General features: G+C 46.3%; 1 protein-coding gene and 1 pseudogene across 1 annotated transcript; one reads left to right on the plus strand and one right to left on the minus strand.

Annotated features, from left to right (window-relative positions):
- The first annotated feature begins 28,013 nt into the window (after positions 1-28,013).
- Positions 28,014-31,851, plus strand: LOC123111738 (cysteine desulfurase, mitochondrial). The gene is made up of 2 exons (XM_044532590.1): positions 28,014-29,607; positions 31,498-31,851. The coding sequence occupies exon 1, from the start codon at positions 28,159-28,161 to the stop codon at positions 29,542-29,544; it is 1,386 nt and encodes a 461-aa protein (XP_044388525.1). The 5' UTR covers positions 28,014-28,158; the 3' UTR covers positions 29,545-29,607; positions 31,498-31,851.
- Positions 31,852-33,249: 1,398 nt separating this feature from the next.
- Positions 33,250-34,821, minus strand: LOC123111739 (BTB/POZ and MATH domain-containing protein 1-like; annotated as a pseudogene).
- Positions 34,822-72,089: the final 37,268 nt, after the last annotated feature.

Raw genomic sequence — 72,089 nt, forward strand, 5'->3', positions numbered from 1 at the left:
GGTGCGTGGGACTTTTGAGGAGCCTCCTACTGGATTGATACCTTGGTTATCAAAACTAAGGGAAATACTTACGCTAAAATTTGCTGCATCACCCTCTCCTCTTCGGGGAAAACCAACGCTAGCTCAAGACGTAGCAAGAAGGATTTCTGGCGTCGTTGCCGGGGAGGTCTTCGCTCAAGTCAAGACATACCAAGTACCCATCACAAACCCATCTCCCTCGCATTACATTATTTGCCTCTCGTTTTCCTCTCCCCCCACTTCACCCTTGACATTTTATTCGCCTTCTCCTTCCCAATCTCCTCCTCCCTTTTCGCTTGCCGTTTTTCTGTTTGCTTGTGTTTTGGATTACTTGTTGCCATGGCACAAGATAATACCAAGTTGTGTGACTTCTCGAATACCAATAATAATGATTTCCTTAGTACTCCGATTGCTCCTCTTAATGATGTTGAGCCTTGTGAAATCAATGCTGCTTTGCTGAATCTTGTTATGAAAGATCAATTCGCCGGCCTTCCTAGTGAAGATGACGCTACTCATCTAAACAATTTTGTTGATTTGTGTGATATGCAAAAGAAGAAAGATACGGATAACAATATTGTCAAATTGAAGTTATTTCCGTTTTCACTTAGAGATCGTGCTAAAATTTGGTTTTCGTCTTTGCCCAAAAATAGTATTGATTCTTGGAACAAGTGCAAAGATGCTTTTATCTCTAAGTATTTTCCTCCCGCTAAGATCATCACTCTTAGGAACGATATTATGAATTTTAAACAACTTGATCATGAGCATGTTGCCCAATCTTGGGAAAGAATGAAATTGATGCTTCGCAATTGCCCTACTCATGGTTTGAATTTATGGATGATCATACAAAAATTTTATGCCGGTTTGAACTTTGCTTCTAGAAATCTCTTAGATTCGGCCGCGGGAGGCACGTTTATGGAAATTACGTTAGGAGATGCTACAAAATTGCTTGATAATATTATGGCTAATTATTCTCAATGGCACACCGAAAGATCTTCTAGTAAAAAAGTGCATGCTATAGAAGAAATCAATGTTTTGAGTGGAAAGATGGATGAACTTATGAAGATGTTTGCTACTAAAAATACTCCTCTTGATCCAAATGATATGCCTTTGTCTTCCTTGATTGAGAATAATAATGAATCTATGGATGTGAATTTTGTTGGTAGGAATAATTTTGGAAACAATGCTTATAGAGGAAATTTTAATACTAGACCGTTCCCTAGTAATCCCTCTAATAATTATGGAAATTCCTACAATAATTCTTATGGTAATTTTAATAAGATGCCCTCTGATTTTGAGAATAGTGTGAAAGAATTTATGATTTCTCAAAAGAATTTTAATGCCTTGCTTGAAGAAAAATTGCTCAAAGTTGATGATTTGGCTAGGAACGTTGATAGACTTTCGCTTGATGTTAATTCTCTTAAACTTGGATCTTCTTCTCCTAAGCATGATATCAATGAGTCTCTCAAAGTAATGAGAATCTCCATTGACGAGTGCAAGGAAAGAACCGCTAGATTGCGTGCTAAAAAAGAAAGCTTCATAAAAGCGTGTTCTTCTAGTCTACATGAAAATAATGATGAGGATCTTAAAGTTATTGATGCGTCTCCGATTAGATCTATGTTTTGCAAGATGAATTTTGATGATTATGGGAGTGATGATGAATCAACTTTGCCTAGAAGGCGTCCCAAAAATTCGGAATCTTTAGATCGTGATGTTAAATTTGGTAAAAGAGAGATTGGAGAATCTTCAACTTCTAATATTGAACCTACTATCTCGGATTTCAAGGAATTTGATTATGATAATTGCTCTTTAAAAGGTTGTATTTCCTTGTTGCAATCCGTTGTTAATTCTCCTCATGCTTATAGTCAAAATAAAGCTTTTACCAAACATATCGTTGATGCCTTGTTGCAATCTTATGATGAAAAACTGAATTTGGAAGTTTCTATACCTAGAAAACTTAATGATGAGTGGGAACCTACTATAAAGATTAGAATTAAAGATTATGAGTGTTTTGCTTTGTGTGATTTGGGTGCTAGTGTTTCCACGATTCCAAAAACTTTATGTGATATTCTAGGTTTCCATGATCTTGATGATTGCTCTTTAAATTTGCACCTTGCAGATTCCACCATTAAAAAGCCTATGGGAAGGATCAATGATGTTCTTATTGTTGCTAATAGAAATTTGGTGCCCGTAGATTTTATCGTTCTTGATATAGATTGCAATCTTTCTTGCCCTATTATTCTTGGTAGACCTTTCCTTAGAACGATTGGTGCGATTATTGATATGAAGGAAGGGAACATTAGATTCCAATTTCCTTTAAAGAAAGGCATGGAGCACTTTCCAAGAAAGAAAGTCAAATTACCTTATGAATCTATCATGCGTGCTACTTATGAATCAAGTGCCAAAGATGGCACTAGTTAAATCTATCCTTGCTTTTATGCCTAGCTAGGGGCGTTAAACGATAGCGCTAGTTGGGAGGCAACCCAATTTTTCTTTATGTTTTTTGTTTTTGCTCCTGTTTAGGAATAAATCTTGCATCTACTTTCTGTTTAGATGTGTTTTTATCTTTTAATTAGTGTTTGTGCCAAGTAGAACCTATAGGATAAACTATGATGATAGTTGATTTGATTCTGCTGAAAAACAGAAACTTTGCGCTCACGAGAAAAATTCAATAAATCACAGAAACGTGCTTTTGCATTGATTCTTTTTGCTGCTGATCAATAGACAAATTTTCCAGTACGTCCTATTTTGGTAGGATTTTTAGAGTTCCAGAAGTTTGCGTTAGTTACAGATTGCTACAGACTGTTCTGTTTTTGACAGATTCTGTTTTTCGTGTGTTGTTTGCTTATTTCAATGCATCTATGGCTAGTAAAATAGTTTATGAACCATAAGGAAGTTCGAATACAGTAGGTTTAACACCAAAATAAATAAAGAATGATTTCATTGCAGTACCTTATGTGGTGGTTTTGTTTTCTTTCACTAACGGAGCTTATAAGATTACCTGTTGAGTTTTGTGTTGTGAAGTTTTCAAGTTTTGGGTAAAGCCTTTTTGGACTATGGAATAAAAGGTGGCAAGAGCCTAAGCTTGGGGATGCCCATGGCACCCCAAGATATTCAAGAGTAGCCAAAAGCCTAAGCTTGGGGATGCCCCAGGAAGGCATCCCCTCTTTCGTCTTCGTTCATTGGTAACTTTACTTGGAGCTATATTTTTATTCGTCACATGATATGTGTTTTGCTTGGAGCATCGTGTATTATATTAGTCTTTGCTTGTTAGTTTACCACAATCATCCTTGCTGTAACACACCTTTTGGGAGAAGCCTATTTGATTAGAATTTGCTAGAATACTCTATGTGCTTCACTTATATCTTTTGAGCTTGATAGTTTTTGCTCTAGTGCTTCACTTATATCTTTTAGAGCACGACGGTGGTGTCTTAATTTTGAAGAAATTGCTAGTCTCTCATGCTTCACTTATATCATTTTGAGAGTCTTTTAGAACAGCATGGTATTTGCTTTTGTTACAAAGTTGGTCCTAGAATGATGAGCATCCAAGTTGGGTATAATAAAAACTATCATAGGAAGTGAATTGGATGCTATGATCAACTTGATACTTGATAATTGTTTTGAGATATGGAGGTAGTAATATTAAAGTCATGCTAGTTGGGTGATTATGAATTTAAGAATGCTTGTGTTGAAGTTTGTGATTCCCGTAGCATGCACGTATGGTGAACCGCTTTGTGATGAAGTTGGAGCACAATTTTATTTATTGATTGTCTTCCTTATGAGTGGCAGTCGGGGACGAGCGATGGTCTTTTCCTACCAATCTATCCCCCTAGGAGCATGCGCGTAGTGCTTTGATTTTTGATGACTTCTAAATTTTTGCAACAAGTATATGAGTTCTTTTGATTAATGTTGAGTCCATGGATTATACGCACCCTTTCACCCTTCCACCATTGCTAGCCTCTCTTGTGCCGCGCAATTTTTCGCCGGTACCATATACCCACCATACTCCTTCCTCAAAACAGCCACCATACCTACCTATTATGGCATTTCCATAGCCATTCCGAGATATATTGCCATGCAACTTTCCACCGTTCCGTTCATATGACACACATTACTTTTGTCATATTGCTCTTTGCATGATCATGTAGTTGACATCGTATTTGTGGCAAGGCCACCTTCATAATTTTCATACATGTCGCTCTTGAGTCATTGCATATCCCGGTACACCGCCGGAGGCATTCATATAGAGTCATATTTTGTTCTAGCTTTGAGTTGTAAATCCATAAAAGTGTGATGATCTTCATTATTAGAGCATTGTCCTCGTGAGGAAAGGATGATGAAGGCTATGATTCCCCCACAAGTCGGGATGAGACTTCGGACTTTACAAAAAGAAAAAAAAGAAAAAGAAAAAAAGAGAAAGGACAAAAAAAAGAAGAGGCCAAAGAAAAAAAAGGAAAAAAAAAAAAGAAAAAAATAAAATGAGAGAAAAAGAGAGAAGGGACAATGCTACTATCTCTTTTTCCACACTTGTGCTTCAAAATAGCACCATGATCTTCATGATAGAGAGTCTCATATGTTGTCACTTTCATATACTAGTGGGAATTTTTCATTATAGAACTTGGCTTGTATATTCCAATGATGGGCTTCCTCAAAAGTGCCCTAGGTCTTCATGAGCAAGCGAGTTGGATGCACACCCACTTAGTTTCTTTTGTTGAGCTTTCATATATTTATAGCTCTAGTGCATCTGTTGCATGGCAATCCCTACTCACTCACATTGATATATATTAATGGGCATCTCCATAGTCCGTTGATACGCCTAGTTGATGTGAGACTATCTTCTCCTTTTTGTCTTCTCCACAACCACCATTCTATTCCACATATAGTGCTATGTCCATGGCTCACGCTCATGTATTGCGTGAAAGTTGAAAGAGTTTGAGATTATTATAGTATGAAACAATTGCTTGGCTCGTCATCGGGGTTGTGCATGATTAAATACTTTGTGTGATGAAGATAGAGCATAGCTAGACTATATGATTTTGTAGGGATAACTTTCTTTAGCCATGTTATTTTGAGAAGACATGATTACCTTGATTAGTATGCTTGAAGTACTACTATTTCTTATGTCTTTATGAACTTTTATTTTGTAATATTTGGATCTGAACATTCATGCCACAATGAAAGAAAATTACATTATGAATTATGCTAGGTAGCATTCCACATCAAAAAATCTCTTTTTATCATTTACCTACTCGAGGACGAGCAGGAATTAAGCTTGGGGATGCTTGATACGTCTCCAACGTATCTATAATTTTTTATTGTTCCATGCTATTATATTACCCCTTTTGCATGTTTATGGGCTTTATTCTACACATTTATATCATTTTTTGGGACTAACCTACTAACCGGAGGCCCAGCCCATATTGCGATTTTTTTTGCCTATTTCAGTATTTCGAAGAAAAGGAATATCAAACGGAGTCCAAACGGAATGAAACCTTCGGGAGTGTTATTTTTGGAACAAATCTGATCCGGAGAGCCTAGAGTGCAAGTCAAGAAATCTCCAAGGGCCCCACGAGATAGGACGGCGCCCCCCTTAGGGGCGCGCCCCCTGTCTCGTGGGCCCCTCGGGCGTCCACCGACGTACTTCTTTCTCCTATATATATATCCACGAACCCCGAAAACAACCAGGAGCACCACGAAACACAATTTCCACCGCCGTAACCTTCTGTATCCACGAGATCCCATCTTGGATTCTTCGCTGGCACTCTGCCGGAGGGGGAATCGATCACGGAGGGCTTCTACATCAACACCATAGCCTCTCCGATGAGTTGTGAGTAGTTTACCATAGACCTACGGGTCCATAGTTATTAGCTAGATGGCTTCTTCTCTCTTTTTGGATCTCAATACAATGTTCTCCCCCTCTCTTGTGGAGATCTATTCGATGTAATCTCTTTTTGCGGTGTGTTTGTCGAGATCCGATGAATTGTGGGTTTATGATCAAGTTTATCTATGAACAATATTGGAATCTTCTCTGAATTCTTTTATGTATGATTGACTTATCTTTACAAGTCTCTTCAAATTATCAGTTTGGTTTGGCCTACTAGATTGATCTTTCTTGCCATGGGAGAAGTGTTTAGCTTTGGGTTCAATCTTGCGGTGATCTTACCCAGTGACAGAAAGGGTTGCAAGACACGTATTGTATTGTTGCCATCGAGGATAACAAGATGGGGTTTATATCATATTGCATGAGTTTATCCCTCTACATCATGTCATCTTGCTTAATGCGTTGCTCTGTTCTTATGAACTTAATACTCTAGATGCATGCTGGATAGCGGTCGATGTGTGGAGTAATAGTAGTAGATGCAGGCAGGAGTCGGTCTACTTGTTATGGACGTGATGCCTATATACATGATCATGCCTAGATAACATCATAATTATTCGCTTTTCTATCAATTGCTCGACAGTAATTTGTTCACCCACCGTAATACTTATGCTATCTCGAGAGAAGCCTCTAGTGAAACCTATGGCCCCCAGGTCTATCTCTTATCATATTTGCTTTCAATCTACTTTTATTTGCATCTTTATTTTCTGCATCTATATTATAAAATACCAAAAATATATTTATCTTATCATACTTCCTCTATCAGATCTCACTTTTGTAAGTGACCGTGAAGGGATTGACAACCCCTTTATCGCGTTGGTTGCGAGTTCTCAGTTTGTTTGTGTAGGTGCGTGGGACTTTTGAGGAGCCTCCTACTGGATTGATACCTTGGTTCTCAAAACTGAGGGAAATACTTACGCTACACTTTGCTGCATCACCCTCTCCTCTTCGGTGAAAACCAACGCTAGCTCAAGACGTAGCAGGTATCCGGCCTTGGCCAAGTTCATGGCGGTGACCCACCACAGCTACAATGTTCTCAAGATGCTAGGAAGCGGCGGGGTCATCACAGTCCCCTGTGAAGAGAAGGACGTGGTGTGCTTGCTCGAGCGCGCCTTTCAAGCTGCATCAATTGAAGACCCAGACTGCAAGAGCGAGAACCCTCCTGAGGTAGCTCCCAAGAAGAAGAAAACATCGCCCGGCTCAAGGCCTCTGGAGGTCAGCATCTCTAGAGGTGTCGCGCCCAGATCTGCGCCCATGCAAGGGGCGCCTCCCTCCGTCGCATAGGAAGGCGCGCCCGACGCCCTCCTCGGGCAGGGCTCGGTGGCTCTCTTCTGGAGGGCCTCAGACTTTGCCAAGATCATGAGGGAGGTGCTCGGGCACCACTTGGAGGCGTGCTTTGCAACATGTTTCCGCCAAGAAGGCATGAGGCAAGGAGACCCAACCCTCAGAAGTTCATCACCAAAACCACTCAGGAGCTTCAGGAATCAAGAGTCATGCGCGACGATCGTCGCCTGCCTAGCGTAGCTCCCCATCCAGGCGAGGATGGCGGGCTGCGTGTCTGCATCGACCTACCAGGGCTCAATCAAGCCATGTCTAAGGAGCGCCTCTAGCCTTCGCACGTGGGACGTTGTGAGGGTCTGCCGCACAGCTACGTTCGCATGCCTTTCGGCCTGCCGAACGCGGTTGCTTGTCACCAACGCCATGTGCGGAGCATTCTGGCGGCTCAGGAGGCCAGGCATCAGGAGGTTCTGGCGAAGATGGAGATGGTCCTCAGGCAACCGCCTGGGTCCCTAGAGCCTCCCGAGGCTCAAGGCTTCGGTGGCTCATGAGGGCCGGGCTCTTCACTGCCCGTCTTCAGCTACTCAAACACCCCTCCATCCGCAATGGAATCAGGTGACATCTTCCAAGTTCATTTCAGCTGGGAGCACCCCCAGGGCTGCATCATTCCCAGGTCGCGTGGGTCTGTCCCTGCGGCATGTATCCCTTTTTGCTTATGTCTTAGGCTTACCTTGCTAGGGGGTGCCCCTCGGGCTGCATCATCCCCTACGCCGCTTGGGCCTAACCCAGTGGCATGTACCCTCTCCTGCATTATCTAAGCTGATTTGCCTTTCATGCTTAATCTGCCTATGATTATCAGTTGCCGCCTACTACGGGCTTTCTCTCTCCCATGCAAATCGCTTGCGCATTAAAAGGGGGCTCCTGAGCATCGCGACTTTGGAGCTCTTACTAACTCTCCAGCCCTCACCCCCTGGCCTTGACCACGGCATCGTGACCTGGCATACCAGCGACGGGTGAGCTTGCTCGAGGGACGGGACCTGAGGACGTAGAGAGTTTTGTATCTAACCATCTCGCGGGAACATACAGCCACCCAAGGCTCAAGATCAGGTGCAACCCGCCTTGAGGTAGGGCCTCATGAGTCCCACACTGGCTCACGAGTGCCTAGATACACCTCGTCCAGCCCTACCGTGCCAGCAACATGTCAGGGCGGGGCTGTACATGCCCCGAGGGCTCCTCCCGGAGGGGAGCCTCCTCCCACGTACCAGTGGAAGCACCATGCTCTGTGCTGGCTGACGACACTGCCGAGGAGCGGCTATGCCCATACACATACGGAAGCGCTATGCTCCACGCTGGTGATAAACAACTGAGGGCGGCCCACGGTCGTATTAACCTCAGGGAGCCTAGAGTTCAGTGTCCGGCCTCATCGCAACACCTCCCCTCGGGAGCATCACGCGAGGGGGCTGGGCACGGGGGCTGCACCCGGGCCACGCCCGAGCGCACGCCACCCCGCCAGGTCCCTCGGACCTGGTCATCACGAGCCCTCCCCGAGTGGATCCAAGGTATGAAGGTCGTTTGAGTGTCAAGGGGGACTCCTGAGCATCGCGACTCAGGAGCCTAACTGGTCACGTAGCCCCTCACTCCTTAGTTCCGTCCTGGTTTCTGGTCGGGGCTAACGGCGGTTGAGGTATGCGCGGGGCCGGGCCCTGCCGGCGTAGAACACTAGACCTACCCCTATTTTCCTCCCCTATTTGTTGTTTGCAAGTCAAGGGGGACTCCTGAGCATCGCGACTCAGGAGCCTAACTTGTCACGTAGCCCCTCACTCCTTGGTCCCGTCCTGGTTTCCGGTCGGGGCTAACGGTGGCTGAGGTATGCGCGGGCCGGGCTCTGCCGACGTAGAACACAAAGCAAATAGAAAGGAAATCATAAAATCCAGAAGCAAATATTACAAACCATAATCGTCTTCACGACGCCAAACGCAAGTTTAAACACCTCCACGAGGCACAGTGCATATTGCAGGGATTAAAATAGGGAGGAATCCGCGAGAAGATCACCCTGGGCAACGCCGTTGTTCGCCAGGAGCCCTGCCTTCGTGGTGGTGTCACCCCCATCAGCTCCACCTCCCGAAGCCACGGAGTCAGCAACACCTGCCCTGGGCGTGGTGGCAAAGGCGCGGAACTTCTCCAGCAGGGCTTCCGCTCGGCCCTTCACGGCCTCAGCAGCAGCGGCCGCGCGCTCGCCGTCCATAGGCTCCAGCAGCCCGTCGAGGCTAGCGCTAGGATCGCGAAGGTAAATGTGGATGAGAACACGCGTCAGTGTTGCAGAAGAAAGGACGCGAGCTTCAGCCTTGGACATGGGGCCGATGCCATTCACAACATCCTCAAGCGCTTGAACCAAGAAGGGAAGCAGCTCAGCGGGGCCGTCCTCGGCGCCAGCCAGCGGCTTCTCCAAGCCGCCCTCATAGAGCGTTTTCAGTGCCTTGTGAGACCTCTCCTCCAGATTCGTGAAGGCCACACGGTCCTCAGCCAGGACCTTTGCCTTGGCGTCTAGCTTGGCCCTCTCCGCCCCCAGCTTCTGCTCCAGCGTCTTCAGTCGGCCGCATTCGGCGGTCAGCTCGGCGTCGCGTTCCCTGATGGCGTCCTCCCTGATCCTTCATCTCTTCCTCCCTCACCTGGCGGTCGTGGGCCTCCTTGGCGAGCTCATCGCGCAAACCCTGCAGTTCGGCCTCCAGCGCCTTGTAGCAGTCCTGGGCGACTGTGGCATCCTTTAGCGCCGCATCACGAGCAGTTGCGGCCTGGGTGTCGGCGAGCTTCTTCTCCTCAGAAGCCGTTGCAGCCCGGTTCAATGCCGCTCGGACGGAGGCATCAGAATGAACCTAGCCAGAGATCAGCTCCAAGCGCCCAGCCGTCAGGCGGGGGTTGGCGCCTTGGAGGTCTTCTCGCAGCTGGCCCAACTCAATAAAGGCGTGGTCCAAGATGGCAGAGGAGGCGGAGGAGTCCGGAACCAATGGAGCAGTAGGAGGAGGAGGCAGCGTGATCATGGCTTGGGAGACCGGAGGCTCCTGAGCCCGGTCAGCCTCAGTGATAGCATCAGGCGCCGGCACCTCCAGAGGCAGCGGGGCCATGGGGGCTGGCACGACGCCAGAGCCCCCCACCAGGCCTCACGAGGACGACCGAGCAGGGGAGGTGTAAGATCCACTGCCTCCCCTTCCCACCGACGGAGGCATGGTTGTGGTAGATGAGCCTGCCTCGGTCGGAGCTACCGTGTCCCCCTTCTTCTTCTTTGCTACAAGCGGCGGCCTAACCCAACGATGGAGAACATCAAGCTTCAGCAGCAAAAACAAGAACAAGACGGGGCGCGAGCACTTACTGATCAGCCGCCGTGAGATCCGCCAGTCTCTTGCCAAGCTTAAAGCCCGTGAGCCTCCTGGACCCGGGGGCGGCCTCGGGAGGTCCAGAGGCGGGAGAAGGCACACCAAAAGGGCTGGAGCCAGCCCTGAGTGGCGCCAGAACTGGAGTAGCCCCCTTAGGGATCAGTGCAGACTTGCCTCTCTTCGGGATCACAGGCAGGTCCTCCTCCCGTGTGGCATCAGCCTCGTCGTCGTCCAGCATGGTGCGGAGGATGCTGGCCATGCGCCGGGGGGAGGTCTCCCCCGTCCCCTCAGCGGTCTCCTCCGAGTCGGGCTCCTCTTCTTCTTCGTCCTCCTCCCCTCCCTTGCGGGACCCAACGGAGGACACCTCCACCGGCACCGTCGCCCCCTGACCCTCAAAAGGCACCGCCGGCACCAGGCCGCGGCTGTCAAAGGTAGGAATGGCCTTCACCACCAGCGCCCGGTCCTCCCAAAGGAACAATGGAGTAGGGACACCATCCATGTCCCCCTGGTCTTCTCCGACCAAGAGGCGGAGAGCGGAGGCCAGGTCATCGTCCTCCAAGGCGACCGGGTTCAGATGGAGCCTGTCGTCGGCACCCCCGAGCATCCACAACGGGCACGAGTGCGCCTGAAGGGGAGCCACCCGCTGCGTCAGGAACTCCCTCAGGAGTGTGGCCCCAGTCAGCTTCGCCGCTTTCACGTTGTCGGGCTTCAAGTTGGCGTTCATCTTCTCCAGCACTGGTTTCGCCCGGTTGTCATCAAGCTTCGCGCGGGACCACCCCTCGTCAGGATGGGGCATCCTCGTGGGTAGCATAAGCCGGGAGTGGATGCACCTAGCGTCCACCATGACCCACTTGCTCCGGAAGTTCTCAGCCCTCTTCCTGGTCTTCAAGATCGCGCTGGTCTTGCCATACGCGACGAAGTTGACACACGTAGAGGTGTGCTCACCATTGATTCAGAGGGAGAAGAAGTGGCGCAATAGAGCCACAGACGGCATCACCCCAACGTGCGCCTCGCAATAGTAGGCGAAAATCGACAGAAGGAGAACGGAATTAGGATGGAGGTGAAGGGCCTGCAACCTGTAATGGCGGAGGACGACATAGAAGAACTTGGAGAAGGGAGGCACCAGGCCAGCGACAATGGCGTTCATGAAGAGGGGGTAGAAGGTGCTCCCCTTGGCCTCCGGCTCGGCGGAGCCAGCCCAAAGCTCCATCGCCCCCATCTTGCTGCCCTCCACCGCTGTCATCATGCGTACGGCAGCAAGATTCTTCTCCGACACATTGGGGCGTCCAGGGCCGGCGAGTACCAAGTCGGAGGCGCGTCGGGCTTGGTCTTGCGGGGTGCCATCGCTTGCTTACGAGAAGGAATGGAGCAGATCTGGAGATTTGGAAGCGAGGAAGGGGATTTGAAGCAAGGCGAAAGAGGGCAATGAAGGTAAGCCTTACCCAAGCCTGCCTTTTGTCAGTCAGGTTGTTGCCGAGGCAGCGTGGGGAATCGGAGACGCCCACGTCCAATCAAGTCGCCACGCGTCGCCCAAGGCCTCGGGATGTTGGGGCTCGCGGCGCTCCGCACTTGACCTTTGGCTTCGCCACTAAGCCAAGTCCGAGCGCGCCTTGGGCCCGGGGGCTACTGTCGATGTCCTGGATATGGGGGTATCCAGACTTGCCTGCCTGCGGCCTGCGGCGTGGCTCATCAGTGGCCCAGTTCGGCCCGTTTTCATCAACCCAAGTTCAAGACCCTCGCGAGGAGCCAAGCCTCGCGGGGCGGACGATGCAAGGCCTCCTCAGGGGCGGCCTCACCAGGCAGGCTCGCGAGGAGGCGGAGAGATCAAGGCAAGGAGTACCTCGCAAGGTGCACATGACTCAAGCCATGACGATCGAGACCAGGCGGGCGCCGGCCAGCGCAGTGTCCTTGTTTCCTCTTTGGTGCAAAGGGGGCAAGCGCAGGCGCGGAGTACTGAGGCATCAGGCAAAGGTTTCTATATCGGTGCAACAAGACCAAGACCAGGAGGACGGCAAGATGGAGGTCATCATGGAGCCCAAGACAGCGTCATCACCAGTGCCTTTGGCAGTCGAAGACCACCTTTAGTCATGATAGCTTGTACTGGTTGTCCCCTTTCAAATACCGCCATTGTGGAATCCCTTCCCGCTCAATATTTGGGAAGAGGACCAAGGCCTCTATAAATAGGGCTAGCCACCACCGTAGCGAGGAGAGATCCATTCGGACCAGAGATCCATTCGGACCAAAACCACCCACACCAGCACAAGAACACCTCCCCTCGCGAGGCTCTTCTTCCCCTTGTACTGTTCCTCATCAGCCCGAGAGGCAATCCACACACCACACACTGGAGTAGGGTATTACACCACAATGGTGGCCTAAACCAGTATAAATCTCGTGTCCCATGTGTTGTTCATGTTGTTAGCTTAGAACCGCGGTGAGGTGAGGGAGCGGATCGGTAGGGAGAAGATCTTCGCGCGCACCCCCAGAGTTTGAACCGTAAGGGTTTTGCCGGAACCCGAAATCCGACAATCAAGGGATATTTCAATCAAATCAACGGAATTATTATCTATAGATTCATGCATATCATTATTTTCTTCCAAAGCAACATTCATTCTCTCAATAAATTCTTTTACATAGACATTATGAGCATAGTTTTCATAGCAATATTTAAGTATGTCAAATTTTTCAGATTCATAGAGAGTAATATCGTACTTTTCAATCAAAGAAGCAACTTCATAAGCACCCTTAAAAGCAACAAATTCCTCAATTTGTTCGATATCATGGTAACTATAAACACCCTTTGCATAAGAAGATAATATTTGATTTTCATTAAACTCACATAGGTAGGGAAGGTGTTTTTTAGGGTTCTTAGAGCAACAAGTAAAATCACAAATTTCACAGAGATTCCAAGCATAACACATCAATCTGTTTATTTGATCCCATAAGAATCTTCCTTTTTCAAACAAAAGGTGATGCACAAAATGAGCATGCTCATCTAAAGATTTCCCATTAACTAGGCTAGTTGGGGTTTCAGCACGAGCACATAAGGATCGAAGATGATCCAAGTAGAACACTTTAAGTGGATCCATATTAATATATTTTTAGCAAGCAAAGATGCAAGCACATAGAAGGCACATGGAGACACAAGCAAACATAAAATCGAACGAAAGAGGGGTGAATAAAACGGCAAGGGTGAAGTGGGGGAGAGGAAAACGAGAGGCAAATGGCAAATAATGTAATGCGAGGAAGATGAGTTTGTGATGGGTACTTGGTATGTCTTGACTTGAGCGAAGACCTCCCCGGCAACGGTGCCAGAAATCCTTCTTGCTACCTCTTGAGCATGCGTTGATTTTTCCCTTGAAGAGGATAGGATGATGCAGCAAAGTAGCGGTAAGTATTTCCCTTAGTTTTGAGAACCAAGGTATCAATCCAGTAGGAGGCTCCTCACAAGTTGCACGCGCCTACACAAACAAACAAGAACCTCGCAACCAACGCGATAAAAGGGGTTGTCAATCCCTTCACGGAAACTTGCAAAAGTGATATCTGATAGAGATAATATGATAAGATAAATATTTTTGGTATTTTTATGATATAGATTGGCAAATAAAATATGCAAATAAAAGTAGATGGAAAACTTATATGATAAAAGATAGACCCGGGGGACATAGGTTTCACTAGTGGCTTCTCTCAAGATAGCATAATCATTATGGTGGGTGAACAAATTACTGTCAAGAAATTTATAGAAAAGTGCATAGTTATGAGAATATCTAGGCATGATCATGTATATAGGCATCACGTCCGCAACAAGTAGACCTAAACGATTCTGCATCTACTACTATTACTCCACACATCGACTGACTCCTGCCTGCATCTACAGTATTAAGTTCATAAGAACAGAGTAACACATTAAGCAAGATGACATGATGTAGAGGGATAAACTCATGCAATATGATATAAACCCCATCTTTTTATCCTCAATGGCAACAATACGATACATGCCTTGCTGCCCCTGCTGTCATCGGGAAAGGACACCGCAAGATTGAACCCAAAGCCAAGCACTTCTCCCATTGCAAGAAAAATCAATCTGGTAGGCCAAACCAAACTGATAATTCGAAGAGACTTGCAAAGATAACCAATCATACATAAAAGAATTCAGAGGAGATTCAAATATTTCTCATAGATAAACTTGATCATAAAAACACAATTAATCGGATCTCGGTGAACACACCGCAAAAAGAGTTACATCGAATAGATCTCCAAGTAGAGGAAGGAGAACTTTGTATTGAGAATCAAAGAGAGAGAATAAGCCATCTAGCTAATAACTATGGACCCAAAGGTTTGTGGTAAACTACTCACCACTCATCGGAGAGGCCTTGGTGGTGATGTAGAGGCCCTCCATGGTCGATCCCCCCTCCGGTGGAGCACCGACGAAGGCTCCAAGATGGTATCTCGCGGATACAAAAGGTTGCGGCGGTGGAATTAGGTTTTCGTGGTGCTCCTGGATGGTTTCGGGGTACGTAGATATATATAGGAGGAAGAAGTAGGTCGGTGGACGCTCGAGGGGCCCACGAAGGTAGGGGCGCACCCACCATTACAGGGCGTGTCGGGCACCCTCGTGACCGCCTCGCTCGTTGCTTGACGTCCACTCCAAGTCTCATGGTTTGCATTTATTCCAAAAAGATCGCTCCCGAAGGTTTCGTCCCGTTTGGACTCCGTTTGATATTCCTTTTCTTCGAAACACCGAAATAGGCAAAAAAACAACAATTCGGGTTGGGCCTCCGGTTAATAGGTTAGTCCCAAAAATGATATAAAAGTGTAAAGTAAAGCCCATAAACATCCAAAACAGGTAATATAATAGCATGGAACAATCAAAAATTATAAATACGTTGGAGACGTATCAGCGGATGGGATGGGAGGGGGAACCATGGCTTAGGGACGCGCTTGTCCGAAATGTGGGGTAAGTTACAAAAGTACCCCCACCGATTTGAGCTAGGCGGTTCTTTTGGTTCAGGGGTATCACGGGCATTTCGCGTGTCGGGATTTCGCAGGAGGTGGGAGTTTTCGCGCGCGTTGTAATTTTGGGATAGCAAGGCGCGGCTTGAGATGGAAGGAGTTTTCGGAGCACAACGGGACAAAGATATATCTTAAATATTTCGGGATAATAAGGCACGGGTTTAAGAGGCGGGAGTTTTGTAGCATGATAGACAGAGATGCTAGCTTGAAATTTGGACATAACAAGGCGCCGCTTGAAATTTTGAGAGAACAAGCTTAACGTGTACAAAAATTGTAGGATTGTGTACAACTTATGTTTCCCTTCTAACTATATTATATTTATTTATATTATTTTATATGTTATTATATATTATTGTTATTGTTATCATATATTTAACAGATACTTACATATATAAGAAAACAATATCCCATGTCATATTAACTTATAAAAATATTTTGTAATAATAAAATCCTTTATTTTTTTACATTAAGGCAATGAAAATCCGGGTGATTGTGTACAAAATCCTGGCAAGATTTAAGGACCAATGTAATAATAAAGCATTTATTATTTAAATATATTTATACCAAAATGCTCAGCCCTTGCTTATTTTTTGATAATGTTGTTGCGCCCAACCCAACATTATAATTAGAACCAGCCCAGCAAAATCGTGTATTTCGAGAAAGTGCAAATGGGCTGTAATTTTTTAGGAAAAAATTAATAAACCGCATGGACGCTACATTATGTTTTAGCCAGCCCATCAAATCCGTGTATTTAGAGAGCTGAATATGTGCTGAGGCTGAGATGTGGTTCAATAGGCCGAAGCCAATGTAACCCGTTATCAACTTAGTCAACAAATGATTCTGACATCGATAGCCATTGGATTTACATCCAACGGCCGGCATCCACCTTCAATCTCTTGTCTTCTTCCTCCGGCCACCTGCTCCTGCCTCCTACTGCTAGCAGCTCTGCTTACCACGCTTTGCTGTGACTCGCTGCCCCACCGCCGGCCAGGCCAGCCCTCCATCCTTCAACACCTCCTGTTCTTCTCCACTCTGACGCCCAGATAATTAAGCTATAGTAATTCCCTGCTAATGGTGCCATGTCATCACATTACTGTTGCTAATCCTCGCTTGATCCAAATCATAATGCAAATCATAATCCAAATTAAAATTAAAATTAAAGTCCAAAATTCAAGTTTCTCAAACATGCAAAATAAAATGTTCAAAGTGTAGCAAATATTCCATAACTAATTATGGTGGTGACCCAACACTTTTGTAAAGTGTTTAAATGCCCTTCTGTGATTATAACAGTGGCTTAAACAATCATTTAAATGCCTTTAATAATTTCTAAAATGTTAAAAAAATTTATTTGTGAGTGAAACTTTTTGTGGCAGAGGTATAAATAGTGGTACTAATTTAGAAATTGCTTTTGTATTTTTAATTAAACTAAAATATTGTGGAAATTAAATAAAACTGTAAAAAGAAAAGAAAATAAAATAAAAGAAAACCCCCTCCTCCTGGGCCAAATGGCCCAGCTGGCCTCACTCACCGAGCTGGACCGGCCCAGCTCCCCCCGCACCAGGTGCTCCCCTCCCACATTCCTTGGGCGCACCCGACCGCGCCCGCGGTCGCCGTCGCATCCTCTCATTGGCAGCACCGGGAGGGAATAAGGGCGCCACACCCCAACTCCTCGATCCCATCGCCCACTCGCTCACCACTTCCCTCGCTCTCTCCGCCTCTCCCCTCCTCCAGATCCGCCTCCATCGAGCGCCTCTTGTCGCTGCCCACCGGCGTCCACCGTGGCGACCGTCGCTCCTCCTCCCAAACGACGCGTCCCGGAGCTCCGCGGGCCTCGACTCCGTCCCCTGCATCGACCAGCTGAAGCCGGGGGCACCACCACCATCGCTCGCGTCGTCTCCTCGGCCCCGACCTCGACCACCATGACCATCGTCGTTGCTTCACCACGCCACCACATCGCGTCGACCGTCGCAAGCTCGCCATCGGCCTCCTCTCGGTGAGCAGCATTGAGCCCGCGTCTTCCTCCTTGTTTCACTCACCGCAGGTCGCCGCCCTTCCTGCCGGAGCTGCCTTCGCTGTTCTCGCTACTGGCCTCGTCCGTCTATGCATGCCGTCCCCCTCACGTGCGCTCAGGTCGCCCGCTACCGCCCTCCCACGCGCGCCACACCTCCGGCCGGCGCTCGCCCGTGACCGTCCATGACCTGCCATGCCCTGGCCACCAGTCGTCGCCCCGCTCGCCGCCTGACCATGCCGCTCGCGACCCGTGGTCGCGCCCCCGTCACCTCCTGCTGCTGGCCACTACGGTTGTTGCTTTCCTGCCCCCGCCTTGGCCTGCTACTGTGCTTGCCTCGCACGCCTGCGCTCGCGCCGTGCGGCCCGCCAACCTCCCGCAACTCCCTCGCTCACCCGCGCCCCTCCATTGGCTGCCTCGCTCCCCTGTTCCCCTTGTCGATGTGTGTTGCTGATGCTGCATTGCAGCCCGCCGCTGTGCCACCTGCGTGTGCCCCGCCGGCGACTGGCCGCACCTGCTGAGCTGTGCTACCTGTTGCGTTCCCTCGCGCCTATCGAAGGTTGTCGCAGCTCATCTCGCTGGCGGGCGTGCCCTGCCGCTCCCGTCTTCGACCGCCGTTGGCCGGCGCCCGCGCCACGCCGCGTTGCGCCCGAGTTTACCCACTCGTGCGGGCGCTCGCGCTCGCTGCCCGCTACGCCCACCGCCCGCTTAGCCTAATGGCCACTTACACATGGGGCATGCCCCCTGTTGAAAAAAAAGGTTTTAAAAAAATATTAATTAATTAGGTAATTAATTAACTAGGATTAAGTAGCCTAATCGGTAGATTAGTTGAAACTAGAACTAATTAGCTAAACCTACTTTATGACAAGGGCCCCACCCCCTGTTGACCAGTCAACATTGACTTGTCAACTGGGACCCCCTGGACCCACATGTCATCCTCTGGTACACTTCTGTGTACACAGATTTGGGTGCACTTAGTAAGTTCCTATTTATTTTTTGAATTAATAATAGTTTCATAATATTGTTAAAACTTTGAAAAAACATATAAATTACACCGTAAATTGGATGAAAATGTTTTCTACATGAAAGTTGCTCAGAACAATGAGATGAATACGAATACGTGGTCCGTTCGTCCGCCACACGTCCCTAGTGGTTCGTCTGTCCAAAAATGCCTAACCCCGGGAAAACTTTCCCGGATGTTATCCCATTTGCCGGTATCGACTCGCACTGCGATAGATCACCTCTAGCGCTGCTTATTGTCTTGTCATGCATAGTATTGCACTTGTTTGCTTCGTATTTATTGTTTCTTCCACCTCTTATCTCCGGTAGACCCCGAGACCGCTGTTGATGCCCCTGTGATCGACTACGTCACCGACGGCACTTCTTCCCTTTCATCGGAGCTTCAAGGCAAGCCCCCCCCCCCCTTGATCATCCTGATATCAGCCATTCCATTCTCTCATGCTTGCATTAGATTTGCTACTGTAATTGATTTCTCCTATTCTGATGCATAGCCTTCTTTTGTATCTGCTATTGTACCTTACCTGCTTATCCTAAACTGCTTAGTATAGGTTGGTTAGTGATCCATAAATGACACTCACCTTGTCCTTGTTGCCCCTTCTTCATCACCGATGACTCGATCAAAGTGATCAATGACCAGACCCGACACCTCACATCACATCACGCCCTTTTGTTGCTCGACTCTGCAACTCTACTATCGAGTGCCGAGGGTGATACCTCGTACCGCACTCCTGATGATGACTCTGTAGTGTAGCTATTCGGTCGTGGTCATCAAGGGTGATTCCTCCTTCACCAGTCCCAATACGACTCTGTCGTGCAACCTCTCAAGTGTGGACCTCGAGGGTGATTCCTGCCACGTTCACCTTGGTGATTACATCGAGTGGAATCCATCGAGGGTGATTCCTCGGGTTTTCCCCCTTGATGTTTTGGACACACAGTTACCCGGACTTTACATGAGACCATTATTGAAGTCGGGTCGGCCCTGAGGGGTACCCGCGAGTTCATGTGAAAGTCGGGCGGGCCCGTAGAGCACCCGGGAGTATTCTACGAGGCACGGTCGGGCATTTTGGGCCCTTGCCGTAAGTCCATGAGATGGGGCGATGAGGTCACATTATCGTGAGTCTCTGCTCGGCTCTGCGAGCCCCCAATGCACTAACAGGTTTGGGTATTTGTTCTGAGTTGGCCTCTAGCCTTTATGCACTAACTACCACGCAAGAATAGTTATGGGCCTCGACGTCGTGGTATCAGCCGAAGCTTTGTCAGACATCCAATTCAGCAGTGTGGCACGGCTGGGCCGGCACCATCCTGTAGTGGTGGAGCCTGGTTTTCCCTGCTCGCAATGACCCGGAGTGCAATGGGCGATGGGCCCAAGACCCCGGAGTGTGTAGGATGTAGACTGGCAGGGACCTCTCTGCTGATCCTAGGTAGGGCTACGACGTGTTGCTCTTCCGAGGCCGGGCATTGACTCGGAAAAGTGTGCCCGGCCAGAGTAATCAAGCGTGTTGGGTAATGTGGTGCACCCCTGCAGGGAAGTTATCTATTCGAATAGCTGTGTCCTCGGTAATGGACGTTCAGACTTGTATCCTGATCTATTACAACTAGAAATGGATACTTGAGATATGTGATGGATATGATGGCTCCGGGAATACTTCCTCGCAGGGGTCGAGGAAGAATCTCTGGGCGTTAATGTTACAACATGCTTGCTAAATGTTAAAATGCTATTCTTTACTCTTCTACATGTTGCAAGATGCTTGGAGCTACTTGAAGATGCTAGTCTTTGATAGGCTAGGCCTTCCCCTCTATTCTGGCATTTTGCAGTTCAGTCCACAGATACAACCCTTCCATTTGATACCAATGCATACTCAGTATAGATCTGATGCTTGCGAGTACTTTGGATGAGTACTCACGGTTGCTTTGCTACCCCTTTTCCCCTTCTTATTTCTTTTCGATTGATGAAACCAGATGGTGGATCCCTGGAGCCAGATGCCACCACCAACGGATACTACTACGTGGAGACCGACGACGACCAGGAGTAGTTAGGAGGTCCCAGGCAGGAGGCCTTACCTCTTCGATCGTGTTGCTTTAGTTCTAGCCTTCTTAAGGCATCCTTGTTTAACTTATGTCTAGTCTCAGATATTGTTGCTTCCGCTGACTCTTGTGTATCGAGTTTTTGTATTCGAGCCCTCGAGGCCCCTGGCTTCTAATATAAAGCTATTATTTTGATTTGTGCCTAGAGTTGTGTTCTGATATCTTCCCATGAGTCCCTGCTCTTGATCATACACATTTGCGTGTATGATTAGTGTACGGTCGAATCAAGGGTGTCACAAGTTGGTATCAGAGCTGACTACCTGTAGGAATCCCCTTTCCAACTCCTTGGCCGAAGTTGAGTCTAGCCTTTGAAAAATTGTTTTACAAACATGGTTGTGTGACTTACGGCCCAGGTCGGAAATTGGATGGTATTAGGATCTTTTATTCCTCGTCTATACTCTGAGAATCTGATCTCTCTTCTATTTGGATTAAATGATTTCTCGTCCATAGCGACGATAGCGACGATAGGTATTTTCCTCAGTGATGAGATCAAGGTTATCGAACCAGTAGGAGAACCACGCAACTCCACGTAAACATCTCCTACACACAAAGAACAAATACTTGCAACCTGACGTCAGAGAGGGGGTGTCAATCGCTCACGGGTAAAAGGATAGGTAAAATTGTAGTAGATTGGATAAATAGATCTCGCGGGAACGCGAGATAAAATAAATTACTAAAAATTGCAGCAAGGTATTTTTGTATTTTTGTATTAATATATCTGAAAATAAAAGCAAATAAAAATAGACCATGAAGGCAAATATATTAAAGAAGAGACCCGGGGGCCGTAGGTTTCACTAGTGGCTTCTCTCAAGAAAAATAGCAAATGGTGGATAAACAAATTACTGTTGGGCAATTGATAGAAATTCAAATACTCATGACGATATCCAGGCAATGATCATTATATAGGCATCATGTCCAAGATTAGTAGACCGACTCCTGCCTGCATCTACTACTATTACTCCACACATCGACCGCTATCCAGCATGCATCTAGTGTATTAAGTTCATGGAGAAACAGAGTAATGTAATAAGAATGATGACATGATGTAGACAAGATCTATTTATTTAGAAATAGACCCCATCTTGTTATCCTTAATAGCAACGATACATATGTGTCGGTTCCCCTTCTGTCACTCGGATCAAGCACCGTAGGATCGAACCCATCACAAAGCACCTCTTCCCATTGCAAGATAAATAGATCAAGTTGGCCAAACAAAACCCAAATATTGGAGAATAAATACGAGGCTATAAGCAATCATGCATATAAGAGATCAAAGAAGACTCAAATAACTTTCATGGATAAAAGCATATATTTGATCATAAACTCAAAGTTCATCAGATCCCAACAAACACACCGCAAAAAGAGTTACATCATATGGATCTCCAAGAGACCATTGTATTGAGAATCAAACGAGAGAGAGGAAGCCATCTAGCTACTAACTACGATCCTGTAGGTCTACAATGAACTACTCACGCATCATCGAAGAGGCACCAATGAGGATGATGAACCCCTCCGTGGTAGTGTTTAGATTGGATTTGGTGGTTCTAGAACTTGCGGCGGCTAGAATTGATTTTCGTCGACTTCCCTAGGGTTTCTGGAATATTGGGGTATTTATAGAGCGAAGAGGTGGTGTTGGAGGCCATCGAGGTGGGCACAACCCACCTGGGCGCGCCTGGGCCCCCAAGCGTGCCTTGGTGGGTTGTGCTCCCCTCGGAGCACCCTTCAGGTACTTCTTTGGCCCAACAGGTGTCTTCTGGTCCAGAAAAAAATCACAAAAAGTTTCGTTGTGTTTGGACTCCGTTTGGTATTGATTTCCTACGATGTAAAGAACAAGCAGAAAACAACAACTCACACTTGGCACTATGTCAATAGGTTAGTACCAAAAAATGATATAAAATGATTGTAAAACATCCAAGAATGATAATATAACATCATGGAACAATAAAAAACTATAGATACGTTGGAGACATATCAGGGAAATCAAAATGAGTAGCACATGATTCACAGAAAGAAGCTACTATCTCAGAGTCAAGTCCATATTTTGTGCTAAAATCATGAAAAGCATCGGTATCCATAAAAGTTTTAACAGAATCAAATTTAAGGTTTATACCTGACTCCTTACCTTCGTCGAGTTCCCAATCTTCAAAGTTGCGTTTAATTCTTTCCAATAATCCCATTTGAATCCAATAGTCTTCTTTGTAAAAGAAGCAGTACAAGAAGTATCGAGCATGGATCAATCGTTATGAGAAAACCGGGCATAAAATTTTTGAATAATAATTTCTCTTGAGAGCTCATGATTGGGGCATGAATACAACATTGACTTAAGCCTCCCCCAAGCTTGAGCGATACTTTCTCTTTTACGAGGTCAACAATTATATATATAATTCCGATTACGATCAACCAGATGCATAGGATAAAACTTCTAATGAAATTCCAATTTCAATCGGTTGTAGTTCTATGATCCAATATCATCACATAGCCTATACCATGTCAATGCCTTCTCCTTAAAAGATAAAGGGAAGACCTTCTTCTTGACTTCATCCTCGGGCAAACCTGCAAGCTTAAATAATCCACAAACTTCATCCACATAGATTATGTGCATATCAGGATGTAATGTTCCATCTCCTGATTAAGGATTAGCTAAAAGTTTCTCTATCATACCCGAAGGAATTTCATAATAAATATTTTCAGTAGGTGCAGTAGGTTGAGGATCAACTCTTTGCTCTTCCGGTCGAGGTGAAGATACCCCGAACAAACCCCTCAAAGGATATTTTCCATAGTAACAAGTGACAGTAAATTTCAGCACACTATATAAATGTTTCCTTACCAAAGGCGATTCACTCCCCGGCAACAGCACCAAAAAAGAGTCTTGATGACCCACAAGTGTAGGGGATCTATCGTAGTCCTTTTGATAAGTAAGAGTGTCGAACCCAACGAGGAGCAGAAGGAAATGACAAGCGGTTTTCAGCAAGGTATTCTCTGCAAGCACTGAAATTATCGGTAACAGATAGTTTTGTCATAAGATAATTCGTAATGGATAACAAGTAACAAAAGTAAACAAGGTGCAGCAAGGTGGCCCAATCCTTTTTGTAGCAAAGGACAAGCCTGGACGAACTCTTATATAAAGCAAAGCGCTCCTGAGGACACATGGGAATTACTATCAAGTTAGTTTTCACCATGCTCATATGATTCGCGTTCGTTACTTTGATAATTTGATATGTGGGTGGACCGGTGCTTGGGTGCTGCCCTTCCTTGGACAAGCCTCCCACTTATGATTAACCCATCTCGCAAGCATCCGCAACTACGAAAGAAGAATTAAGATAAATCTAACCATAGCATGAAACATATAGATCCGAATTAGCCCCTTACAAAGCAACACATAAACTAGGGTTTAAACTTCTGTCACTCTAGCAACCCATCATCTACTTATTACTTCCCAATGCCTTCCCCTAGGGCTAAACAATGGTGAAGTGTCATGTAGTCGACGTTCACATAACACCACTAGAGGAAAGACAACATACATCTCATCAAAATATCGAACAAATACCAAATTCACATGATTACTTATAACAAGACTTCTCCCATGTCCTCAGGAACAAACATAACTACTCACAAAGCATATTCATGTTCAAAATCAGAGGAGTATTAATTATCATTAAGGATTTGAACATATGATTTTCCACCGAATAAATCAAGTAGCATCAACTACAAGGAGTAATCAACACTACTAGCAACCTATAGGTACCAATCTCAGGTTTTGAGATAGAGATCAGATACAAAATATGAACTAGGGTTTGAGAGGAGATGGTGCTGGTGAAGATGTTGATGGAGATTGACCCTCTCTCGGTGAGAGGATCGTTGGTGATGACGATGGCTTCGATTCCCCCCTCCCAGAGGGATGTTTCCCCGACAGAACAGCTCCGCCGAAGCCCTAGATTGGTTCTGCCCAGGTTCCGCCTCGAGACGTCGGCGCTTCTCCCGAAAGCTTCCTTCTGATTTTTTCCAGGTAAAACCCCTTCATATAGTAAAAGATGGGCACCGGAGGCCTGCCAGGTGATAACCCGCAAGTATACGTGATAGTTGTAGCCTCTTTCAATAAGTAAGAGTGTCGAACCCAACGAGGAGCTAAAGGTAGAACAAATACTCTCTCAAGTCCTATCGGCCACAGATACGACTCTATGCACGCTTGATGTTCGTTTTACCTAGAACAAGTATGAAACTAGAAGTACTTTGTAGGTGTTGTTGGATAGGTTTGCAAGATAATAAAGAACACATAAATATAAACTAGGGGCTGTTTAGATAAAGATGCAAGAAAGTAAATAAAGCGAGTGTGAAAAAGTGGTGGTAGGAGTTATGAAAGTGTCACTAAGCAATTGACTACGTTACTAGACCGATAGCAAGTTTTATGTGGGAGAGGCATAAGCTAACATACTTTCTCTACTTGGATCATATGCACTTATGATTGGTACTCTAGCAAGTATCCACAACTACTAAAGATTCATTAAGGTAAAACCCAACCATAGCATTAAAACATCAAGTCCCCTTTCATCCCATACGCAACAATCCCCTTACTCAGGTTTGTGTTTCAGTCACTCACGCAACCCACTATAAGCGAATCATGAACGTATTGCAACACCCTACAGCGGGAATCCCTCACGCTTGTGCGACACGGAGGGCACAATAGGACAACAACATAACCATGAGCAAATTAAATCAATCATAGCAATTCATCAACCACCAATAGGACAACGAAAATCTACTCAGACATCATAGGATGGCAACACATCATTGGATAATAATATGAAGCATTGAGCACCATGTTTAAGTAGAGGGTACAACGGGATGCGAGAGAGTGGACCGCTGGATATAGATGGGGGAAGGTGATGGAGATGTTGGTGAAGATCGCGGTGATGATGATGGCCCCCGGCAGCGCTCCGGCGCCACCGGAAGCAAGGGGGAGAGAGCCTCCCTTCTTCTTCTTCTTCCTTGACATCCTCCCTAGATGGGAGAAGGGTTTACCCTCTGGTCCTTGGCTCCCATGGCTTGGGAGGGGCGAGAGCCCCTCCAAGATTGGATCTATCTCTCTGTTTATGCGTTCTCTGATTCTACCCCTTCACAATTTTCTTTATATCTGGAGATCCGTAACTCCGATTGGGGTGAATCTTTCGCCCAGATCTTTCTCATAAAATTAGCTTTCTTGCGCCAAAAGAAGAGCGTCAACCGCCTTATGGGTGGACCACGAGGGTCATGGGCGCGCCTGGAGGGGTAGGGCGCACCCCCCTACCTCGTGACCACCCCGGACACCTTTTCACGTTGATTTCACTTCCAAAAAATCATAAATATTCCAAAAAAATCTTCGTCCATTTTTATCCTGTTTGGACTCCGTTTGATATTGGATTTCTGCGAAACAAAAAACATGCAACAGACAGGAACTGGCACTGGGCACTGGATCAATATGTTAGTCCCAAAAATAATATAAAAAATTGCCAAAAGTATATGAAAGTTGTAGAATATTGGCATGGAACAATCAAAAATTATAGATACGACGGAGACGTATCACCAGGCTGGCGGCAAGGCAGGGGGCGCGCCCCCACCCTTGTGGATGGCAGGTGGCTCCCCTCTGGTGCTTTCTTCACCCAATATTTTTTATTAATTTCAAAATGACTCTCCGTGAAGTTTCAGGACTTTTAGAGTTGTGCAGAATATGCCTATAATATTTACTCCTTTTTCACCTCAGAATTCAAGCTGTTGGCATTCTCCCTTTTCATGTAAACCTTGTAAAATAAGAGAGAAAAAACATAAGTATTGTGCTATAACGTGTAATAACAGCTCATAATGCAATAAATATCAATATAAAAGCATGATGCAAATTGAGCGTATCACCGACAAAATGCCTATGTTTACCTTTTTTTAGGTTAATGCTTGTGTTCACCTAGACGTCTCTATTTCTCGCATGGTACGAGTGGAGCTTGCCCACAACACGGGACATCAACATATTCCATCCGTTCCATAATGTAAGACGTTTTTTTGATACTTGTAAGACATTTTTTGGTGTCAAAAGAAAGTCTTATATTATGGGATGGAGGTTGTAATGAACGTGACGTTTGTTGATTTTGTTGGTTTGCTTCGTTTCTTTTCTCTTTTTGTTTTTTACTTTCTTTTATTTTTTGATTGTTTTAAATATAAATATAATTCATAAATTTCTTTATTTTTTAAAAAATGTACTCCATGCACTAAAATTATTAGTAAAATGCAAAAATCGTCCGTGCAGTTTTAAAAACTTTATACCATTCAATAATATGTTCACGTCATTTAATAAATATTCATGAAATGTAAAATTTTGTTTGTGCAATTCTATTAAAATGCTCACAAGTTTATAAATATGTTTGTTGCGAGAAGTTTATAGATATGTTCATGAATTTACTGTAAAAAATTATGAAATGCAAAATTTAGTTTACTTAATTCTTAAAAAGCTTCGAAAAAGTGTTCATGACATTTATTAAATGTTTACACGTTTAAATATATGTTCGTCCTTCATGGCATCGAATGTGGCATCGGACTGGGTAGAGGATCGATCCAGGACCATTGCATAGACGTCCGCTCACCGCCGGTGCCGAATCGACGACCAACTCCACAAGATCGAGCACGCCAAGTCGAACTGCACCACATGTTCCCTCGCCGACAAGGGTAAAGGGCGGGCAATGTGGGTCGAAGTCCACGCCCGACCACTGTTGCTAGCTAGATGCAGTCGAACGTCTATAAAAGGAGAGCAGTTGCCATGCCTACGAGGTCATTATCTTCCTAACCATCAAACCACAGGCTGGATCAAGTGTTTTTTCTTGTTTGAAAGGTTTTTTTTAACACAATACACACGAAAGCGCTCATATACACGCGTATACACTCACCTCTATGAACGCATACACGCACACCCTACCCTTATGAGCACCTCCGAAAGACTGAGCCGACATATCATCTTAAAATTTATGAAGTTACCATAGACACCTCGTCGTCGAGGGTAACGCCTCCTTCCACTGAATACCCATCGCTGAAAGTCCTGAAATAAATTCACTAATAAATGCGAGCAGCCGAACACCAAGATTTAAACCCTGATGGGCTAAGGATACCACAGTCCCTTTAACCATCCAATCATATGTTGATTTGCTTGTTTGAAAGGTTGATGCATGATGTAGATGCCTGGAGTTTTTTTATTCTTGCCCGAGAACACGCCCACCGCAACGAAAACCTGGGCCGAACCGGCGCGTGGCTTCGTGACAGCTGAGGGCTCATCCGCCACCATTTATCGTCGGCTCGTTGCGTGCCCAATTTCCTTAGCCCAGTCTCCACCGCCTATCCGCCACCACGTCGACGCTGACGCTTCCCCAAGGCCGCAAACCCTCCCCGTCTCGTCTGCGCATAGCCATTCTCCCCAATTCGCCCCTCCGCAGAAACGGGAGCAGCGCGGCGGCACCCCTGAACCCTACCTCTCCCCACCCATGGCCCTGCCCCGCCGCCTCCTCCCCCTCTTCCTCCGCCGCGGCGGCCGCCTCCCCTCCTCCCCCGCCCCCGCCCCCACCCCCGTCCGCGCCCTCTCCACGGCCGCCCTGCCGGCCGACGCCCTCGCCGCGGAGGAGGAGGACGACTCCATCACCATCAAGGGCGTGCGCATCTCCGGCCGCCCGCTCTACCTGGACATGCAGGCGACCACGCCCGTGGACCCGCGGGTGCTCGACGCCATGCTCCCCTTCTACCTCTCCCGCTACGGCAACCCGCACTCCCGCACCCACCTCTACGGCTGGGAGTCGGACGCCGCCGTCGAGGAGGCCCGCGCGCGCGTCGCCAGGCTCATCGGCGCCGACCCCAGGGAGATCTTCTTCACCTCGGGCGCCACCGAGTGCAACAACATCGCCGTCAAGGGCGTCATGCACTTCTACCGCGACCGCCGCCGCCACGTCATCACCACCCAGACCGAGCACAAGTGCGTCCTCGACTCCTGCAGGTACCTCCAGCAAGAGGGGTTCGAGGTCACCTACCTCCCCGTTCGCCCCGACGGCCTCATTGACGTCGCACAGCTCGCCGATGCCATCCGCCCCGACACTGGGCTGGTCTCCGTCATGGCAGTAAACAACGAGATTGGCGTTGTCCAGCCGCTTGAGGAGATTGGCCGCATCTGCCGTGAGAAGGGCGTGCCCTTCCACACAGACGCGGCGCAGGCTCTCGGGAAGATCCCAATTGATGTCAACCAGATGGGGATTGGACTCATGTCACTGTCCGCGCACAAGATTTATGGACCCAAGGGTGTCGGTGCGCTCTACGTGCGCCGCCGCCCTCGCATTCGTGTGGAGCCACAGATGAGTGGAGGTGGCCAGGAACGGGGCATACGCAGTGGCACAGTGCCCACGCCCATTGTTGTTGGATTTGGTGCTGCCTGCGAAATTGCAGCCAAAGAGATGGACTACGATGAGAGGCGAGTTAGCGCCCTGCAGCAGCGTCTGCTTGATGGCATCCGTTCCAAGGTTGATGATGTTGTCATCAATGGTAGCATGGAGCACCGGTATGCGGGCAACCTGAACTTGTCATTTGCATATGTCGAGGGCGAGAGCTTGCTGATGGGGCTGAAGGAGGTGGCTGTGTCAAGTGGCAGTGCATGCACCAGTGCTAGTTTGGAGCCTTCCTATGTGCTCCGGGCGCTTGGTGTGGATGAGGACATGGCACACACCTCCATTCGCTTTGGCATTGGCCGCTTCACCACCGAGGAAGAGGTGGACAGAGCAACTGAGCTCACTGTCCATCAGGTGCTTAAGCTCCGTGAGATGAGTCCACTCTATGAGATGGCTAAGGCAGGCATCGACATCAAGAGCATCCAGTGGTCGCAGCACTGAGACTCTTTTCACAATGCTGTTCGTTGGACTGCTTTAGATGTGCTCGGATGGACACATACATAGGTATATGGCCTTTAGCTGTTCTTGTTATATCTTGTTTTTTTTTCATAAGGGAATATGTACTATACCTGCTAGTGGAAGTGCGTGACCTTGAGTACTCCTTAAATCTGGTAGGCCACCGCTGGCTAAGTTTTGAGAATGTTACCATGTGTGCAATGTTTTCTCAGTAATAAGCTACAATCATTTGTTTGTGGCAGTTTGCGTTCTATGTAAAATTACTGCAGATTACTTTGAGAACCTGATTAATAGAACATAATATGCAACGATGGTTAAAATGCAAGGTTAAGTGCAGCAGAACATGAAATCGTTGGTTGTGAATCCCTCATTACCATGTTATTTCTACAAGGGGATGTTGCAAATTTTGTGCTAATATAGAAATGGACAGCACAATGTCTTGCTTGAAGGATATCTTTAAATGAAAAAAGTTATCTCCAAGCTGAACATCTGAAATTACTATGTTGTTCACTTGACAATGTTCAAAAAAGCGGAAAGCGTAAGCGAAGCGGAAGGCCACAGCTTAGAGCAATGGGCGCTTTAGCGTTTTTTGAAATTGGCTAGAATTTGACAGATTTTGAATAACATGCACAGGAAAATAGGAAACATGGCACATGGGTAATTAAATAGCATCTGAAATACAGTTCACACCATAGTGAATACACACATCAGGTTCACATGGCAAGCAAAATAACAACTAAAATGCAGTTCAGTTCAAATAGTCATAACTAATAGAGACCATGTGGCCAGAATTTTGCCAGAATATGAAGGAAATAGTTCACGAACAGAGCCTAATAAGAAGATAAATGGCATATTGCCATTGTTGTGCAAACATACAAGCAAACATAGTTAAAAAACAGCCAAAATCTGGCCATTTAAAAAAACCCGCTTAATCTACCGCTTAGGGCAAAAGCGAAGCAGTTTGCCATCGCTCAGTGCTTAAGCGTCGCTTAAAAACGCTTCCTTGAACAGTCACTTGATGACTTGATGTCTTAGTTTGTTTGCTTCGCAACAGGTCATCATGAAATTCAAAGGGCATGCTTACTTCGCAGCCTGATTTTGTAGAGCACCTTACACCAAAGTGACCTGATCATATGACATTGTAATTGAATTGCATTTTGCCAATAACTCAAATGTCACATGGTTTTCTGTTTTTTATAGGTTGTCTGTTTATTTGTTCCATGCATCCTTTGTTCTGTATGTTGTTTATGATTCTATCTGATGTTTGCCTATCTATTTTAGTTCTTTGACTTCTCAACTCCTGTTTATTTTAGTTCATACTGTGTTTTAGATAGATAAGTTTATAACTATCAATCTCAGTCTTACATTCTATGTTCCTTCCAGTCTGGTGTTTCGTTTCTCACATACTTCTGTTATTTGCATCAAATAATCTAATCTTAATAATACTATAAGAGCATGGCTTCATACTAATTTACCATATGGATTCGTCTACGAAATTCTGTGTGTATATGTTGTTCTCCTGTTCCTTGGGTTGTATACTTGTGTATTGTCCAATTTTAATCATACTCTTGCTTTTGTTCTTCACCAATGTTTTGGTGCATTCAGTAACCTTATCTCTTTCTGCATCAGCGTTTCTCTACCTTTGGTACATTTTTAGTGCTGTTTTGTTGTAGAAAATAATAGGCTTAGCCAGGTACTTAATTCTCATGTTCACACACTGTAACTGTTCTTTCAATGATCTACATCAAAATGGTATGTTCAGAGTATATAATATTTTTGCTTGGCCCGTTGGTCTCATAATTGGGTCTCATTTTTCCGTAGCTATGGTTATATGGAAGGCACTATTAAAGAGAAAACTCATGCTTCAGTAATCTACAGTTGCCATATACTCTGATTCGGTACAACTGTCTAATACAGCACATGGTTGAATCATTTCAGGCACGTTTGGTAGTTGAAGATAGTGTTGGCATCCTAATCATAATGATAGATCTGCGAAGATGATCGATGAGTATTATGTAAGGAGGCATGTTTGGCAGCACTCAAACAATCTGGCGAGAGTTAGACTTGTTCTCTAGCTGGAATGTATCAAAACACGAAATAATGATACTACTTGCTGTTGTATCTTTTGAAGGACAGTTTGAACTAGTTACAGCGCTGTGTATGTATTATTGCTGCAGATATGGTTTTGGTATTCTCTCAGTTTGTTATGACAAGAGATATGTACTCTTTGTTTCTGATTTATTGTTATTCTGGTAACATCTCAATAATCTAGTGGGGGCAATATTCAACTTGTGTTGTGGGTGGCTTCGAGCTTGAGTTGCCATATCATCTGATCCGATCCATTCCATTCACTGCATCTATTGTGAATACTATTCCCTCCGTTCCTAAATACAAGTCTTTTTAGAGATTTTAATATGGACTATATATGCAGCAAAATGAATGAATCTACATTCTAAACTATGTCTATATAAATCCGTATAAGACTTATATTTAGGAACGGAGGGAGTAGAAGCCAGTAGTTTTTTTTTTATGAGAGGAAGCCGGTAGTTTTCATCTATACTACGCCCATCCAAATGAAACTATGTAGACCGAATGAAGCAGTCGTGATTTCAGTTCAGAAAAAGTAATGTACTGGTGATGCATGATGTGGTCGGTGTCTGGAGTATTTAGAGAAATTCAGAAATAGTTCAGTTGTGTGGGAATTTCAGAGTAAACCACCTACCGAGGCCACTTATAATGTTATTGCTCTGTTTTATGGTTCCTATACAGCACATAGGAATTCTGCAACATGAGTAATTTAGCAGGCACCAAGCAGGACTCTGAAGTGAGCTCTAGGGCGTGCGGATTGCATCAGCGTTCACATATTTGGTATTTCTCTCCTCTGTCTCACTGTTCATTCCGCAGCTTCTGCTACCCATAGACAACCAGGGTTCATTCCTCTCCGCCGACGAAGCTGTGCAGCAAGATTGGCAGCAAGATTGTCGCACCTTTGTCCTAACCAAGGACTGGATATGCTGGCAACTACTGTAAACGTCATTGCTCGGCTTGCTCTGTACACTGTCAAGGCAGGCCAACCAAGGCATGTGCTTTTCCTCAAAAGTATTATTGAACATTTTCATAGAGAAGCTAATACTAGTAGGGTTGCTCGTGAACTTGCAAGGATGGCCAGATGCCCTGTATTGCTTGAGGATGCAACTGTAGTTATAATCTAAAAAAGAGGTCATGATGATTTTTTTAAAAAGGCACATCTTTGAAATATCAGTCATTTCGAGCTGTAAGAGACACAAGAGAACTAGAGAAGTGAGAATATTGGAGGAAGGACACTGGTATATGAATATGTGCTGTTTCTCCCAAGCACTCAATAGCTTGCTGCCAGTTGCATCAACAGCCAAACTAACTTCTATCAAAAAACTGAAAGAAAGGATAGCCAAACTTAACCGCTGCTGACTGTATAAGTTGTCCCATGCACTGGAGTCATTGTAAACTGTTCCCACTTGTCCCCAATAACAGAGTAATGCTAGGCGCCAGGTGATTTTTTCACGGAGACACTAGTTAACCACCATGGATCAAGTTGCTACTTAAAAAATGAGACACAGGATCACAGTGAGGTTGTTACTTACAAAATGAGACACGGGATCACAGTGAGGTTGGACGTAAAAGGTCGTATCCAGAGAAATTCCGCCAATAATATGACAAATGTAGCATAAATTTTCATTTCAACTTGCCACTGTTGCTGAAACTAAAAGGCTAGATATAAACAGGCACATAAGAACAGCATACAGCTGGGATACAGTTGTTGGCATGTCTTCTCTAGAAATCGAACGGTAACCTGAAGCCATGATCGCTACGTTAGGAGTACTCTACTGCAAAATAGTACTAAGCACAAAGGATAGCCGACGAAGGGAATGCCAATATAACAGGCTTGGAATAACCAAACATTTTTGTATCACCATTCCATTATCATGCCTAATATACACTAGTTTACTCTAGCTTTCTTGTGTGAACCAGGTTCAACGATGGTCGGTTTTCCATGCGCTATCTTGAACCTATTCCGCGCTTCAACCAAGAGAGTCGGAAAGTTCTGCATCAAATGGAGGTACTCACTTGACGTCGCGACCATCTTGAAATTGTCACCATCGGTGAGGAAATCAAAGCACCTAGCTTTGAGTTTGGGGCAGACATGGGCCTCCGCAAGTTCCAACATTGAAACCACAGTGTCCGTCGTGATACCATTGCAACATAGTTTGTCCTCACAGATCTTCTTTAGCCCCTCCACCCCATACCTATCAGCGGCTACAAGCAGATGCTGGTACTGTGCCATGGGGGAAGAATATCCACCTTGCCAGCATCAGGCAGCGAACTATGATATATGTAATGGAGCATTGATCTGAAGGTTGAGGCCTCCATGTCATGGATGGTGATAGATGACATCTTGCTCTCAGCCATCACACCATAGAGCTCTGCTCTGAAGACTGGCGATCGGGTAGTGAGCACGAGACGATGTGCGCTGAAGCTCTCCCCGCCAACATGAAAGGAAACATCGGTGAGATCTTGTTTATCCCACATCATGGCAAGATCATGACCCAAACTCGGGAGCTCCTGCTTCAGCGATGAAGTTGGAGGTGTCCAGTTGATGTCCACAGAGCACAACACCACAAAGTAGTTGTCGACCACACAGTTCACCTCTACTTCATCTCTCCTTGCTATCAGAATGCAACCTCCAATTAAGCCAGGGATAGAGCTGCCTATGTTCGTCGCCGTCCCCATCCCCATGGAAGGCGCTGGTGAGCCGGTCTTGTCGAGTAAAACCATGTGTGTAGACACCTTGGGATCGCCCTCCAGATCGGGGTTACGCCGCACTGTGATGAGGACTATGATTTTGGGGCTCGACTGTAGGTAAACAGCTTTGCATTTGCATCCAGCAACGACGGTGCTCGCGTTTACATCACTAGTATCCTCTGGCGACGAGAGTCTTACCCGGAAATGGAAGATGCGACTGTCTCTTGTTGGGAGTATTTCGCAATCTGATGGGGCCATGATGAACCCTCGGATTTGACCTCGCCCGATTCTAATGGGGGAACCGGCAGCGGCAGACGGCAGCGATATGCAAATCCGGGAAGCGGCGGCGTCGGCGATTTTACATGGACCTTCGCAGGCTGCTGCCGGCGGGGATGGTGGGTGGCGGCAGGAAGAGGGGTGCGATGGTGACCGGGGAGACGAACTGAGAGTGTGGAGTGCGGCTAGGGTTGGGACTGGTGGTACTCGAGCGTTGCGGTTTTTTTTTTTGAGGGCCAAAGCTAAACTTTATTGCTGATAGTCCACACGTGGCGGAATACAAATCGGATCATAGGGGTTTACCAACCAAGTGTGGCGCCCCGCACCGAGAGAAAGGACATGTTTAGCTAAACTATGAGCTTCACCGTTTGAAGAACGGCTTTCAAAAACAAAATTACAAGCAAAAACCGAAGACCGGAGGTTTATTTCTGTGATCACCGAACCATATGCTCCCTGGTTGCCTTGTATGATGTCATCTACAACCCGCTTGCAATCCGATGCGATGATCAGGTTGTTCAACATAAGATCCTCGGCCAAAGCAAGACCTTCTCGGCATGCTATCGCCTCCAGCGTTGGTGGGTCCGTTATTCCTGGAATGACAAGAGCTGAACTTCCCATATAGTTGCCCGCGTGGTCCCGGCATACTGCCGCCGCAGATCCTCGCCGGTTGCGCTGTACTGCCCCATCGACATGAATCTTGACAAATCCCTCGGGTGGCGCCCTTGGTCTTGCATGTGCAGCTCGGTTTTCATGGGGGGTAGCTTGCGTGGACGTGGCTGCGTGTTGAGCAGACCTGTCCATATGGGCCGGCCCGGCACCAGCCCGACCGTAAAAGGGACTGGCATGGGACGGGCTGTGTCGACCCTTTAATAAAAGGGTAAGGATTCTAAAAAAAATCTTCAAACCGGCCCCCCTAAAAGAAATCCTCCAAAGTGGACTCGGCCGCAAGCGTCCGAACCGAGCTGTCCGGATGCAGTCAACATCCAACTGCGTCCTGCATCGATCCATGGAACAGTCAGGGCGTCTGTTTTCCTGCAAACCGAAAGCAAGCCACGGGGGCTTTGCGGGAGTTCGAGCATCATCCACGTAGGACTCCGACACCCCTGGCCCATCAAAAAACCCACCCAAACCCCTGTGTCACCATTCTTCCCTCTTTCTCTGCATCTGTTTTCTTTCCAGTCGACGCTGACGCTCTACCATCCTGGTCACCTGCCAAGCCCTTCCTGGAACTCCGTGACCTCCACCGCTGCACCCAACCTTCACGCCGCTTGTCCTCTGCCGTCGGTCCACACCTCTCGTCCATCCGCCTCATAGGTACCTTCCGCCCCTACGGTAGTCACCACGCCAGCCAAGTGTTTCGTGAAATGCCCGTGCTAATTTTTTTGTCATTTCTTTGAAGCAATGGATTCAGACACGGAGTACATATACAAGCACTACATTGAGTCTCCGATGACTCGTCCAACGAGGAGGACTACACAGATAAACAACGATGATGCATGCGGTCCTTGCAGATGCGAAACGTGCGGGAGAGCATGTTCTTAATTTTAAGGGATCGATTAAGGGTCATCGAGTGCTCAATTGAAACAGGGCTCGGGGCCACTTGATGCTGATGGACTAATACTTTAACCCCGATGCCTCGTTTGCTAACATGTTGAGTCCAAATTATGTGTTAATTTTTGTGGTCATTTTGTGCCTACATGATAGTCTTTGTGGAGATTTACCGCGTTCGCGCACCCCTTTTTGTCATAATTCCTTAGGAAATACTTTTGGAGCAAATAAATGCATATGGAAGGGATCCCAGGGGATTATGGTGGAACCAAATTATTTAATATGATAATCATCTACCATGAAGGAATAAAGCAAGGGGACCAGAGGAGAGGCGTCAGCGGCGTCTCCAGAGCAAAAGACGACCAACCATATGAGTGTGCCTACTTGTATGGGCGGTCGTATGAGGCGCATAGGGAACTGCATCGTCGATTATTTCCACCCTGTGGAATCAGATTGGAGATCAGACGCAAGGAGATATAAGAAACTCGTCCAAAAGGAGGAACCCTAGCCTCCGGAGTGATTCGGAGGGGGAACCGGCAAAGGAGGAGATCGCCGTCTTCACCACCAAGCACAAGGGGCGCTACAACATCATCACCACTGTCATCATCATCCACATCCACCTCGTTGTAACCTCAGGAACCCTAGTGGATCAACTTGTTTTACATGTTAAATCCATTCATGTTTGCCATCACCAACTCTATGATGTTTGTCGGCTCCATGTGTGAGTAATTCCCCTAGCTCTCGGGGATATGGATGAACCCTAGCGTGTAATAGATCGTTTGATATTAGGATTTAATATCATCCTTGCATGCTTATGTTAATAGTCTTCTTGATGTTGGGTGAAGTCGATCATCCAACATATGCCAACTTAGACGGAAGGTTATTATTGTTGGTGGACCAGCTAATTGTGGAAGTAGGTGTGTGATAGGCCCTATATCCCTTCGTCCCGGACCGTTGCAACAGGGGGTAAAACAAAGACCACCTATAGGATGTGTCCACCCCTAAAAAAAACCTATAGGTTGTGTCCAATGGGACCTTTTTTCCTTAATCACCGTTTGGTAACCGGAGTGGGAAAGAACAATGGTGGCGTATGTGATACGGGGCTGCCGTGTGTATGCACGTATTTGTACTGGTTATACCCATAGATAGAAACATGCAAAGTGGCTTAGGAATCCGACATAGCATTGTGTTTAGGCACTACTTTAGAAGCACGCCAGTGGGCAATCCAGACTCATTGGGAACACTTTAATTGATGCATTAAAAAAATGTTTGTCAATTTTTTTCGTAAATTTCAAAAATTATATCCAAATTATAAAAAATGTTTGTTGATTTAAAAATGTTTACTAATTAAAAAAATCCCATGAGTTTGCAAATATATTCACATTAAAAAAATCCATGAATTCATAAAAAATACAAACGAAATCAAGAAATGTTCATGATTTCAAAAAAGTTCACGCATTTCTAAAATTATTCCTATTTCAGAATATTGTCTACAGATTTGAAAGATGTTCGCAAAAGAGTAATAAAAAGAAGAAGAAAAGAAAAAACAAACATGAATAAAAGAATAAGAAACAACAAAAAGAAAAAATGGAAATTAAAAGAAAAACGAAAAAGGAAAAGGAAAAGGAAAAATTAAATTAAACTAAATAACCATACAAAAAATAAAAGGAAAAAAGACCGCATCAGGGAAGGTTATAGAACCATCCCAAAACCATGAAAAAACTCAAAATGGGCTGACCCATATAGTGCACAGAGACCTATTCGCCTAGGAACCGTGATTCTATACAACCTAGATCGTTAAAATTTTTTACTACCGAAACTACTCCCTCCATCCAATAATATAAGAGCGTTTTTGACATTAGTGTAGTTTTAGAAAACGTTTTTATATTTGGGACGGAGGGAGTATTTGGTTTGGCCGCCTAGGATTAGGAATGTGCCTAGTCAGCGCTTTAAGCACCAACTAGGGGTTCTGGCGCCCACACAACCACCTCTTAGGCCGGGACGAAAAACGCGAGTGCTCTCTGGCTACCTCCTGACTTAGTCTGGTTGGTTCGCTCATGATTGGACACGGTAGACGGTCAACCATTGACTTAAAAAAACGTGAATTAAAAAACGCACAGGATTTTTTTAAAAGTTCTTAAATTTGAAAAAACTATCGAAGTTGAAAAAAGTTAATTGAATTTGAAAAAAATATCATCAAATTCGAGAAAAGCTCATCGAATTTGGGAGAAGTTCATCAATTTTCAAATAAATCATCGGTTTGAGAAAAGCATTGATTTTGAAAAAAAGTTCATCGATTTTGGAAAGAAGTTATCCAATTCAAAAAAGTTCCCCGATTTTGAAAAAAGAGTTCAGGGTATTTTTTAAACCATCATATTTGAAAAAAGGTTCACCAATTTTGAAAAAGTTCATCGATTTTGAAGAAAATGTTCACGAATTTTAAAAAGTTCATCGACTTTTGGGAAAAAGTTCACGCATTTTGGAAAAGGAACAACGAAAAAAGAAAAGAAGAAGAAGACGAGAGAAAAGATGAAAATGAAGCAATAAGGCACGTAGCGTGAAGTGGCTAGAGTGGTTACTGCAGCGAACTTCGAACAACGACGGCTCCGGTTTGAATCACATCAGGAGCACATTTCTTTTGCGGGATTTAAAGAATGATACATGGGCCGGCCCATCTCGCGGCACGGGTTGTGCGCTTCATGCGACCGTTAGCAAATGACCTATAACGAATGGCTAAAGAGTCAAATGGGAAGTGCCGTGTGTTAAGGGCTGGTTTTCTATCTTTACCTACTAATAAAATACCAATTTCTTTTGCCCGTTCATCGCCAGCAATCTTATAGAATAGTCCCTATTGATTTAGATATTTAATATGTAGTCCGTGTTTAAGTGGATATCCGAGATAATGTTTCATCTTTAAAAAAAACCCCTACATTTGTAAGTATTCAGCCCGCTATCCTTTATTTTGTGTTTATCTTATCCAGCCGCGGAGTAGGACAAGGTGAGGTGCGGCGCCCTTGTCGGTGGCGGAGACGGCTACAACCGCGACGGAGGACGAGAAGACGGACATTGTTGGGAAACGTAGTAGAAAACAAAAAATCGCCCTACAAACACCCAGGAACAATACGAAGATGCATATAGGGTTTGGATCAACGATAATTACCGACTCCGGAGTGTAGCGGAAATAGATGAGTCAGTATAGATCGTACTTGAAGTCCCTCGAGCTGTTGACGACGATCCCGCGAACCGCCCTCGAATGGAAGACCGAAAGCACGGCCTCTCTACTTGGTTGCAAGCATACAGTCTTCACGATCCAGCAGTGCTTCGCTGTCCAGAACTAATCATCGTCGGAGAATTAGAGGGAGGATATTAGAACCACACTGGGCTTATAATTATGAGGATTAGAGGAACTAGGTCTAGCTCTAATTAGTCAACTAGGACCAACTAGAACTAACACTAGATGAACTAGAGGAGGCTCCAAAACTTGTATCTGAATTGTGGCCAATACCTCAAGTATATATAGGTTAGAGGGGGAGAAGAGGGCAGCCACCAAGGAGGGACTTCCCTCCTTGGGGTGCCGGTAAGGGAGGGGAGGAGGAGTCCTTTCCCTTCCCCAATTCAGCCTCATTCCATGGCAAAGGGGGTGCCTCCCCCACTTGGGCCTTGGTGGCCCAAGCTGCCTTCCACCACGTCGACTTTTTAGGCTCGTTGATGTTAAATTAAATATAAAAGCCCTCTAACAATAGAGCATATTATATATAATTTAACATCTTCGGATATATTTTCCACCTACATATAATTTATCGACAATACCCAGTATTGCCCGGTAAACACCGAAACCCTTCCGGTGACCCGAAACACTCCGAGTTCCTCTCAAAACTATTGTGAAGAAACAATTCCACTAGCAAATCCTCGATATTCTCGTGCTACTAACATTCAACATATCGTGATTACCTTAAGCTTGTGACCCTGTAGGTTCAGTGAATCATAGACATGAACGAAACCCCTTCGTTCAATGACCAATAGCGGAACTGTGGACATCCATATCGATCCCTATGATTACACGAATGACATTCGAGTGAACCTTTGGTTATAATGCGATGTTGCCTTTGCTTCGCTATACTTCACAAAACCCGAGATGCATCGGTATCCTCCTGAGTCATACACATGCTCACTATACCGTCAATCTCGTTGCCAGTTTTGTTCTTCTTTCTTGTTGAAGTGTTTCAGCATCCCCGCGACATAGTCACCCATGTCTGGCCAGATGATGATGGATGCCATCACACCAAGAGGGCCCTAAGAATATCTCTCCATCGTCGGAGGATCAAATCCCACTCTCGAGATATCTAGTACCTTATCAAACTGATGAACCTGTAAGTTATCATTATGATCACCATGTTACAAATGACGTTTGAGCAACCCCAAAGCTCACCGCACGATAGGAAGTGACTACAATACTCTCATGGTCCGAGGAACTAAAACACATGATAACACTCCATGTTATAACAATTGATTCCAGACGATATTATCTTAAAGTATAACAAATAAGATTGGATTGATTCAATATGACTATCATTGTTATTTCAGGACTAGCATTACACTTAATGATATACCGAGATCCAAAAAACATGATCACCAACAACACTTGAGCCAGTCTTAGAGGCAAGACTAGGAACCTATTCTTTACCGTTTATCATTCCACACATGCATATGAGTTTTCCACTGAATCACATATTCGAGGATCATAGCAGTTATAGCATGAAATATAAACTCTTAATTATGAAAAAGGAAATATAGTAATACAATATTATTGCCTCTAGGGCATATTTCCAACAGATGCCGTGGGTGCTTTCTCGGGTAAGGGAGGCTACCCTTGCTGCGCTCGTGGGCGTTGATGGAGGATGGAAGGGGGGATAGCTTCTGGTGGATATGTTGGCTGCTAGCGCCCTTGTGACCTGTCTGCCGATGCTAGTCCTCTCCGGCCTCCTCAACCGTAACCTTCTCAATCTCATGTCTCATGGTTTAGTCCCACCTTGCTCCTTTGCATACAATTCAATCAATTTATATACGCAGGTGACTTTGCCGCATCAGAAATCAACAAGTGTACAAGGGTGGATAGAACAAAGGAATTAATCCCTCAAGAGGGATGAGGGAGCAAAGGAATACGCAATCCGTAGCTTCAAAGGGAACTCCAAATCGGACAAGCACAATCGACATGCAACAACCATGGGTGTGGCCCAAACCAAATCTGGGAGCAGAGGAGGGCCAGACGATGCAGCAGCTTGCTGGTGCGTGATGCAGAGGCAAGGCCGACATATGGAGATGTGGAGAGGCAAGGACGGAGGCGTAATTGAGCAGAGGAGGCCGATGCATATAGGTGATGCTATGACCGTGCAGCAGAGGACAAGCGGGAGGCGCTCGACGAGTGAGGATCAGCAGCACAATAGCGGCAACGGCGCCATGGGCGAGTGGTGCGAGGCAAAGAGGAGGAGGCAAGGCACAACCTATCATGAGCAGCTAGAGAAAGAAAGAGATGTGTGGGAGCTCGAGGGTGAGAGGAAATTGGGGGGACGACGCGGGGTAGCGACCTGCTTGGTGGTCGCCGATGACAACGGGTGGCAAGAGGCCATCAAAGCAGTGCAAGGAGGCGCCGGATCGGGCAAGGGCACTCCTCCTGGTGGCGGCACTACACCAAACGAGGGGAGGACGAGGGGAGATCGATGGGTGAAGAAGAGAGATGAGGGAAGAGGATGGGATTTTTCTAGAGGAAGGGGAAGCCACCACCTGAAATTTACCTGAAAAGTTTTCCTTTTTATGACCAAGTTCAAATAGTGCAAAAAACCAAACAACCAACATTTTCTAAAAATAATAATCTGGGAGCAGAGGAAGGGTTGGATGAGGCAGCGGCTTGCTGGCGTGTGATAAAGAGGCAAGGCTGACATGTGGAGATGTGCAGAGGCAAGGCCGGAGGATCATTGGGAAGTGGAGGCCGATGTAGGGAGGTGATGGCATGGCTGTACAATAGAGGACGAGTGGGAGGCGCTCGGCGGGTGAGGATCAGCAACGGCAACGATGCCATGGGTGCGCAATGCGTGACAAAGAGGAGGAAGCAAGCCACGACCCATCATGAGCAGAAAGAGAGAGACATGCGAGAGCTCGAGGTTGAGAGAAAAACGAGGGGACGACACAGGGTGGTGGCCTGCTTGGTGGTAGCCGGCGGCGGCGAGGAGGTACCGGATCGGGTGAGGGTACTCCTCCTGGTGGCAGCGGTACGACGAATAGGAGAAGGACGAGGGGGGGTGGTTGATGGGTGAGGAAGAGAGATGAGGGGAGACGATAGGCTTCTTCCATAGGAAGGAGAAGCCACCACGTGAAATTTACCATAAAAGTTTGCCTTTTATGGCCAAGTTAAATAAGTGCAAAAGAAAAATCAAACAACCCACATTTTCTAAAAATAATAATCTGGGAGCAGAGGAGGGGCCAGACGACGCAGCGGCTTGCTAGAGCATGCAGCAGAGGATGACCGGGAGGCGCTCGACGGGTGAGGATCAGCAGTAGAGGAGCAGCAATGGCGCCATGGGCAAGCGGCGCACGACAAAGAGGAGGAGGCAAAAGGCGCAACCCGTCATGAGCAGCCAGAGAAAGAGAGAGATGCGAGGGAGCTCGAGGTTGAGAGGAAAACAGGGGGACGATGCGGGACGGCATTGTGCTTGGTTGTGACTGGCAATGGCAGGTGGCGAGGGGCCATCAGAGCGGTGCAAGGATACGCCGGATCAAGTGAGGCTCCTCCTCTTGGAGGCAGCACTACGATGAACGAGAGGAGGACGACGGGGGATTGATGGGTGAGGAAGAGAGATGATGGGAGAGGATAGGCTTCTTCCAGAGGAAGAGGAAGGGGAGGCGACCACCTGAAATTAACCAGAAAAGTTTGCCTTTTTATGGCCAAGTTCGAATAGTGCAAAAGAAAAACCAAACAACCAACATTTTCTAAAAATAATAATCAACATAGTAAAAACATGTTCGCTTTCGAATATTAACAAAAACAACTATATATAAACAATCCCACTACAATGCGCCACTACTCTTCCCTCCAAAATAAATTTGCTTGCATTCAAATATTTTTAAAATCCTAAGATAGACTTTTGGATTAGTTATTAAATTCTCGAATAGAATACAACAATTTCACGTCTGTATATCCCGCTAAAACACTTATACCATTCCTCTTCCACCCGATGATAGTGCTAAGATGAAAGCAAAGCCATCAAAGGACATCCCGACGACTTTCTCAACTTTCTACTACATGGTCTCGAAACCAACAATTCTTTTTTTTATTGTGGATACCGAGCGTGTGATTTTTTTAAGATAAAGAGTGCTTCAAATTCTTCTTGTTAAAAAAATCATGCTTTTTATATATGTTCATGCTTTTTAAAAAATGCATAAAAATAGCAAAAATATTCCAATTTTTTAACTAAAACATTTAAAATTGATCACAAAGTTTTCAAAATTCATATTTAAAAAACATGTGTTCAAAAATTATTGATCTCCAAAACATGTTTCAATTCTAATGAAAATTTCAAAACTCTTTAGTTATTTTAAAGTAAAGAAATATTTGCTTTTTCAAGAAAGAAAACAATAGTAGACTATTCCATGCACCACTACTCATTCATCAAATGAAAGATGTTAGGGTGGCTTCTTTACGTTCACGTGTCACTCCTGCGATAACATTATAAACTTATTACCGATGTTTATCACAATTGGATATAAAAAATGGCACATACTGTCACACGAAACAGGTTTTACGATATTTTTAACCCAATGCAACATACGAACATTTGTACTAGTATAAACCAAAGATGCATACAGCGCAACAGCCTAGCATGTTCAAAAGGCTCACATGTATTAATTTTGCCAATGTTTGTTTTTTTTGACAAATGATGGATTTTATTTTTTCAAAATGGAGCATCAAAAGGATACAAATACAATAAGCATACACCCGGCCTTTGTATAGTTAAGATGCACACAATCAACACCAACGCACGCACATAAAAACACCTCAGCAAATAGTATATAATACCAAAGCTATGTGTATGTGAGGAAAAAAGCAATTAGATCCGCGATCGGCAAACTACATCTTTGACCATATCCGCAACAATCATATCATGACACCACATGAATGACGATATTCTTCAACAACAACGTCTTCAGGAAGGGAGTGACTCTTAAGCGCCGCCGTCACCGGATCCAACCACCCAAGGTCAGAATCTAGGTTCACTCTGAAGAGTCAGTCCAAGCATATCCGAGAAATGCCTTCAACAAGGTAATGATGTAAAAACACCGCCATCGCTAGGTATAACCAACTCGGGTCAGACCTAGATTTCACCCCGAAGCTTGAGGCCGGGTGCTCGAGTAGCACCACCAACGACGTTAGTCATGTGTTGGCACCACCACTTTTCCGCAATCCCAGCAATTACATGCAACATGCAATCGCCGTCGCTGCACAACCATCCCTTCGCGTCAAGCCATCATCCGTTGTTTACATTTTGCTAACGAAGTCAGCCACTAGATCTAGAGGGAATAACCCTCACAAAGACCTTCCGGTGGCCACTGCAATCCAGAATCCGCAACGAAGTCAGCCACGACGTTTGGTAGATTTATATCACAAAAATATATCATTAGAATTTTCAAATGTTATATATCCTAAATTGTAACTTCTTTGCAGGGACAATTGTTGCACTAACTTCTATGACATAATTTGTATTATATTGATCGAATTATCGATCTAAGGATTCACGTGAGCCCTTTAAACCAAAATAAATAAATAAAGGAGCAGCGGAGAACCTAATTCTTTCTGGTGGCCACTCATTGTGAAATGTGAAGCACATCAGTCCAGCGAGGCGCTGAGGGATGGTGATAGGCAGATCATACGAGGATCGAGGACCACTTATGGGAAAATTGTTGCCGGAGATGGAGGATAGAGGCATCAGCTTCTCTAGCCACAAACGGATGCCACTCAAGTGCTGGTGCCCGATATTTTGGGCAGCAAAGATCGTGCCTAACATTTTCCTTTGCAACATTTTGGAAATCCTAGGATGTGTACATGTAACAATTAGATGCTGGGCATGTTTTAATCCATGCTCTTTATGATCGAAGTTCTGAACCTTGCTCTCAAGTTTAAATCTCGAAAGTAATTCGTGAAAGAAAAGATTCGTCGGGCACGCAGTGGTTGCTAACGACGGGGTTGGAGAGAGAAGGTGGGTGGCGGGCGTTTGCTTGAACCAAACCAACGGCCGCCTACAAAAGTAGAAGTGCCTGGGAAGCCATTTCAGAGGGTGCTTGGATACGTTTTAGTCCCATGACTAAAAGTAGTGGGACTAAAACTTGCTAGCTTCACCCATGCTTGGATACAAATACTAAATAGACTAAAATCGAGTTAATGAGCATTTATTATCCTCCAAACTCTCCAATCCAGAACTCGCATGTGTTAAAGGAGAGGAGTTAAATGAGGAGAGAGAGGACTAATTCACATTTTAGTAGGGTTCCCCTGACTAAAATTTTTTAGTCTCAAGAATAGTTTTAGCCTTTCTTTAGTCAGGGGTGATTGGAACTTTAGCCTCTAAATGAAACTAGTTTTAGTCAAACTAAAAAGAGTCCCTTGGATCCAAGCATGCCCTCAGGCATAAGCTGATGTGACAAACCTTGGTTTGGAGTTTTTTTTAAGGATCAGTGAAACGCTACGCAAAATACCGCTTAAAAAACTTGCTGGATAAAAAGAGCTAAAGCTGGCAATTGAATAAGACACACTACTTTCATAGGATACCTCAGCAAGCATTCTTTATAGAAAAAACATTCTTCATAGAAAAGAGCTTTGTCGTAGAAAGCTATTCCTGGAATTCACATCAGCAACTATCGATAAATCCAACGCCAGGGAGTAATAAAGTAGTATAGGCTAACTCCAACATGGATCACTAAATCGCCTCAACATGTTTGAATTGAACATTCCAGATGTTTGTTACCACCCAAAAGTGGTCCTGATCGATTCGGATGTTTGAAATCTCATAAATTGAATGAAATCTCATAAATTGAAACCAAGCTACATGAGGTTTAGGATAATCTGGACGTCCGCCACGTCGGACTCTGCCGCTCCGGACCCACATAAACCCCATATCCCGCCTCTTCCACGGCATCCGTTCATTCTCCACACCACATTCATGCCGGTCACAGCTGATGTGACACGACGGGACGACATCCTACCTGCATTCATGTCGGCTAATCGACCGTCGCCTACTTGACATTCACACTGGCATGGCGAACAAGCAGCCTACTCCGGCCCCGCATGCATCCTAACGCTCTGCATGCCCGGGCTATTTAAAGTCGTCTGACAACGCCCCCAAAACCCTAACCCTCCGAGCACCTACTCCCTATGTCCTAGCCTCTGGCCGACCAACACAACATCATATGTCTGTTGTCCGCCGTTGCATTGTCCGGGACCTCTGATGGCTAGAGTAACTCGTTGTTGATGCAGCGCTACAGTGCGGAGGCCTGGCGCTAGGCTCGCATTGCACCGGGCCAACCTCCGAGCTCTCCAAAGCAGAGCTCAAACATGTCAGAGATGGAGGAGGAGGGCGACCCCATGGTAATAGTGGAGATCACCATGGACGAGGAGAAGGAGGAGGGTTAGGTTCCTGCACCGATGTAGGTGTCGCACTACAACAGTGTGTTGGCAGAGGCGGAGCAGGAGCAGTTGGCGCCGCCAGTGTCCATGTTCAGTTTTTTCTGTAGAAGGAGCAGCAGTACAACCTAGCACTCCCCAAGGAGCACTGGCTAGTGCAGGACTAACTCTCGGCGGAACATGCATCCGAAGATGTCTTCATGGCCATGGTCATGGTAGACGCTAACATCATTGACGAGCACCAGGCGGTGCTAGATTCCACACACAGTGCACCGCTACAAAAAATACACTTCCGTGATGATACGTGTTTGTCATAGTAGGTCGCGTTTTTTGTCATGCATGTACATCCATGACGATTTTATGATAGAATCAAGATAGTCATACATGTGCTGTCGTAGAAGTGTTCCATGACATTACCAAAATTATCATCACGGAAGTGTTCACTTTCATGACGATAAATCGTGCGTCACAGAAGTGCTTTCGTCAGGATGACCGACACGTGACATCCACCGTAATGAAACGCCGTTAAGCTATCGGGTCCGGTTTTGGATCCGATAACCCGTTAACAGCCTGGACCAATGGGGATTTTCCACGTGTAAAATCATCATTGGCTGGAGGAAACACATGTTGCCTCACCGTTGGGATAGATGTCATCCACTCATTGGACAGGAGGCGCCTATGATAGGTCGACACGTGGCACGACCCAACAGTGGCCCATTCCGGTGAAAAAGGCCGGCCTAGTAAAAATTAGCAGGCCGGCCCATATAAGGCCTACTTGTGTCAGGTCCATTTAAGCCCACGGCCCATACGAGATGTGCCAATTTGGCCCGTCAGCGGCCCATTAAAGATTTGACACCATTGCAGCCCATCGTTAGTTCGAGCCCGTTAACAGCTCGCTATATATTTGGGCTCAATATCGGCCCGATGAGATTTCGGCCTGTTAACGGCTCATTCAATGGATGGGCCAATTTTCAGGATGTACATCTTTCGGCCTTTTAGCGACCCGTTTAAATGTTGGGCTAATTTCTGGCCCGGTGTGTCTTTCAGCCTGTTGACGGCCCATAAATCAGATGGGCCCTTTGTAGTCAGACCTAAGTTTTGGCCTTTTAGCGAACCGTTTAAGTGTTGGGCCAATTTTTGGCCCGGTGTCTCTTTCAGCCTGTTGACGACCCATAAATCAGTTGGGCCATTTGTAGTCGGACCTGAGTTTTGGCCTTTTAGCGACCCATTTAAGTGTTGGGCCAATTCCCGGCCCTGTGTGCCTTTCGGCCTGTTAACGGACCATAAATGGGTTGGGCCATTTGTAGTCGGACCTGAGTTTTGGCCTTTTAACGGCCCATGCCCTTCATGGTCCAATACCAGCCCGGTTTCTCTTTCGTCTTGCTAAAGGCCCACAGCATAGTTGGGCCATTTACAATACGACCTGACCTTCGGCCTCTTAGCGGCCCATGCTCTTCTTGGTCCAGTACAAGTCCGCTGTCTCTTTCGGCCTGCTAAAGGCCTATAGTATAGTTGGGCCATATGTAGTCCAAACTTAGTAATGGTCTGTTAACGGCCCGTGAAATCAATTGGGCCCACCAGTTGCCCGCTTCGATGTCTGCCTATTAACGACCCGGGAGGTAAGAGGGCCGACCATTAACTTTCGGCCTAGTAATGGCCCATTAACTTAATGGGCCCATTAAAGTTCATACATGTCTTTAGGCCAAATTAGATAATTTGAGCCCATTACGACGAGCAATTATGCACAGGATCAAAACCGATCAAGCAAAGGTACGGCATACAGGGAAAAATGTTGCACATCCAACATATATTACATGAAATTACATCCACTGGGCAATCAAAAATTGATGCCAGTGCAAATAAATGAACAGAACCTAACGATCTACAATGTCACAATCTGCAACCTCAGCACAGATGACGCCCATAAGCATGTGGGCAAGTTCTTGCTGCTTTGCTAGACTATCTCTGAAAACATTGATCAGTTGTTGTGTCGCACGACTCTGCACCTTTGATTCCTCCATTTCATTCGAGACAGAGGATACTGAACATATTTAGATGGCGATTTTGGCAAGCTTGTATTGTTAATATTGGAGAGTGTCTCGACCACTGCATCATAACATAAATTAGGAGGGGAACCAAACAGATTAATCATGAGTTATTGCCATATTACTTGGCCTGGATTTATTGGAAAGAAACTATGGAGTTGCCTTGCTATTTTCAGAGTTTGTCTTCTTATCTTCAGCAGCCTACACTAAATTAACACACTAGCATTGCTATCATTGGCCAAGTCAGATAATAGGAAAGCAACATTATCACAACGAATGTTTGGCCAACTAGCCTACACCAAATTAACACAATATGGTACAACTATCATCAGCCAGGTAAGGTAATGCGAAAGCAACATTGACACAATGAATGAATGGGCAATCAGAGTAGCACTACAATTCAGTAATGTGCATGATATGAGATAGTACACTCATGCAGCTCAGTATGCAAAACTACCAGCCAGTTTTCCTTACAAAAATTAACATTGACGCCTTTAACATTTTGCTACAACTAATTTTAGATCAGATAAAGGTTAGATTCATGCTGATTAATAAAATACATGCTGATGTAAAAATATAGTGATATACAACAGATACTTACATCAGCATTGGAGCACAGAGAATTCTTGCAAGATATTTTCCTCAAATATGATCCCAATGGAGGAAGTCTTCTATTGTTTAACCTTATTTTCTAAAAGAGAGATGGGTAAGAAACATGTAGAAAATATGATCAAAATGCTATAAAATTTCATGATGTAAGGATACGCACACGCTTCTTAGAATGAAGTTGACATTCTTTTGCTGGACTGGAGCGGAGTAATTCTTTGGCCACTGGAATCTGCTTATTATCAGTGGGAGTTGCGTTTCTCTGTGCTGGAGCAGTATCTATGAAAAATGGAGTTGGTTTATTATCTCCTGGCGTTTGGATCTTTTGCAAAGACCTGGTTTGTAACCCTCCAGATTCTAACATAGCCGTCTTCCCCTTGCATGCCTTATATAGAAGAATGGTGCTTCAATTATAAAACATGCTATAGCAGAGATGGAATAGGTACTGAAGAATAGAAATGCATGACATATTGACATGTATTCCCTCCATCTGGAAATAAATGGATGGGTCTAGGCGTATTTCAGTTCTAGACACATCCAGTTTTATCCATTTCTGCGACATGTAATCTGGATGGAGGGAGTATGATGTAAGAGCTAGGGATACGACAGGACAACACAGTAAAAAAACACTAAAAATCCACTGCAGAACAAAAGTATTCAAACCCACTGATATGAGATTGTATACTCATGCAGCTCAGGATGCAAAACTACCAGGCAGTTTTCCTTACAAAAATCAACATTATGTCCTTTAATCATACATTTTGCTACAACTAAATTTAGATTAGATAAAGGTTGGATTCACGCCGATTAACAAAATACATGCTGATGTAAAAATATAGTGATATACAACTGGTACTTACATTTGCATTGGAGCACAGAGAATTCCTGCAAGAATCTTTCCTCACAGACGATACCAGTGCAGAAATTCTTCTATCTGTTAAGCTTATTTTCTAAAAGAGAGATGAGTAAGAAACATGTAGAAAATATGATCAGCATGCTATAAAATTTCATGATGCAAGGATACGCACACGCTTCTTAGAATGGAGTTGACATATTTTTGTTGGACTGGAGCGGACTAGTTCTTTGGCCACTGGAATCTGCTTATTATCAGTAGGAGTTGGGTTTCTCTGTGCTGGAGCAGTATCTATAAAAACTGGAGTTGGTTTATTATCCCCTGGAGTTTGGATCTTTTGCAAAGGCCTTGTTTGTAACCCTTCAGATTCTAACATAGTCGTCTTCCCCTTGCATGCCTTGTATAGAAGAATGGTGCTTTAATTATAAAACATGCTACAACAGAGAGATGGAATAGGTACTAAAGAATAGACAGACATGACATATTGACATGTATTCCCTCCATCCGGGAAAAAATAGATGGGTCTAGGCATATTTCAATTCTAGATACATCCTTTTTTATCCATTTCGGCAACATGTAATCCGGACCGAGGGAGTATGGTGTAAGAGCTAGGGATACGACAGGACAACATCTCTACTCCTATAAAAAACTGAGTTGGTGGTGATGGTATGCTTGCCATCCATCATTTTCGACCCTCGGATCAGTATCCGACGTAGGGGAGGTAACCCCACCTCACATTTGCAAAAGAACCCTTTGTTCTGCTATCCTACTCCATCCATCGCCACCTCATCCAACCAGCCAACCAAAGGCACTGGATCCTTCTCGAAAGGGAGGGGATAAAATAGAGGAAAGGAACTAGGAAGCACACGCCGCTGACGCCGGCCGCTCCCAACACCTCTCCTAACTCCTGTCTTCCACAGCAGCCCCGCCACACACTGCCACCTCCATTTCCACCCTCCTCCCCATTGTCACCTCTCCCCTATCCCGTCTCCTTCAATGTCGACGCCGGCATTTACGCCGTCGGCGCTGTCCGCCCCCAAGTCTGTGACACCCCTTCTGCCTCCTTCTCTGACGCAGCAGCCCCTCCTCCCACCACGTCCCTCTACCACCTCTCCTCTGACACCGACATCGGCACGTATGCCAGCGACGTCGTTGACCCCTCAATCCCGCGATGACTCTAGTGCAGCAGCCCTGCCGCCCCACGACCTTCCCGCCGATGCGCTCCATGTTCGTTCAATTCGAGTATGAGATGCTCCCCAGGACCTCTACGCCGTTTGCAAATGGAGCGCCACCCACGACTTCCGCACCCTCGTCCTCCTCCAGTCGACTCCGTCTTGGATGGCTAATCTGCTGTGATGCTTGACGTGGAGGTACTATCCTTTGATATTGCCTCTCCTTCCCAATCCCAAGTCACAATTTTCCATACACGTATTTCGAACTGTCTAGAAATCACTCATATAGCCCATTTAAGCCAAATGGGTAGGCAGATGGGACTCAAGCTGCTCAAACTACACCCCCAAGAAGACACGCAAACTTCAGAGTTCAGAGCGAACAGAGTGAGGAGGTGTGAGTCACTGTCACTCGTCATCTAATCTACTTTTTCAAGGACCATGGATTGGGTGTGGACGAATAGTAAAATCTTCTCTACTTTTCATGACCCCCTTGTTTCATCTCTGTTAGACAATCCTTACTTGTGCAATTGCATATATGTGATCATGGTAACATATGAAACTGCCTTATATTGTATCCATAAGCAGTGTCCACTGTAACAATGTTTGTTTGATTTCAATTTATTATCCAGAATCGTCTTGCGGAACGAAATTTTGAGTATTGAAAATGTTGGTGTATGCCTCCCCGAACCAGTATTTTCACACGGGCAACTCTGTGTTTATCTTTCTATAGCTACCATTAGAAGTAATATAAAGATTCTTACTCTCCCGAGTATGCAAAAGGAAGGCCACTCCAACTCCATTGCAAATTCTACAAAGAAATGGTCTACAAAGAAGTTCTCAGTGTGCAGTCCAAGGAATGAATCAAGTACAATTTGGTGGCTATAAAAATTCAATCTATCTAACTAGGGTCAGTCATGTATAATTGCTTCCCATATATGGTTCTGAAGTTTGTGCAGAGGTCTTTCAGAAAAATAACTTAGATACTTACTTTAGTGTTCATGATATTTTGTAAAAAAAAATGTGTGTTTGAATTATTATTTGGTAGTTATCTTTGTTACTCCTCCTTTTTTTGGATGACACCTATTGAAGGTCTCTTTGTCATTAACGCCTCTCCTTCGTTTGGTAGCTCCACATCCAAATTTTCAGGTCTCACACCCCAAGTATTCATTTCCTTGTTGTGTGTTGTTGGCATCTTTTTCTGGCAGAAACCTAGTTGAGGTAAGAAAGTTACAAGAGGTACAATACTTTTTTTTGTGTGTGTATGTACATTCACATTATTTCAAAGCATCTTTTACTGTACATTCTGTTTATTTGCTTTATACAAAAATGTATTTAGTTTCAGGAAGTTCAGACGTTTAGTGTTCCTTTTTTTTGGAAGAAAGTTACAAAGGATCTTCTTGTCAATTTCACTTGTTGTTTGTTGGGATTATATCATATGCTTCCCTTTGGCTAGCTGGACAAGTATATCTTCTGTGTTCGTTCAGCTGGGACGCCTCCAAACATGATCCTCAATTCGTTTTTCTGTTATGTCGTTAGTTTGAACCACTTTGGTTTCAGCTGTACATGCTAGATAAGGACTCAAATATCTCCTAATATTTTGGCCAATGAATTAAGCTTGTTAGCTTTGAAACTTGCTGCCAAGAGATAGGATTTTCTTGTTAAAGGAGGACTGTATATATATAGCCTTGTACGGAAGGTGTTCTTCATCAATCTCATCTGGTGTTCTCAACATACATCCGAACCTTGGAATAGAGAGCTACGTGGGTGAGAACCTGCTGGTTCATCTCCTCTTGAGTCGACAAATGGAGATACAAGATCATTATATCTTGGAGAGCCACTGTTTAACTCATGCACCATGCTGTTTATCTTCACATTTAATTGCTGCCATTTATCTTCACATTTATAGTCTGGTGTGTCTAATATACTGGCGCAGAATTAGTAATGTTGATTTCCTAATAGAATTAAGGTGAGTAGGGAGAGCAAGAAGTCTTCTTGCAAGGCAAAGATGGAGAAGAAAATGTTTGGCTTCGATGAAAGGTTTCATAAACTAGACAGTATGTCAATGACAATGTACCTATCAGAGATATAACATCACTTCGATCAATGTCAAGGCTGTGTCTCGGTACATTTTTATTATCCATAGCAACGTGCGGGTTCCTAACTATGTCTTGGTATATGTACTTTTTTATACCATATCTCGGTATATTTTCTACTCCCTCTGTCCCATAATATAAGAACGTTGGGACAGAGGGAGTAATTATGTATGGGATCCTGACTATAACTTACATCCACATAATCTTGTGTAATCCTGTAGCGTAGCACGGGCATCTCACTAGTAGTAAAAAAACACTAGTTGAATGTAAAACTGTATGCTAGCGGAATACGTGCAGAAAAAACTAAGGCAACATACACGTCTATGATTGGGAAACAAAGATGACATTGCAACAGAGCACTAGAACAACACTTCAAAGTAAAAAATATGGTATGGTACGGTAGACATATGAAGTACATACTGATGAATAATAATGCATAAGATATTCAGAAGCATGATGTCCAAATTAAGCAGATGGCATTGCGATAGAGTAGAATGACAGTACTTGAATTTGAAAACATGTTTCATGAATGGAATAGGTACTGAAAAATAGGAAGGCATGACATATTTACATGCATGATCAGCATGCTAAGCACATGGCATTGCAATAGAGTAGATACACTCCAAGACATTACATGCATGTTGTACCCATATCACAGGCCAAGTTAGAGCAAGGACCTTGCGGGGTGAAGAGGATTCATCATCTTTCTGCAAGTCTTTTGAAGAACTGCCTTTACATGTTCCATCATATTGGGTATCATTAACATCAAGTTTATTGGCCTTTACATTGCTCCGTGAGGTTCATGTGGATATATCAGTGTGTGCAATTATATCTGACATGCATGGAAGACAACTAGTAGTTAGATTTATGTAATGAGTGCTTGTAGGAGACGACATAAATAGTAGGACTGGGGTTAACTAGCAGCAACAGGTCTCAAAAACTAAAGGGAGAACATAGATGAAAGCTACAGAACATGTAACGTTTGTACTCGAGATTAACTAGATGGCACACAAAAGTATTAAAGAACAACATAGGTAATACTAGAAGTGGTATAATACTATAATCACTAGCCAGTGGGATAGCATTGGCTGATGGATGATAACTATGAAACAACGTTACCTAAAGAACAAGTATCTTAGCTGAACTATGGAACATCATTAACTCCTGAACAAGACCCGTAAGAGATCAGCATGAATATACAATGAAATATGATAATCTATTTTCCATGCTTAGATGAATAACAAAGCCATAAATGTTGCACACAAGTAAGATGAGGGTACAACCTATCTAGCCGCCATCCATAGGAGTGAGCATCATGTGCTGACTTGTCGATGGCCCTACAGTTGTTGTGGTTGTCCATGTCGGACACGCGCATTCGATGCAGGGAACTGTTGAGTGGGGACTATAGCTCCCTTCTGGTGTATGCTTCCCTTGTTGGAGCAGCTGCGGTGAGTCGAAAGACGGTGTGGCTGAAGATGCAGATACCACATAATGGTAAGAACGACACACCTCTTTAATTTGAAGAAATACATTAAGAGATCAACAGCAAGGTACGAGAGTGGTCACATGTCTGTCGACTGAAGACTAAATTGGGGTCACACGATTTTATTTTATTTTGGTACTGTCCGATCTACGCCGGATGGCTTGATGGCCGTCTTGTGCCTCCCGGCTGGCAGTGTTCGGAATCTTCCCCGAAGAACTAGCGACCAACGGCAGAGCAGCCTGCCTCTGTCGTCCGTGGCCCCGGCCAAACCCCGCTCCCCGCCCCACCACACTGCCGTGGTTGCGCCGCCCCCGAGCCAATCCACAAAGACTCCCCGTCACCCAGATCTGGCGGCTGCAGTACCTTCAACCCATGCAACTCTAAGATAGCCATCTAAGCGCTGCTTCCGCTGCGAACTTGCGGCCCCTCACCCTTATGTTAGACACCAGCCAACCGGCAGCCTAGGAGCTTCGCCGCCTTGATGGATGCTGCTTCACATTACGAATCGATTGGCCCAGAATAAAAATTCAGACAACTGATGTCTAAATAAAGTGCATTGAGATGAGGGTGCGACCTATCTGGCGGCATGGTGAAGTAGGCAGGTTCAATTGCCAACTCGGTGAGGCCGACGCGGTTGCGGTGGCGACCGGCGGCAGGGAAACAGCGATGTCGCGACGGTCGATGGCTACAGGGAAGCAGCGCCGGGACTCTGGACGGATCCGAAGTTGGAGCTGCTCCGGCATCGTGAACAACAGTGGGAGTGAATCGGCTCCGGTACGGTTCACGCGGCCGTGGTCGAGGCAACTCCAGCAGCATGGAGTAAGAGGCACACAGCCCAGTGCACGACGACAAATGGATAGCGTCTCCGGCATTAGGGAGGAGGGCGGCTGTGAAATTGGTGCGGTGGGGGGCGCCATGGAGGAGGGGCTGATGTTTCGTGGCTCGGGAGAAGGGAGCTTCCGGGGAGAAGGTGATTTGGCGCCCACGAGGTATGAATGGGGGGGCATTGGGAGGGGAGTGAACCATGTCTTACGGACGCATTTGTCTGAAATGTGAGGGGGAGTTACAGTTCTACCCCTGCCTTTAGGCTTCTTGGCTTGGGTCTGTGTACTGAGGGTCGGGGATAGTAGAGTAACTTTGCTTCTCTCCAAATAGTGGGCGGGAGCGATTTCGGGCTAGGAGGGCGTGTTTTGAAATATAGTGGGCGCGAGCGATTTCGGGCGAGGAGAGCGTGTTTTGAAATAGTGGGCGCGAGCTATTTCGGGCGAGGAGAGCGTGTTTTGCCGACCATGGTTTATGAATTATTCGGTACATGTCATTTCGGACGAGGAGAAGGTGCGCTTGGATGAAGTTACGAACCTACCCTCGATGTACAACGGGCCAATTGATGCGTGTCCCACATAGGACGGTAATTTCGCATCTCCCATTTATTTGCTCGGGCGAATTCCACCGAGCAGAGGATGTTTAACGGCTCGTTCAAATTTTGGGAGAACGAGCATCCATGTCTACCTTACCAAGTCGATTCGAATCAAATTTTGAAATATTAGCTTGCCACTTCTTTTTTAGATGGAGAGATGATGCTCGGGAGTAATGTGTTTTTACATGCTCGTTGCTAGCGATTTACTATATGACAAATAGTTGACCCGCTCAAAAAACGCGAATCAAACCCAAAATGAAATATCTCAATTCAATGAAATAGCTCGTTCACTAGGTCAAAATAGTGAACTAAATCCAAAATTGAACACCTCAATCGAGTAGCGTGTTGTACAGTATTATAGTACTCCATGAACATGTTGAAAGTCAAATTAATGAACTTGTTTGATATACGCATATATCCGTTCATGTGTGGATTGCAGACAACATGTTCTCCAATTTAAATATTTGAATGCAAATTTATATCGAAACATGGTTTATATCAGTCTTTGATGCATAAAACGCGACCTCCCCCTCTCCCAGACTCTCTCTCTCTCCCCCTCTCCCAGACTCTCTCTCTCTCTCTCTCTCTAACAATCTTCAATTCTGTCGCACGCATCCGACACACAAACCTTGTTGGTCCCTCTCCCTTTCTCTCCATCTCTCTCTCTCTCTTTGTGTGTGTGTGTGTGTGGGGGGGGGGGTCTTTCTAGTTCGCATGCATATATACTCCATCTATAGGTCTCTCTCACACACTATGTATGATACTCTAGTACAATCTAGATATCTTGGGTGCACTCATCGTACGCACACAAATTCCTTGGCTCGTTGCCCGTTCTCTCACGCACCACTGTGTCGTCTCGGAGCTCTTCCCCCTCTCTCTCAAACTCTCCATCTACCTGGGTCACACATACACATGCTCTCCCTCGTTCTCTCTCCATCTCACACGACACACACAATCTCATGCCTAGCTAGCCAAGTATGATGGTCTCTCACTCAATTGTAGGCACGCGCAGTCCCCCCTATATGTATATGACTAGCTAATCTTAGTCTCCATCACAAACATGTGCATGGTCTATCTCAATTTCTCTCGGGGCATCTTTCTATCGTGCACGCACCTCCCTCGATCTCCCCCCATATAGTCCCCTCACGATCTCGAGGGGATCTCTCTATCACAAACACACCCTCTCTCCCTCCCCATGTGTCCATGTTCTCCATGTGTCCCTCTCGACCTTTGTTCCTTGTTGGCCAGACCTCTATTGGACATGTGCTACAGGGGTGTCTCTCTCCATTGCAAACAATCACACACTAGCTATCTTCGTGTATCTCCTCGCCTCGCTTTTCTATCTCAGAGATGCATGCGTGATATGTTCGCATAAGAAACGAAAAAACACACACTCTCTCTAATTTATCGTTTGTTGTCACTTTGTCTTTCACACACATACTCTTTTTGCACACTTACTCATTCTCCTTCACACGCACTTGATCTATCTCGACTTAGGCACTCTCCTCAGTCCATAGCATATAGATTTATTGAAAAGTCAAACATCACAAAGTTTGACCATGTACATGGAGAAAAACAATTACATCTAGAACGGCGAACATATACCATTAGATTCACCATGAGATGTAGTTTTGTATGATGTATCTTTGGTATTGTAGATATAAATAACATTTGCGTAAACCTGATCAAAGTTTCCAAAGTTTGACTTCTAAAAAATTTACATGCACTGCATTATCGAGCGGATGGAATATCTCTTTCCCCCTCTCAGCTATGTGACGCACCACTCAGCCTTATCGGGGCTCCTCAATCTCTCTCAAACTTTATTGGTCAGTTTGTTTTGTGACCTGACCCTCATGCCTTGATGGCCAGTACTGCCTGGTGTGGACGTGAGATGTAAAATATGTCTGCCTGGCCAGGCTTGTGTGGTGCTGAAGCATTTGGTTCATGCCTGGGCCAGGCAAAGCATCAACGTCCCATCAATCAGTCCATGCAGCAATTATTTAATGCAAATATCCATCCAGGCTGCTGTTAGCCTCATGGCCGCACGGCCAGGCACGACCAGGCGTTCGAAATCGATCGCCTGTGCTAGGCTACTTGCAGTGTCTGGAGTCCAGCCAGGCTAATTAAAGTGCAAGGGAATCCAGGCCAGGCGGGCTTTCTTTTTCACAGGGTAGCTACCAAACAAGCGTGCATGAAGTCCAGGCACAACCCCAGGCTAGGCAAAAGATGCTTAGGACGCAAACCAAACTGACCTTATATCTCCCTGGTTCACACATACACATGTCTCGCTCACGCTATACATATAGACCCATCCAACACTGTTCGCCCTTGTTCTCTGTCCATGTGACACGCACCCCCCTAAGTACCATAATCCCTCACTCCATCATAGGCGCAAGCACTCCCCCCCTAAGTATGATTATCTCTCACTAGCCATCAGGAACACACGTATTGTCTCCTTCCATCCATACGTCTATCTCGGTATCTCTCGGGGCATCTTCTATCACGCACACACCTTGTCACTCGATCTCCCACCCATGTAGTCCCATCACGATCTCCAGGGGATCTCTCTATGACAAACATACACTCTCTCCTCCCCATGTCTGCATTTTCTTCGTACGACTCTCTCGACCTTTCTCCCTTGTTTGTCAGACCCCTCTTGGCCACGTGCTAGGGGTCTTGCTCTCTCGGTTCCAAACAACCACATACTATCTCCTCACCTTGCCTCCGTTGTCGAAGATGCATGTGTGATATGTTTGCATAAGACACACATGCTTTTTCTCTACTTTTTATCATGTGTTGTCCATGTCTCTTTCACACACGCACACACATTTTTTTCACTCACTCTTTCTATCTATCTCTCTCTCTCTCTCTAGTTAGGGACTCTGTCACATCCATAAGCATATGGATGTTTTGAAAAGTCAAACCTCAGAAAAGTTTGACCAGGTATATGTGGAGAAAAACATTTATATCTGGAACGATCATTAGATTCATCACAACATGTACTTACTCCATACTATCATTTATCTTTGGTATTGTAGATATAAGTAATTTCTTTATAAACTTGGTCAAAGTTTCAAAAGTTTGACTTAAAAAAAATGTTGGAACTACATTATCGAATGGAGGGAGTAGCTCTTTCTCTCTCTCTCTCTCTGCCATCTCTCACGGGCCTCCCCTCTCACTCGAACTCTCTATACCGACGGATTATATGCTCACTGTGTCAGCGTATAGCTCCGTATATTGTTTAGCTGACCGGTCAACCAGTCCACATGCTGCCTTGTCAGCTCGTGTTCTGTATCTTCGTGTGCTAGCCCATGTGGCAGTGGGTGAAAATAAGTAAACTAGAGGCCCATTTGACACGCGGTGAAGTAAACAAAGTTGAAACCACTCGGGGTAGCACCCCGCATGCTAGTAAATTGAGGGCGCATTGAGAACACACTTATTGCGCGTGAAGGACGCACTCGCGTACAATTCACCACTACGTGGCGGCATGCATAGAAGGACGCACTCGCGCACACCCAACACACAACACACACCAACACACGTGTACACCGGCGTCGCTGCCGGTTGAGATGGACGGCAAGGCAACCAACAAGCGGAGGCGGCTCAAGCCAAAACCGCATCCGGCGAGCCTGGACTTCATCAGCAGCCTCCTCGACGACATGCTGCTCGTCCTCATCGGCCTCCTCCCCACCAAATCTGCCGTGCGGACCGCCCTACTCTCCCAGCGGTGGCACCCCCTCTAGCGCCGCGTCCCCCTCAACCTCACCGTCGACAGCTGCCTCTGCGACGGGGAATGCAAACACATGGCCGTGGTCTCCAAGATCCTTTCATCGCACCCTGGGCCAGCCAGACGCCTTGACATCCGCATGTTTAGTACCAACTACAAGGTCCAACCCAAGTTTGACGAGTGGTTCTTATCCCCCGCCCTAGATCAGCTCGAGGAGTTCAGCTTTGAAGCTGGATGATGTCGCTCTCTGTCACCGTCCGCGCTCCACCTCACGCCAATGCTGCACCGCGCCAGCTTCAGCTCCTGCTATCTTCCCTAGATTAATGCGGCGCCCGCCCTTCTTCTCCCTCAACTCAAGCAGCTCAACCTCTTCGATGTTGTCATCTCGAAGAAGGCTATGGAGCACCTGCTCCGCAGCTGTACTGCGCTTGAGTACCTTCATCTTGAGCAGATCCACGGGTTCATTAGCCTCCACATCGCCTCGACGAATCTCCGATGGATTTATGTGTCTTGCTGTCCCCGTAACAAGACATCAATTGGGAAGAGATCACTCCAGCTGTTCCATGTTATGGTCATTGATTCCCACAAGCTTCACCCAGTCTATGCGCACAGTGAAGATCTTGGCAATAAAATCTATCGACCCCAATCTGGATCAAGTTGTTGGATTCCTTACATGCTTTCCATGCACGGAGAAGCTACTCATCGAGGTGAAACTTCTTTCCTATTAGTAAACGGTAATCACAACGTAGATCAATTTTTTCGTAAATTTCCCAAATTATGATGACAAGTGTAGTGTTCAAAACTGCATCTACGCACTGCACCAAAAGAAATGTTTTTAGTATTTTTTTCTTTGTGATCACCTGCATCATTTTTATGATGTACTACTATAGTAGCCTAGGCTAGTCATAGTGGAAAGTAACTTAGACTACTCCAGTAACTCTATGGTTACCCTAAGAGCAAGTATTACCTCCGTCCTGGTTTACTCTTCCTATTTTGTAGTATCAAAATTTGACCATAGATTTAACTAACAAAATGTTGATGCATGTTGCTAAGAACTATATTGTTGGATTCGTATTTGAACATAATTTCAAATGGTGTAATTTTTAGGGACATGCATTGGCATTTTCTTAGGTAAATCTATGGTCAAAATTTTATACTAAATACGAGGTAGTACTCCCTCCATCCCAAAATTCTTGTCTTACATCTGTTTAGATACGGATGTATCTAACACTAAAATGTAACTAGATACATCCGTATTTAGACAAATTTAAGACAAGAATTTTTGGACGGAGGGAGTACAAAAGTGGGAAATGTAGGCCAAAACACGTGCCAAATTCACTTGTGATGCATTTGGCATCGATGCCCCTCCATTGCTCACCTGGTGCCCCAATCTGGATCACCTACTTTGCTCCGTTGTGAAATTTACTCACGCAATGAAAAAACACTTGCATGGGAGAGAGAGAGGACTGAGGCAATAAAAAACACTTGTTTGGGAGAGTGAGAGGCTGGTGTAGTTGGTTTGATTGATTTGTTTATACATGTGGGTCTGTGTGCACAGCGGTGCCAACTCTCTCACATCGCGAGAGCGGTGCTAAAATCTTTTGATTTGACATTGATGCGTATTATGTAGCATACTTTTGGGAAATATGGCATCGGCCACATAGTGGAAGGCAACAAATGCCCAAGCTCTTCACGTGCTCCTAGGTAAATGAGAGGAAACAGAAAGAGAGAGAGAGAGAGAGAGAGAGAGAGAGAGTGAAAAAATATCACTCGCCAGCCAACCCTATCGTATGAGCGAATGATATGGGTACCTCTTGATGACACGACAATCTTATACAGCCAGCTGCTCTAATATGTTCTCTTCTTTTGCAGATAAAAAAAGACCCAAAAGTGAAAAATGTGCTGCACTATAACAATCTCATCAAATGCCTTGATCTCCATCTTACAGAAATTGATTTGATCAACTACCGAGGCAGCACATCTGAGATTAAATTGGCCAGGTTCTTTGTTCTGGAGGCAAGTGTGCTCAAGGTAATGAGGTTTGGCGTTCTCTGGCGCAACAATGAATGGTGTGCTGATCACCGAAAGCGTCTGAGCCTAAATGACAAAGTTTCTGCAGAAGCTGAATTTATTTTTGAAACATCAAGTGGCCAGTGTCGGTGTCAAAACTGGTGGATCTCGGGTAGGGGGTCCCGAACTGTGCATCTAAGGCTAATGGTAACAGGAATCAGGGGACATGATGTTTTACCCAGGTTCGGGCCCTCATGATGGAGGTAATACCCTACTTCCTGCTTGATTGATCTTGATGATATATGTATTACAAGAGTTGATCTACCACGAGATCGTAGAGGCTAAACCCTAGAAGCTAGCCTATGATTATGATTGTTGTTGTCATACGAACTAAACCCTCTAGTTTATATAGACACTGGAGGGGGCTAGGGTTACACAGAGTCGGTTACAGAGAAGGAAATTCACATATCCAAATATCCAAGCTTGCCTTCCACGCAAAGGAGAGTCCCATTCGGACACGGGACAAAGTCTTCAATCTTGTATCTTCATAGTCCAACAGTTCGGCCAAAGTATATAGTCCGGCTGTCCGAGGACCCCTTAATCCAGGACTCCCTCAGTAGCCCCTGAACCAGGCTTAAATGACGATGAGTCCGGCGTGCAAATTGTCTTCGGCATTGCAAGGCGGGTTCCTTCTCCGAATACTCCATAGAATATTTAGGACACAAAGATCGTGTCCGGCTCTGCAAAACAAATTCCACATACCATCATAGAGAGTATAATTTTCCACAAATCTAATCTGCTGACAGCTTTTTATAGCGTGACGTCACACCATGGCTCGGTCATTATTCAAACCGTTTTCACAACCAGCCTCTGCATGTAATGCGAGGCGGTTTCCTTGAAACGTCTTGTCGAAGCAGAGATCGTGTCCCCTTATCACAGGATTCTCATCAATACGGGTATGGGTAACCCAACCGCGCCATCAATCGTGGCGCTTGGGAAATAAGCGATCTTAACGGGCAAGTGGGGCGGCGCACAGTTTCTACTGCCTTTATAAAGAGATAAGGATTCTCCTCTTCCACCCACGCATGCTTCCTTCTTCGCTCACCCATTCTTGCACGCTCGAGCTCCAGTGCCCTAGTTCTCGCCTTCTCCGCACAGCCAAACATGTCCGGAGTGGGAGGCAAGTGAGTGGCCTCCTCTGTCAAGGAGGAGGACATTACGAAGCTCCGGGCGGCCGGATATTTGGCGCAGATATTGCGCACCGGCTTACGGATGCAGGGTGGATCATTCCGACTCCGGGACCCCACGAGAGCATCGTGTTCCTCGCCCACTTCGTCCGTGGACTGGGATTCCCCCTCCACCCATTTGTCCATGGGCTCTTGTTCTATTACGGGCTGGATTTTCATGATCTGGCCCCTAACTACATCCTCAACATCTTGGCATTTATCATCGTGTGTGAGGCTTTTCTCCGCATCAGGCCCCACTTTGGCCTGTGGCTAAAGATCTTCAACGTGAAGCCAAAGATAGTGGTCGGCCAGCAGGCGGAGTGTGGTGGCGCCATGGTGGGCAAGATTCCCAGCGTCACCTGGCTTGAAGGCTCCTTTGCAGAGACCGTGAAGGGGTGGCAATCGGGGTGGTTCTACATCACCGAGCCGCGCGATGCCAACTGGGTGGTGGCCCCTGAATTCCGATCCGGCATCCCTGCGCGGCTCACTTCCTGGAAGAAGAAGGGCCTAGCCTGGGGCGCATCCGCGGAGCTGACCAGACTCTAGAACTGCGTCAAAAACATGATAACCAAGAATATCAAGCTGGTTAATGTGGTCCAGGTCATGCTATTTCGCCGGATTCTCCCGTGTCAGAGACGAGCATTCAACCTATGGGAGTTCGACGCAACCCAACACCAGACACTGCAAGAGCTCTTTGACACGACACACAAAGACGTCTGGAAGGTGTTGTTCAAGGCCAGCGAAGTTCCTCCTCCCACCTCTAAGGACCGCGAACTCAGCACCAGGCGCTAGGCCAATGCAGTAAGCATTCTACATTTCGCAAGATGTGCCTTTCCTCAGTATATTCGTGGGAGAAACTTAGGCCACTATGCTGATTTAACAGGAATATGTGGCGATGGCGAAGCGGATCGACTGTCCGGCTCCGTTGCCTGAGGACCTAGCAGACGAACTCTTGACGGAGATGCTGGTTCCGGCACCCTATGAGGTGCCGGAGAAGAAGTCCAAGAAGAAGGCCACGAGGACCAGAAGAAGTTCCCGACACAACATGGTGCCGGACTCATCGTCCGAAACACCGGGGCGCACTCCTCCAACGACAACGAGGAGGAGGAGGAGGAAAACCCTCTTCCCCAAAACAAGGGGGAGAAGAATAGGAAGGCCACCCCTTTCGGGGAGGCCGAAGGGTCCAAGAAGGGATGGACCCTCCCTCCGGACCACTCCACAACCGCCGCCTATAGCAAGGAGGAGTGGCTACCCAGGGCCAAGCCCCTGGCGAAGTCGTAAGTATTCGTATGCCAGGATACTTCTTACATATTTTAGCTTCATGTCTTCTTATTATGTCAAGATTTGTTTGTGCAGTCCGCACAAAGCCCATATCAACTTGCCCTCCTCGGATGGGTCCTTGAGCTCGTCGGAGATGAATAGCTATTCGCTCCCGACGGCTTCCACTCCCCGGCCCACGGATGACACCGAGGTGTTATCTCAGAGGATGTCGGGCCAGGAGGAGGTAGTCCTGGAGACGCCTCAAGGCGAGACTCCCGATGCCGGGCTCATGGGGGGAAAGATCCCCATGGATTCGGATGAGGGGGGCCGCAGCAGGCTTGGCCCCCAGTCAGATACTGCACCAGAACCTCCAGTGGTTCTAGACTCAGGTAGGCAGCCACCCGCCAAGGGGGGCGAGCCATCTGTGCTGATGACCTCTGTCCATCCAGAGGCATCGGATAACCTGGTGGAAGCGCTTCAGAGCGCTTCCCTTGGTGAAGGACACCGTATTCTTATGAGTACGGTGATTGCGAAGGTTCAGTCCGCCAAGAGCGGATTGACCGAGGCCTGCGCCAGCCTCCTGACAGGCTTTGAGGTGAGTAATTTAAATTATGATAAAGTATCATGGTGTAGACAGTAGCCCCTGATGCTTTGTTTGGCGTTCGGCAAGAGAAGCCGAACAGAGGACCAAATATTATTCCCAGGAGTCTAACCATATTACGTCTATGTGAATAAGCAGGCATCGCTGCTGGCCACTGCCGCCGCCACTGCAGAGGTCTTCGGACTGAGGCAGAGCCTCGGGCGGGCCGAAGAAGAGCTCGGCCTCGTGAAGAGGCAGCTCGAGGAGAACAAAGGTAAGCAATACCCCGTATGAATGTTATATATGAAGGAAAAAAATCATGGATGGTAATAGAAGCATGCTAAATTTTACTAGGGGCCACGACCGAAGTGGCGGCCCTTAAGAAGGCGTTGTCCGAGGCCGAAAACAAAGCGGCTAAGGAGCGCAATAAGCGCGAAAAACAAGAGGCGCGAGTTGATGAGGTCCAGCAAGAGCTCCAGGACTTCGTCAAAAAATTCGAGTCCTTGGAGCATGACTCCAAGACGCAAGAGTCGGAGCTTGCGAAGGCCCGTCAGAGCGCACTAGATGCCAAGGCCGAAGCCCAGAAGGCCCTCTAGGAAATTGAGGCGGCCAAGAAGATAGCTGTGGGTAAGGCTTTTATTATGCAAAGCAAGCATGTGGAGGAGACTTTCCTTTTACTTACCCGAATTTGGAGCTCTCCAGGAGCATTCGCAGATCTGCCGTGCAGCATCTCTGATGCCGTAGAATTTTATCGGGCTGAGGAGGGGAGCTCGTCGGAGAAGCTGTTTTGGTCCCAGTATATTGGGGCCGAACATCCGATGCCCTTGAGCGACCAACTAAAGCAACTGGTCGAACTTCACAAGGCGGCCGAATTGGCCATGAAGGGCTTCATAGTCCGGCTGTGGCCTGGTGAGCCCCTGCCCAGTAGCTATTTCGGCTTGGTCAAGCGGATGGTGAATGCTTGTCCGCGGCTTGAAGTCGTCAAGAAGTCCGTCTGCATTGAGGGTGCACGCAGGGCCTTGGCCCGTGCGAAGGTGCACTGGGGAAGATGGACACCGAGAAGCTGGTGACAGAGGGGCCGCCGAAGGGCAAGGAGCATCGCCACCCTGAACAGTATTATGAAAATGTCATGAAGGGTGCCCGCCTTGTGGCGGATGAATGTACCAAGGACGTAATATTTGAATGAATGTACTCATGTCGTCCTATATTATGAAAACTAGTTCATTTGCGCTATGTAGCGCTTGTTAATTTAAAATATTACCTTATGTGCGGCCATTTTTAAAAAATCTTGAGAGTTGGCAAGTCGTCGGCTTCCGCCCCCATGTAACTAGTACTGGGGTGTTCGGGATAAATATGAACACTCTTTATCCAAGTTTTTGGTCCTTTTAAGGAGGTGTTCAGCGCCATGAACGAGGCAATCGGACTATACGGCTTTATCACCCTCACTTAGCCATAGAAGTCTACAATTTTAAATTTTGGTGAAGCCCCTAGTATCCGGAATGCCGGATTCGGGGCGCTATACACGCCTAAATCGGACGAGGCCGATTCCTCGCTTGAAGCGGAAAAAATCTTTAAGGATTTGAGACCTCTCGAACAGCGACCAGCTCTCGCCTTATCATGACAGTCAGTTTTTGGCTTTCTCTACTGAGGCGCTCATCCAGAAGAACCGGGACATAATCACAGTAGTTCTCCCTGCGCTACCTTAGCCGATATAGCGGAGCATAAGGTACCAAAACAAGGGAGCCGGGCAAACCCAACTATTGACCCAAGACATGATTCGGAGCTGATGCATATAGTGCTATAAGTTCGGGGTGCCACACTGTTGAAAGTGTTCGGACTTGTCTTGCCAGGTTATGGGGTACTGAAGCCCCCTGGCAAACTGGTCGTGCCGAAATGCACGGGTATAATAAATAAGCAGTAAAGAAAAAGGGGCAAATAAACTTTATAGCAAGCTGACGCTGTATATTATTTTCCCTTGTTATTCAAATGATATGTCAAAGCATACATGTACAAGTAGTGCGATAAGCAGGATAGGACTGTTTGACACATCCTTGACCAGGAGCGGGCTGTATGCGGGTATGTAAAAACAGGTATAATGATCGTTATCAGAGACCACCTGAGGATTCCCTCGTATGCCAAAGCTTCTTGTCCTCCTGGTGTGTCCGTCCTGCTATGCGTCCAATAGCCGGTCTTTTGGAAGAGCCTACAGGGACCTGAAAGAAAAGAGGGGTGCAAAAAATGCGCGTGTCCTGGGGCGATCGAGCCGCATTATGGACCGTGTCATGGTCGTGCCTCTGCCTATGCCCATGGTATTTTAAGTGCATAATTATGTACGTGCGGCATGAATGTCGTCGGTTGACTGGGACTAGGGCGGAGGCTGAATTGCTAGTCGAGCTCTGGTCGTGCCGGACGATCCTGTAGCGGAGTACTCCGGACTCGCTTGGCGGTATCCGGGTTCTTTATCACCGAATTGGCTGTTTGCCTAAGAAAGCTGTTTTGCACTTTCGCCGCTAGGGCCGCAGTGTGCTCCTCCATACGAAGCGAGCGCTCTGTGTTTCCATTAACTGTAATAACCCCACAAGGTCCTGGCATTTTTAGCTTGAGATATGCATAATGGGGTACCGCATTGAATTTGGCAAATGCGGTTCGTCCGAGCAGTGCATGATAGCCACTGTGGAAGGGGATGATGTCGAAGATGAACTCCTCGCTCCAGAAATTGTCCGGAGATTCGAAGACCACTTCTAGTGTGATTGAGCCCGTACAACAGGCCTCTACACCGAGTATGACACCCTTGAAAGTGGTTTTTGTGGGCTTGATCCTTGAGGGGTCAATGCCTATTTTGTGCACTGTGTCCTGATAGAGCAAGTTCAGGCTGCTACCGCCGTCCATGAGGACTCGTGTGAGATGGAATCCGTCGATGATGGGGTCAAGGACCAATGCGGCCGAACCGCCATGACAAATACTGGTAGGATGGTCCCTGCGATCGAAAGTGATCGGACAAGAGGACCATGGGTTAAATTTTGGGGCGACTGGCTCCATCGCATAGACTTCCCTTAGTGCACGCTTCCATTCCCACTTGGGGATATGGGTTGAGTATATCATATTCACTGTTTTCACCTGGGGAGGGAATTTCTTCTGTCCTCCCATGTTCAGCGGTTGGGGATCCTTGTCGTCGTTGCTATGCAGCCCCTTTTCCTTGTTCTCGGCATTCAACTGCCGGCCTGTTTAAACACCCAGCATTCCCTGTTGGTGTGGTTGGCTGGTTTATCAGGGGTGCCATGAATTTGACATGAGCGATCGAGTATGCGATCCAAACTGGACGAGCCCGGACTGTTTCTCTTGAATGGCTTTTTCCGCTGTCCGAATTTAAAGCCTCTGAATCCGGCATTGATTGTCGTGTCTTTGGCGTTGTTGCCATTATTGCGACGTCTGTGTCTATTCCGTCGCGGCTTGCCGTTGCTATCCCTGGCGTCTGAATCGCCTGAGTTTTTGGGTCTGGCGTTGCTGCGAGCCAGCCAGCTATCCTCGCCCACGCAGAAGCGGGTTATGAGTGTCATGAGGGCTACCATGGACTTTGGCTTCTCTTGGCCGAGGTGTCGGGCGAGCCATTCATCTCGGATGTTATGCTTGAAGGCCTCTAAGGCTTCGGCATCCGGACAGTCGACAATTTGGTTCTTTCTAGTTAGGAACCGAGTCCAGAATTTCCTGGCTAACTCTCCGGGCTGCTGGGTTATGTGGCTTAAGTCATCAGCATCTAGTGGTCGTACGTAAGTGCCCTGGAAGTTATCGAAGAATGTGTCTTCCAGATCCTCCCAACTGCCGATGGAGTTTGCTGGCAGGCTATTAAGCCAATGCCTAGCCGGTCCTTTGAGCTTAAGTGGTAGGTACTTTATGGCATGTAAGTCATCACCGCGGGCCATGTGGATGTGGAGAAGAAAGTCTTTGATCCATATTGCGGGGTCTGTTGTGCCATCGTATGATTCAATATTTACGGGTTTAAACCCTTCTGGGAATTCGTGATCCATAACTTAGTCGGTGAAGCATAGGGGGTGTGTGGTGCCTCTATGCCGGGCTACACCCAGCGTAGTGAGTCTGGTCTATTGTATTCGGCCCGTCCGGACTTTACATGATTGTATCCGGCGTGGCGCTCATCATCACATCTTGTGGCGCGCCCCCGTGATCCGTAGATCGATCTTGACTGTCCTGCTTTGTTTTCCAATACTTCTTGCAGGTCCTTCGCATAGCCCCGGGCCTTGGTATTATCGTTTGATTGGCGGCGGGGTGCGGTCTGGACTTTGGGCTGGTACGCCATTTTGTCGTGACCATGGGGCGACCGATCAGCCGCATCATGCGCTGGTAGTGTGGGCTTTAAAGCCTCCTCCTCGAGTTGAGGTAGCAGCCTGCGCTTTGGGTAGCTTTTGCTAGGGCGTTCGAGTCCGTATTCTTTGGCAGCCAGGACCTCGTTCCATCTGTCAGTTAGCAGATCTTGATCAGCTTGGAGCTGTTGCTGCTTTTTCTTCAGGCTTTTTGCAGTGGCTATAAGCCGATGTTTGAAGCGCTCCTGCTCGACGGGATCCTCCGGTACGATGAATTATTCGTCGCCAAGGCTCACTTCGTCTTCGGAGAGAGGCATGTAATTATCGTCCTCTGATTCTCCATCAGTTGCCTGTTTTTTAGGGCTAGCTTGCCCATCCTCTTGCTCGGCCTGCTCGAAGCCTGGCTGGGCAGGATTGTCTTTGTCTTCGGCACCATCCAGATTGTTATCTCCTGTGCTAGCATTGCTATTTTTGCTATGGCGGGGCTTGGAGCGGCGCCGATGACGCCGGTGTCTAGATTGCTTCCCCAAGGGGTTATCTTCCGTTGCCTCATCGCCATTGTTTTCTTTAGGGGTGTCCACCATATAAATATCATATGATGAGGTGGCGGTCTAGCGCCCTGTAGGCGGTGGTTCCCGTTCTTCTCTTGTATCGTCGTCCATATCGTCGATGTCTTCGGAGTCGAAGTCAAGCACGTCGGTTAAATCATCGACAGTGGCTATAAAGTGGGTGGTGGGCGGGGGACGAATTTCTTGGTCTTCCGCTCTCCACTCGAGCCGGACATAGTTCGGCCAAGAATCTCCTGACAAGGATAGAGACCTTAGTGATTTCAGCACGTCACCCAGGGGTGAGTGGTGAAAGATATCCGCGGTAGTGAACTCCATGACGGGTGCCCAATCTGATTCGACAGGCACAGACGCACGCGGTTCGGATCCTGCAGCAGGAGACGAGTCCGGGGGTCCGATAACGCCACTTTCATAGGAGGTGGGACCAGTGTTCGGCTCCGATGCCGATGAGTGTGCAGCCTCCATGGCGGGGTCCATCCACCCATCCTCGAAAGGCACGATCTGCTCCGGATTGATTCCCGGCGCCAACGCGGGTGCGATCTCCCGAATACTGTCCGACGACAGATCAAAGTCATGTCCGTCGTGACTGTTCGGCGCACCTGTCGTGGGCTCGAATCCGTTGAAGATCAAGTCTCCGCGGATGTCGGCAGTATAGTTTAAGCTTCCAAACCTAACCTGATGGCCAGGGGCGTAGCTGTCGATCTGCTCCAGATGGCCAAGCGAGTTGGCCCGCAGTATGAAGCCGCCGAATACGAAGATCTGTCCGGGAAGGAAAACCTCCCTCTGGACCGCATCGTTGAAGATGATCGAGGGAGCCATCAAGCCTTATCGCGACAGCACAGTGGAACTCTCAATAAAAGCACCAATGCCGGTGTCAAAACCGGCGGATCTCGGGTAGGGGGTCCCGAACTATGCGTCTAAGGCAAATGGTAATAGGAGTCAGGGGACATGATATTTTTCCCAGGTTCGGGCCCTCGTGATGGAGGTAATACCCTACTTCCTGCTTGATTGATCTTGTTGATATGAGTATTACAAGAGTTGATCTACCATGAGATCGTAAAGGCTAAACCCTAGAAGCTAGCCTATGATTATGATGGATGTTGCCCTGCGGACTAAACCCTCCAGTTTATATAGACACCGGAGGGGGCTAGAGTTACACAGAGTCGGTTACAGAGAAGGAAATTTACATATCCGAATATCCAAGCTTGCCTTCCACGCAAAGGAGAGTCCCATCCGGACACGGGACGAAGTCTTCAATCTTGTATCTTCATAGTCCAACAGTCCGGCCAAAGTATATAGTCCGGCTGTTTGAGGACCACTTAATCCAGGACTCCCTCAGCCAGAGACTTGAAAACTTATTTGCCCATTAGTGACTTGTCAGGGCGGTGGATTTTAGTTTGTACGATAATGCTGCATCCACCTAAAGTAACGAAAGTTCTTACGTAAACTTCCTAGTAATTCCCTCTTCGTAGGTGCAACATTACTCCTAACATTTGTAATATCAGTTTGAAACTTGTAATATTGCCGTGTCCTATTCCTGCGTTTTCAAAGTCCTGCGAATCAAACAGGTCCTGAGTTGGTGATACGTCCATTTTGCATCATGCTTTTATATCAATATTTATTGCATTATGGGCTGTTATTACACATTATATCTCAATACTTATGGCTATTCCCTCTTATTTTACAAGGTTCACCATGAAGAGGGGGAATGCCGGCAGCTGGAATTCAGGCTGGAAAAGGAGCAAACGTTGGAAACCTATTCTGCACAACTCCAAAAGTCCTGAAACTCCACTAAGCCTCCTTTTGGATTTAATAAGAATTTTTGAGCGAAAGAAATACACCAGGGGCCCCACACCCTGTCCAGGAGAGAGGAGGGCGCCCCCCATAGGGCGCCCCCTATCTCCTGG

Source organism: Triticum aestivum, chromosome 5B, assembly GCF_018294505.1.
Source record: "Triticum aestivum cultivar Chinese Spring chromosome 5B, IWGSC CS RefSeq v2.1, whole genome shotgun sequence".
NCBI classification, from domain to species: domain Eukaryota; kingdom Viridiplantae; phylum Streptophyta; class Magnoliopsida; order Poales; family Poaceae; genus Triticum; species Triticum aestivum.

Coding starts and splice junctions, on each gene's coding strand:
- LOC123111738 (XM_044532590.1), top strand. CDS start 28,159: ATGGCCCTGCCCCGCCGCCTCCTCCCCCTCTTCCTCCGCCGCGGCGGC.